Below are 72,089 nucleotides of genomic sequence, written 5' to 3' on the forward strand. Positions count from 1 at the left end.
AGATTAGCAATTTACCGGCTCATATGAGGTTCATTGCAAGTAAAACTTCCAACCAAAATAACAGGTGAAGACTTATCAGAAAATTGAAGTCCGCATAATTTTGGATTGATTTAAAATAAAAATGGATCGTTTTCTTTCCCCTCACACTCACCTCTCTATTTTTCACAAATTAGAAAATTTGTGAAGCATTGAGTGGTTTTCTCCTATCCCTGGTCCATCAACCATTTTAGCGTTTATGTTTAATTACACATCCGCCACCTATTTTTAGTTTAAACGGTTGGATGGCCGGTTATTTAGGCTAATTATTCAATGTTTAACGATGTCAAAGTATGTTTATTAGGTCCAAATGCGTATATTTACTTTCTTTGCTGATCTAATTTTTGCTTATTTATATTCCCAAATAAATCATGACTGGTTACTATTGGTGAAAATAGAATGGGCTAGCCAGTTTTTGGATCGGTAATCGAAAAATAGTTAGCATTTGCAAAGTCATTAAAAAATAACCACTATTTTATGTAGATATAAAATCTGGACAAAAATAGATTAGCTGAAATACAAAAAGTTCCAACATAATATGCTGGATTATGGAGCTCATGCATATAGACTTCTAATTGGAACTCTAGCACATTATGAAATTCCAACATATTATGTTGGAATCTCATATGTAAAAAAAATTCAAACTCCAACATATGATGCTGGAACTTTTCCAAGATATTTTTGTTCATATTTTATCCTTACATGAAAAGTGACTATATTTTGATTACTTTTGAAACTATAGCTATATTTCAATTACCAGTTGTAAATCAAGCTATTTTAATCCCCCCCTCTTACCATCGCGATCAATCTTATGGAGGCAATTGCTCTTCTTCCAGAGCTTCCATCTTTGTGGCTTTATTTTTAGAGCTAGGGGTATTCAAACCGAACCGGAAAATTACACCAAACGAAAATGTCAAACCAAACAGATTATAAAAACCCGATTAGAAAGCTACTTAATGATAAATGAGAGGTGTTAATCAAGTGGAAGAACCTGCCTGAATTTGAGAACACTTGGGAGGACTATGTGTAAACATAAACTTTAATTGCATACCAGGATTTTGAACATGATAATTTTACATATAATCGTCATAGAAAACATACCTGAAGCAGAATCCATTATCTTGAAACGGAAGCATTAATTAAAATTGGTTTCTCGCCCCTTGCCTTAGCTTTCATCACCACCGACTTTAGTGATGGAAGAGAGAATAAAATACGGTAACCCTAATGGGTGGGGAGAGGACCAATTTATAGAGGTTCTTATTTAATCCGGTACGTCCATCAAGTAACCGATCGGACGGATGAGATTTGCTCATTAATTAAATATTAATTATGGGCCTAATCTTATTGGGCCACCAATAAATTAACGTAAGAAAATCTTACATTCTCCCACTTGGCTCAATAACTACATAATATTAATATTTAATATAGGAACATTAGTTGCGCATAAACAAATCTCTTCTATAATGTCCATCATAAATACCATAATACGATAAACTACTAAATGTGAGTTATGCCGGTTATATATAATTTATCTACATACTCTCTTCCATATACTACAACCTTAGAAACTCATCGTACCGGTCCATAAGCTATAAAATATTATGGTCCACAATAATATCTCATTGAGACTTATCCTGCAACATCTCAAAACAATAATGTGTACACCATTATGAGAAACAGGAAATCACTAATGTATATCAGAAACATATAAATGAGCTCAGAGTGTCAAAACATCATAAATACAGCCAAGACTCATTCTATGTACATGTTCTTTAAATATCTTTGGTTGTAAACCTTTCGTTTACGGATCTGCAATCATGAGATCAGTTCTAATATGTTCAAGTGACACTCTTTGTTTCTGAACTTCCTCCTTGACGGTAAAGTACTTTAATTCCATATGTTTGGCACCTTTGGAGTACTTATCTTTCTGCTGCAGAATTATCATAGTAAATTTTCAGTGGCGTGGTAATGGTGTCGACAACCCCAAGTCCTGAAATAAAGTTTTACAGCCATAATGCATGAATTGTGGCCTCAAAACATGCCACAAATTCTGCTTCCATCGTGGATGCAACAATGAAAAACTGTTTGGCACTCTTCCACGATATTGCTCTTTCAGCTAATTGGAATAAATAACCTAACGTGGATTTTCTAGTGTCAATACATCAGTGAAATCTGAATCCGAGTATCCAACAACTTCCAAATGCTTGGACCTCTTATACATGAGCATGTAATCCTTCGTTCCTTTCAGGTACCTCAAAACTTTCTTTGCAACTTTCCAATGATCAATTCCTGGGTTACTCTAATATCTTCCCAACATTCCGACCGCAAAACTAATATTCGGTCTTGTGCAAGTCTGAGCATACATCAAACTACCAATAATAGAAGAGTAAGGAATTGATTCCATTTCTTTTCGCTCTACATCATTATTAGGGCATTGCATGAGACTAAATTTATCCCCTTTTTGAATTGGAACAGTTCCAGCCGAACAATTGTTCATACTAAATCTCTCTATAATTCTTTCCCCTCACACGCACCTCTCTATTTTTCACAAATTAGAAAATTTGTGAAGCATTGAGTGGTTTTCTCCTATCCCTGGTTCATCAACCATTTTAGCGTTTATGTTTAATTACACATCCGCCACCTATTTTTAGTTTAAACGGTTGGATGGCCGGTTATTTAGGCTAATTATTCAATTTTTAACGATGTCAAAGTATGTTTATTAGGTCCAAATGCGTATATTTACTTTCTTTGCTGATCTAATTTTTGCTTATTTATATTCCCAAATAAATCATGACTGGTTACTATTGGTGAAAATAGAATGGGCTAGCCAGTTTTTGGACCGGTAATCGAAAAATAGTTAGCATTTGCAAAGTCATTAAAAAATAACCACTATTTTATGTAGATATAAAATCTGGACAAAAATAGATTAGCTAAAATACAAAAAGGTCCAACATAATATGCTGGATTATGGAGCTCATGCATATAGACTTCTAATTGGAACTCTAGCACATTATGAAATTCCAACATATTATGTTGGAATCTCATATGTTAAAAAAATTCAAACTCCAAAATATGATGCTGGAACTTTTCCAAGATATTTTTGTTCATATTTTATCTTTACATGAAAAATGACTATATTTGGATTACTTTTGAAACTATAGCTATATTTCAATTACCAGTTGTAAATCAAGCTATTTTAATCCCCCCCTCTTACCATTGCGATCAATCTTATGGAGGTAATTGCTCTTCTTCCAGAGCTTCCATCTTTGTGGCTTTATTTTTAGAGCTAGGGGTATTCAAACCGAACCGGAAAATTACACCAAACGAAAATGTCAAACCAAACAGATTATAAAAACCCGATTAGGTTTGGTTTGATTTGGTTTGGTATTGAGTAAAAAGAACCTGAATATAAATATATAATTTTTATATATACTTTTAAGATTTTATATAAAATATCCTTTAAAAAATATCCAGAAATATTTAGGATCTCCTCGTGGGATGTAATATTTAATATAAATATAAAGTGCATTCATTTTTATTTACTTTAAATAATGGGCTGTATCACTTTCTTATCAAGTGTTATTGAAATGTATCAATCATCTCTTTGTTCTTCCATATTTATATGTCAAGATTTCTTATATCTTTTTCAATTTTGAAATGGTATTTCGATAACTTAAAATTAAGTAGAACATATTACTATTTAAGTGTCATATTATTTTTATGTTTAATCATTAAATTCGGTAAACATTCAAAGCGTACATCAGCGAAAAATTATTGTTAGATGACTAAGAAAATAACTATCATATGTTACTAAAATATTCTCTCATAAGAATATTTTAATAGATCATATGTTTGTTAATTTTTTAAATTTTTATTAAAAATATATTCACTTATCAAAACTTTATCTATCTTAATAAAGTAAGATTGAAATAATATTCATGTAACAAAAAAATTCGAAAAAACAGACGAAACCGAACCAATCAAAACTGATATAGCTTATTACCAATCCGGTCCATATACACCTCTATTTAGAACAATTAACTCCAAGAATACTGGATTGATTTCTTTCCTTTTGGACTTATGGCAGACCGTTTTTATAGTAAAAATTACATGGGGCGCCCTATTTGGTCGCCTTTAACTTATACTCGTTTTATTTTTTTGTTTGCATCTACCCATTTTTTTTAAAAGCGTTTTAAAAAGGCAATTTTTCCCTTCAGGACTATTGACAAAATTGTAGACTGCAGGACAAAATTTCCGCATGTTTTGGCATAAAATTTTAGTAAATAAACTAAATAACTTAAGCATGTGTAGTCTGAAGTTTTAGCAAATGAACTAAATAACTTAAGCATGTTTAGTCTAAAGTTTTAGCAAATGAACTAAATAACTTAAGCATATTTAGTCTAAAGTTTTAGAAAATGAACTAAATAACTTCAGCATGCATTAGCAAAAACTCATTAGAAAATTACATACTGCAAGACAAAAACATAAGCATGTTTAGTCTGATGTTTTTGCAAATGAACTAAATAACATAAGTATTTGTCTGAAGTTTTAGCAAATGAACAAAATAACTCCAGCATGCATTAGCAAAAACTCATTAGAAAATTACATACTACAAGACAAAAACTTAAGCATGTTTAGTTTGAAGTTTTCGTAAATTAACTAAATAACTTCAGCAAGCATAAACTGAAGTTTTAGCAAATGAACTAAATAACTTCAGCACTCATAACAAAACTATAGACTGCAGGATAAATAACTTCAGCATGCATCACATGAAGTTTCAGCTTCAATGTATAGCATGAAGTTTTAGTTTCAACATGAAAACTTCATGCTACATTAGCATAAAGTTTATGGTTTTTTGATAAAGCTGCTAAGAGGAAAAGAGGAGATCTTTTTCATGAATGAGAGTGCAGATCACGCGATTTATCGGGGGTATAAGTGTCATTTTATTACGGATTTTTTGTCAGCTAGTTATCACATCAATAATTTTTAAAAATAGGGTATAGGTTAAAAGGTGATACAAATATAGGGAACGACTAAAAATCCCTCGTTTTTATATACTAGTTTTTCGGCACGTGTATGCCGAGCTATGTAGTATAATTTTGTAAAGTTTGTAGATGATTGGATATCGTTTGAGCCCGCAAAAACGAAGAACCAAAATTTAATTTGATACATATGATATATTTACTTATTTTGATTTTATGAGGTACAATCTAGAAAAACATCTCCACTAAATTATAATTTTATATAATACATCATCAACCAATATTTTTTTATGTGTGTAATTTTATTTTACTTTTTATTCGTACTCTCTTCTCCAAGTCCATCCATCTCTAATAAGTCATCTCCTTGTCATTAACATGCAAATTACATCTAAAAGTATGAGATTAGAAAATTATTGATAAGTATTAATAATTAATTATGTACAAAAATAATTCATAAGTTCCTATAAATGATTGTCAAATATAGTATCACCATTAAATATTTTCCACCTGTTCCAAGGATACAAAATCATTTAAAATACTTTTGGATGGCAATGTTATTGGCTGATTTCTTAGCAATGGTGTTGTTAGTAAAAGTTATTTCAACTTCTTTGTGCACTGAAATGTTGTTGCGGTTAGCACGATTTAATCAACCATATTAATATATTAGCTCTTATTTGGTTCATATAAGTCCTTTCACTTTTTCACATAATTATTAAAAGAAGTTAATTGAATATGTTTTGTAGCTTGTTAACAGGGATAAATTATTTTACTAATTTTACTTTGTTTGCCATTTTGACTGCACATATTAATATATTAGCTCTTATTTGGTTCATATAAGTCCTTTCACTTTTTCACATAATTATTAAAAGAAGTTAATTGAATATGTTTTGTAGCTTGTTAACAGGGATAAATTATTTTACTAATTTTACTTTGTTTGCCATTTTGACTGAACATAATATGGTTAGATAGAGAACGCAAAAAAAAAAGTATACTAATATATATATATATATATATATATATATATATATATATATATATATATATATATATATATATATATATATATATATATATGATAGGTTTTGTACTTTCTACGGTGATCAACATTCTTATTTGAGATATACAACAAATTAAGATAATTTAACATCTTGTGCTGATAGTAGCTATTTTTTTAGTTAGTGCATTAAAATATATTAATTAATTAAAAATTAAAGTATTACTAATTGTGTGACCGAGTAATCCAAGTAAGATATTAAGGAAAAAAAGTATAGAATACAAATTTACATTGGATGGAATATAAAATTTATAGTGAAAGAATGATAATTTTCAAATAAAAGTATGTGCCAAACAAATACCAAACTTTGAGAGTTTGTTTCAAACAAACAAAAAAAATTTCAAACAACTGATTAACTTAAGTCAAATAGTACCTCTATTACCAAGTAAAACCATCCCATATGTAAGGATATTAACGAAAAGAGCTAAGTTTTGTAAAAAAAAATAATGCCAAATATCTCAGAACAAAAAAAAATATATTGAGAATTTACTTTTCCTTCATTAGCGCTTGGATAGGAACTGTATCAAGTTTCAAAACAATCGCATTGATCCAGCATTTTAAATTTCATGAATATAATCTTCGAGAACTGTAATTCTTTAAATGATCTAGTTTCATAAGAGAGAATATATTTTCTGTGTAACATCATTTTAGAACTACTATACCTAGGAACAAAGTGATATTCTGAAATTCTGCATCAAAAGAATCTCATTTGAATGAAACTTTCTTTATCGTATTCATTTTTGCATTTAAATTTTAATTTGCCTAGAAAAAAAACTGAAACTATTAGCACTTTAAAGAAACCCTCCTCCATGTTTAGGAAATTTAAAGCATTCCTTAAATCATACAGATAGAAAACTTGAAGGGATGGTTCAGTTATAACATTGAAAGTGAATACATGCAATGCATACCTGGATGACAAGAATTTTTTCAACTGCACCGAAATAAGAATAAGTAGCACCGATTTTCACTTCCTTTCCGTTCACTTCCATCAAATATATTTCTGATACTGTAAATAAAGTTTCGTCAAATTTAATTTAACAAACAAGCACACATCTCTCATTCCTAGCAATGAACATTATAGGGTGAATAATTAATGATTTTATCGAACAAGTCATGTTGGATATCTTCATTTCAATTTGTTTGTCTGCCATAAATTTATTGCAGAAAGATTTGATATTTTTAATGGTTATAAATGAGATTATAAGGGAAATTAGTATGAAGAGAAAACAATTGGCCTATTCTATTCTTGCGGAACGAAAGAATAATGTATTGAAGATTCCATCAATTTAACATCCAACGTTAACATTAAATAATTTATACATTTTAAGTTTTTAACATAGAGTTCAATTTACTTCTTTGGTTATCTTAAAATGTTTTACGACCACAAATTTTTTTCGTATGATATTTTCATTCTTTCACAAGAACTTTATTATTCTATATTCTACTTACTGCAATACGGAAATCATAAAATTCCCCTCTCTCAAGAATATTATACCGTTCATATTGCCAATTCTTTTATTGATCATAGTTTGAATTTAGAGACAATAATGGGATAGTTGTAGTATAAATTTATACTGCAACATCACTTTGAGAATAAACGCTACTTTGCACCAACTTGAGATTAAATATTGGTTAAGGGTTAATGTTCTTTGTGATTAAATATTTCATTCCACAAATTAAAAATGAACTTTACATAATTTTATGCATGCAAGTATGCAACATATGATTTTATGCATGCAAGTATGCAACATATATATTTTTGCCATCTAAATGCTTTTTGGCAACGAAATAACAATTATAAACATATCAAAAATGTAAATTTAGCATACATTTCAAGATCATCATAAGTATATATGTTATTTATCCTAATATTTACAAAACATAAATTTCACAAAATCCACAAAAGGTAGAAATCTGTAAGTAAATAACAAAGAAAAGTTAAGAAAACAGAACCCGTTTTTATTGAGTCTAATCCAAGAGATTGTTGTCTTTCGTTCTCGTTCCTTTTGCATGCAATCAACTCTTTTGACAATTTTCCTTGAATTTTATCTTCTAAACATGTTATGTAGACTCCGAAGATCCACAAAGGCAACAATCACCAATTAACACACCTTTTGACAGAAATATACCCACATGGAAAGAGTTTGCCACAATATAATTTTATTTTTGACACATATAGGAATGAATATAAGTTAAACATCGTGTCTTTCCCTCCTTTGGGCTCAATAAAGGCAGCAACGGATCCGTCCTTTGACACATTAGTAACTAATACTATTATGAAAAGTTACCCCTCTTCAAATAAATTTAGTATTTTTATTTAATATCTTTTATAAGTATATTATTTAATTTAGTTAGAAGGGTATTTATGTAATTTAATTTTTTGCTTTAAGTCTTCCTACTTTTAATATAATATAGATATAGATAGATGGGTGATGAATGAACTTTTTTTCCTACTAATTCAGCTCAGTTCATTTCTTCGTGCTGAAAGAAAAGGGAAACGGATATTCCCTTTTTCTTTTTCCTTTGTGGGTGTGTTTGATACGAAGAAAAATGTTTTCCTAGAAAATGTTTTCATAGAAAATAAGTAGTTTTATCACTTATTTTTTCTTATTTGGTTGGTGAGTGAAAAACTTTTTCCTGAAAATATTTTCTGGTGTTTGTGTAGAGTGTAGCAAATATTTATTTAGAAAAATAATTTTTTATGATACTATCCTCACCCCCATTCTCCCAATCCCCATGTTTCCTTGCTCACTCCCCTCCCCCCTAGCCCCCTCCCCCCAAATACTCCATGTTTTCAGGACTTTATTTTCTTCAAGAATTTAATTATTTTTTAAAAATTCACAAAAAACCCAAGGAATTAATCTGTTGCTTACTCTTTTACGCAAAAATAACGTTAAAATTTGTGCTTCATAACTAAAAAGAAAATACTCTTTCCTCAAAATGAAAATAAAGTACTCATTTTGTTGAAATGAAAAAAAGAATTTACATCATGAAAAGAAAAGAAAAAAAAAAATCTATGAAAAAAAAGTGTGTTTTTTTTTGTTGAAATGAAAAAAATACTTTTTCATATCATGTTAAAAAAATACTCATTTGTTGAAATGCAATTTTTTTTATCTATAACATAAAAAGAAAGTAGTATTAATAATATTTTTATTTAGGGTGGGGGTGGGGTGGGGTGGAGGGGTGGGATGGGGGGGTGGTGGGTGGGGGTGGGATGGGGTTGGGTGGATGAGTGTGGGGGTGGGTTGGTGGGGATGAGAAATAGGGTGGAGAAGGAGTTTTGGAAAATATTTTTCCTTTATCTTGATAGGGAAAACATATTCCTCCAATTGGAGGAAAATGGGTTCATAAGGAAAATATTTTTCAAAATATTTAAGCCAATCAAACATGGAAAAATTGAAAAACATTATGAGGAAAATGTTTTCCTTCGTACCAAACACACCCTGTGTGTTAACAAAACTAGCTGCGAATTACTGCAAGTTAAGTTGCCTCATATGAACCATTCCAGGTAAGGCATTCAAGAAAGTGTCACAAAATGAGTGCCTGCTGTCTTGTGCCTCGCTAAAGTTGAATTTATTTTCTTACTTCTCTTTAGAGAGAGGGGGAGGGAAACAGATTAAGATAAGGAGACAACATTTACTCAAGAAACAGAATGACCTAATATTTAGCAGAGCAAAGGCATAAAAACATAGATTGCTCTCCCCTTAAAGTTGGTCATTCAACAGTAGAAGAATACTTGAGAAATCAAAAGGAAGTCTAACAACACAGCCATTAAAACAAAGACAGTAGGCAGTAAAACACCAGGCAGCACTTCAATACTCAATAGTTACCACCACGAAGGCGAGGCACAAGGTGGAGCGTGGATTCCTTTTGGATATTGTAATCCGCAAGGGTGCGCCCATCCTCCAGCAAAGATGAGCCTCTGCTGATCTGGTGGGATCCCTTCTTTGACCTCCCCTCAAACGCAACTCCAGATGAAGTGTCGACTCCTTCTGTGTTATAGTCAGCAAGTGTCCTTCCATCTTCAAGTTGCTTCCCCGCAAATACCTAACGCTGCCGTTCCTTGTCTTGAATTTTGGCCTTCACATTGTCCATGTTAGACCATGCGCAGCGGAAGCAAGCATACAACCCAGTACATATAAACTAGACAACGCAATAATAACGAGATTAGAAGTACTAACCTCTTGAAGTAGTTGCACAACCTTCCAAACAACAAGAATCCAGGGCTGCAATCTTCTGCTATTTGCCTAGTAAAACCTTGGACGATTTTGCTATTGGGTGGGCAAGAACAATACAACTGAAAGGTAAGTTATTAGGTGAAACTAGTCTTCTTTTGATAGACCCGAAATTAAGCCACAATATGGGCTCAAAAACATGTAGGATTCTGCAAGTAGAATCCTACTCTAACTCAAAAGGATAACTTTTCTCCCAAGCTACTTTTTACCCAAGTTTGTCCAGGTTTTTACTAGGTATAGCAGGGACCACAGAAATAATAAGAGACTACTAATTATAGTATTAATTCGAAATTAGCATGAATTAACTCTTATTGTAATTAATTGCAATTTATTCCACAAAAAAATTGCAATTGAACTCCTCAATATGAATTTCAAAAATTCATTAACACTTATTTTAACTCAACATGTTAAGATTTCAAATACCAGTTGATTAAATTAAATCATTGAAAATTTAATTCAATTAACTAATTAAATCCTTTATAATTCCGCTTAAACTATTTCATGTGACGGATGCAAAATCCACCGGCCGGGTTTTCACATGAAAACTTATAAGCTTACATAAAGGGGTATCATCAAACTCAAAACTGAGTTATGGATTCTATCAACTAATTATTATTCACAAATGTTATTCGTTATTGTGCAATCTATTATGTATATACTAACTTTAAATAGAGTCGTACCTTTTGATAAATCAAAACAATAAACAAATTACATTGATCATAATAATTATATCAAGATTAGGAGTATAAACTCATTTAATGAATCAGAGAAAATATTTTATATATTCAGTACAAAAACATCTTTTCTCTACTTAGTCCGTTCAATATACACTGAGTATATTAGCACAAGAAGTTGGAGTAAAACTACTCCCATAATCAAGACAAATTATTCGATAATCGTGTGCTACAATCATCAAGATATTTTGTCCAACAACATCTTTGATTGTGAACATAGTTTATTAATTGTGAGAACCAACAATTTAATCTTTTGTGCATGAGCTAAAACTCCATACACCAAATTGTCTACTACATAACTAAAAGGACACACATGTAACAAATGATCTATTTAAAATAGTACTTTATTGAATTGAATAATAAATAAATAATTGTTCCATAAAGAATAAAATATTATACTATGTCTAAACCGCATGGTTAATAGTATATCCCAACATTCCATTGTGTCAACTCTCAATGTCCCAGGTGATAGTCTTCCCCGTCAAAGTCTTAACAAAGATCTGCATGCCACCACAAAGGTTGACTCCTTTTAAATATTGTAATCAGCAGGAGTTCAGCCATCTTCAATTCGCTTTCCAGCAAAAATCAACCTCTGCTGGTCTGGAGGAATCCCCTCTGTCTTGGATTTTCGCCTTGACGTTGTCAATGGTATCCGAGCTCTCAACTTCAAGGGTGATGGTCTTACCGGTGAGAGTCTTGACGAAGATCTGCATACCCCCACGAAGATATCAATATAAAATTTGTATTTAAGTTATCAATATAATCTTTTTACATAAAGTTATTGATATGTATAAAAATCGTATTAAGAGAGTAAGTTTTAATTGGAATTTTAGAGAGGAAGAAGCACACAAGTTTTAATTGGAATTTTAGAGAGGAAGAAACACACTACAGATAAAATATATACAAATCAGATACAAGATATATACAAAGACATATTGTATAAAAATTATATTTAAGTTGTATGATATTGTAGTTGCATATAACTAGGTAGAAATAATGTATAAAGTTGTAGATAAGTTGTAAATAAGTTGTATAATATATAATTAGTTGTATGAAATTTATTTTTACTATTTATAAATCAGATACAAAATATATAAAAGACATATCACATAACATTTGTATAAAAATTGTATTTAAGTTATATGATATTGAGTTCTATTTAACTAGGTAGAAATAATGTTCGAAAGTTGTAGATAAGTAATAAATAAGTTGTGTAATATATAATTACTATGTATAAATCAAATACAAAATATACAAAAGACATATTGTATAAAAAATTATATTTAAATTGTATGATATTGTAGTTGTATTTAAGCACACACTATAGCTGTATAATAAGGTTTCAAATCAGACACCACAGATATGTCGATTATGATGAGAAACATCAGGCGGAGAAACTAATAAGCGCAGAAAATGTGGTCACGGAAAAATATAGCAAAGATAAAGCATCTACATAGATTTCACCAAAAGAAAGACTCTTTTGTAGAGTATAAAATTGTTCGTGAAATTAAACAGTACGAATTCATGTTGTTTTGCCTTTTAGACGCGACATGGTTTTGGCAATCCAAAAAGAGAGTATAAAATTGTTCGTGAAATCGACATGTTTTCCTTTTCGTCGGCAAATTGGAGCTGGAGTAATGCTTGCGTTCAGTGAAAGTTCAAGCCTCAAGGTAAGATTGCAAGGTAGTATATCAATGTTGGTATTTTCTGCAAAAATTGAATGCTGATAATTGATTGCCGATATTTTTATTTGATTCTGCATTTGATATTTTCTCATGATGCTGAGGAAGTTAATGCTAGGTCATTGTTAGGTAATAATACTCTCTACTAGTTTCATTATAGGCTATAACATTGCAAACAAAATGCAATCAGTTTCTTGTTCATTTGTGGGTGACTTCGATTTTGCTTGGCAATCCAAAAGGGAGGAGGATCTCACCCCTTCCAAGCTTCTGATAAATTTGGAATGAGTAGAGAGAGGAGAGAAAAATTATAAGTTTGATCCGGAGAGAAGAGGGGAGAGGAGAGATAAAAAAAGGAAAAGAGTATAACTAAATCCCTTTGATTGAACGCACTAATAATGGATTGGAAGTCTTTTAAGGTAGATTGTATATATTTTGTAGCTAAAACGTATTTAGGTCGGATAAATACGAAAACTTGGACATTTTTCGTAATAATGTTTCAAATAGTGTATAGGAACAAAAAAATCCCTTATAAAAATGGTTACAAGCCAACATATAATTAGCACCCAACATACAACTCCCAAAAACTATTCTGCTACTTTCCCTTAAATTAATTAAATTAGTTCTATCATCTTGAGTAAAAAGTCACAGATATTGGATATCTTTTCTCTCGTATGATTTAGATTTTATTTGTTGGATACTTAATAATCTAATAGACTCAATTCTTGAGTCTCATCTTGATTAACATCTTTTTACTTGTGTGATTTCTATTTTTCTCATCTTTGCTTAATTTATTTTCTGTTGTTGTTGAATAGTGAGATGAATCTTTATTCTGCCCATCTTTCATGTTTTCTAGATTCATCACCTTAAACGGTAAAAATATCTAAAGAGCTTTGCCAAAGTCCTATGCAAGCAGTGGTTAACTCAAAATTTTATACAAGCGGGTTCAATCAACGATCACGTCAGACAATTAATGTATAAGTGCACAGTAAACAATATTTGCGCTCTACTGTTTTTTTCATCACATGACTTAAAAATGAATCATTTTCTTAAATATTGGGAAAAATCTAAAAAGATAACAAAGAAAATCTATTTACTTTAAAATTTTAAAATTTATCTATATAAATTAACAAATTTTATTTTAGAAAATTTAGCAAATTTAACCAAAAAGTATTTAACCAACTTAAAAGTCGTACTATTAATCTAAGAAATTTAACGTGCAAAGTTGTTAGAAATAAAAGACACGCGAAATAAGAGTTTTAAACAAAATAAATTAATACAAATGATTAAAAGATATTGTGCACCAAACTAAAATTTAACAATTTCAATATAAACTAACTAAATTAAATTAAGTGATTACAAGAAAATTCAATAAAGCACTCTCATTCTAACGACTCGACCGGTTGTTCTGAGCTCTAAGGCCATGAGTAGCTTCACTTTAGGAATTATGACTTGTACGTGTGGTCGGAATTAAATTTCGGGAAGTTCTGAGTTGAAATCGGGATTTGAAAGTTCCAACAGGTTCGTATGATGATTTTGGACTTGGGCGTATGTTTGGACCGAGTTTTGGATGACCCGGGAGTGTTTCAGCGCCTAGTTGGTGTAAGCACGTGAGTTTTGCCCTATATGAGAATTACTCCCAAAAAATTCAAAAATAAAATGATTTTTCTTTGGTGTGCAATTTTGTGATATTTTGAATAATTATTAGTATTTGTCTGTGCATGTTTATTTGCTAAATTAATAAAAAATACAAAAATATGTCGCATTTTGCATGTAGAATTTAATTCTAAAATTGTTAGTAATTAAATTTGTTTTACAAAAATTAAAAATTACAAAATAGGCATCGTTTGCATTTTTAGCATTTAATGTCCAAATATATAATTTTATGCTTAATTATTACTTAATTGTGCGTTAGTTGTTATTGGGAGTTAATTTGCGCTTTTATAACTTAATTTAGTTCTTAATAATAGTTTAAGTATTTTTATAATTTAGTTTTAGAAAAATAAAAGAAGAAAAGAGAGCGAAAATATAAAGAAAGTCGGAATTGGGCTTTTTCTTCAATTTCAAGCCACAGGCCCAAAAAATGGCCCAATCTTCCCTACGACCCAGTCCATTTCGAACTGGGTCGACCCAGTCCATAACCCAAAAGACCCAAACCCCTTTGTCTTACATTTTACAAAAACAAAACAAAAATTAAAAGAAGAAAACCCTAAAAACACTAAACCAATCCGCCCCCACCCCTCCTATCTTCTTCTTCTTCCTCAAGCTTCTCCACCTCCCATGGCTTCCCTTTGCCTTCAACCTCAAGAAGCCATGACTACACGCACACACGCACGTCACCCTCACGACCCCGGCTCAACTAAACGACCCCAGCCCTATCCGCCATTGAAGCTCGTCAAGCTCAAAGCTTGCTCGACTATGGCTGCTTCCCCGCTGCGTTTCAGCTGCTTTTGCTTACGTCCAAACATGCCCCCCAGCTGCTGCTGCTTCGTGGTTCAAACTTCAAGCCCTGAGTTGCCTCATCCAGCTTCATGCCTCGTCGTTCATGGCTGAACATCCATCGCGACAACCCAACTGCTGCTGCGTTGTTCTTCTTCGTCTCCGTCACGGCCAAGATCACGCAACAACTGCTGATGCTCACGTTTCTGCCATGGACGAGCAAGCTTTGATGCTGCCATGGCCAGCTGCGGACTGCTGCTCCTTTCCCTCTGTCTTCTTCGTTTGGTCGAGGGTTTTTCGTCGAGTCAAGATCTTGTACGTCGTGAGTTCATCGTCAAGTTCGTTGTTTGTTTGGTCGTTGTTCGTCGTTTCGATCCGGTTAGTAGTTTTTGAGTTTTATTTTTGTCCATATTTTTGTTTTATATTTTCCGGATCCAAAATCGTTAAATGATTTAATCCTTGTTTTGTTCGTTGATTCATCGTTGAAATAATTTTCTAGTGTGTTCATGTTGTTTGTTAAATTAATTTTCAGATTTCAAAATAGAAGTTTAATTAGTTGTTTTCATATTCATTTCATGTTTGTATTATTGTTTAAATGAATATTTGTTAGTTTGAGGTTTGTTAGATTCAAATTGAAATTTAATTAACTATTTCTTCAATTTGTTTCATGGGTTTATGTATTGTTAGAAATTGTTAATATTGTTAAGTTCAAGTTTAAGTTCATAATTGTTTCTTCGTCGATCTTGTTATTTGTTTAAAGAATTTAGTTGTGTTAGAGAAATATGTTGTTTTAATCGTTTAAATCCATCATGTTTGTTGTTTAAAATAGATTTAATTCATGTTCATACTTTGTTTGATTGTTCTTGAATCCGAAATTTGTATAGCTTGATTTCTTGTTTACCATTTGTGATTATTTCTTGAATTTGTCTCACAAAGTTTAATATAGGAATTGTTGGTTGTAATGTTGTTAGAATTGATTTTAAGTTCAATATGATTGAAGTTAGAAATCTAAATATACTTGTTTGTTGTAGTTGTTGAATCCGAAAATAGGATTGTTTGTTGCTAAAATATTGTTCAATCAAATTTTAGTTGTTCTTTGTTGTTCAATTTGTGTTCATGTGATTTGTTGTTAAAATCGTGTTCATGTGATATTGTTGTTATGATGTTCATCCGTGTTCATATTGTTGTTTGAACATTGTTAGAAATTGATCATATAGTCTATATTTTGGTTAAGTTTGATTAATTGATGTGTTATAGCTGATGGGTAGTTTGGTAAATTTGTAGTACGTTCAGGGGTAGTTTGGTAATTTCAATAAGGTCGGAGGGGGTAGTTTAGGAATTGTACATTTTGTAATTGTTTATTTGAAGCATGAGGGACAAAATGAAATGGGGTGGGTTGTGATATGATTATTTAATATAAAGGGGGGACAAAATTTAATTTAAAGGGGGAATCTTGTATTATTTTAAATGAAGCATGGGGGACAAAATATAATGGGATGATGTGATATGTTTATTTAATGTAATGGGGATGAGTGGAAAGATAATGGGTTGGGTAGAGAAAAAGTATGGATTTTAATTAATTGAAAGGTTTATGGGATGGGTTATAAGAAGAAGTCTTGAACACAAGACAAGACAGACAACAAGAGAAACAGAGAGAAAAAATAGAGAGAGATAGAGAAAATATATACACAGATACGAGAGAGAGAAATAAATCTGAAAATAAGAGAGAGAAAAATTCCGAAAAATATTTAAGCTTTCAAAATAAAAATAAAAACTAAAAAATCTTCTGCTTTCTTTCTTTGTTTTGAAATTAGTATTAATGGTTGTTGTTTCATTCAAAGCTTAAAGCTTTTGTTTTTGGGATTACTACTCCACCGGTCTGTTACTGGGTTGTTACTGTTGCTGGACTGTTGTTGCTGTATTGTTATTACTGTCGCTGATTCTCATCATCATTTTCTTTTGCTTCCAATATCAGGTACATATCTGTAAATTCATGTCATGAAAAGCTTCAACATGGCAAGTAAATGAAGTTTGGAATTATAAGGATGTCTTCTACTCATTTAAATTTTATTAGTTTAAGTTTCAGTTTTGTTTTAGTTGGTTAACATAGTATTATACTTGACATGATAAACTGTTAACTAATTAACCTTCTGGAGTAGTAAATTCCACGATAATCTTATATGTTTTGAGGACTAGTGATGACATTTACTGTTTGAATTGTTGAGATAGGGAACATTGCAGAAAATTGGCCATTAATTAAATCTTGTGATATTGAGCTAAGTAAAAAATAGTACGGAAATACCCAGAAATTACATTACTAGCTTATTTTGTCAAATATCCAATTTTGTTTAAGGCTAGATGATGTCGTCTTATTAAATCAATTGGTAGATTAGTTTTCTTTCTTAATAACAAATGGCATAGTTATTTTAGGAACGCGATCAACTCATTTCTTTTAATGTATAAAATAATGTCGATGATTTTTTACAAAATATAGAGTTAGTGTTTGCAAATATTCGCGTAGGCAGAGAATAAGAATTGGTTTATTTATCTCAAACTCAATCTTCGTAATCAAAAATTAACTAAATAATTATAACTTTGGACTAAAAACAAGTATATGAGAAGGATATGGGATTTATAAGCACGAATTGCAACATTTTATGTCAAGAATATGTAGAAATAGAGTTCGCATTAAATATAACAATGAAAATTCTTCAGAAATTATTAATTTGTCTATCAAATTAATTCTTTTTCCAGTTTTATATGCGATTCGATTTTTGGATATATTAATGTCGTATCCACGATAAGAATGGTAGTATTTTTAGTTACATGTTGTTTGTTTCTTTTTCATATCATTAATTCTTTAAAATTTGAATAGTTTTGAGGTATATAATTCATACGCGTAAAATAAGACTTGTAGCAACGCCTAATAAATTTTGAATTCTTTGTCAAGAAATTTGGTGGCATCCCAATCGGTGATTCTCCATGACTCTTACATTTAAAAATAGATGGATGCAATAAACATTTGTAGAGAATTTATATTACTGTCAAGAATATTTGCATAATTAAGGATGCGTTCGCGTGACTTGATTATACTTCTAAAAGCAATTCGGATTATGCGTTCGCGCAATTTCGAGCAAATTTTTATTAAAAAGAGATTCGTCGGGGGATATTAAATTAATTTTATAAAACCCGAGATGTGCGGTTTACTATTTAAGAAAGGCGAATGTTCTTAATTTTATTTTTAAACACAATTTCGAAAAAAAATAATTATGTTTATAATAAATATATTATCAATATCATTGTGTACACGTACGCGTGACACGATTCCTCACGTTAAAATAATATATAATATATGAAACGAATACACGTACGCGTGATTCGATTCGAAGAAGGGTCTTTAATTATAAACAATCTAAACAGAAGCGGTAACAAAATCATGCAATAAAAATGTAAAATCGAGATAATTAAAGCCAAGAATAAAAACAGTTAAGCGACCGTGCTAGAACCACGGAATTCGGAAATGCCTAACACCTTCTTCCGGATTAACAGAATTCCTTACTCAGGATTTCTGGTTCGCAGAATAATAAACAGAGTCATATTCTTCTCGATTCAGGGATTAATATTGGTGACTTGGGACGCCTTAAAATTCTCAAGTGGCGACTCTGAAACAAACAAACAAATCCCGTTTCGACTGTCCTTTAATTGGAGAAAACTCCCCTACGCCCCCCGCGGGTGCGGAAAAAGGAGGTGCGACAGCTCTGGCGACTCTGCTGGGGATCATATAACCAAGAACCACTGGTTCAGGGTTCAAGAATTCGAGCTTAAAATAACTGCTATAGTTGGCTTTATTTATTATCTGATTTTACATGATTTATGCTTAATGTGCTAAATGTTGCTTTTTACCGCTTTAATATTATCTGAACTGTGTATATACAACTGCTACGAAACCCTTCTTCTTTCTGAGTCTTCTGAATTTATGGTGTACACGTGCGCGTGGCCCACCTTTCTGTTAGAAGTCATACCAAATAAGACGAAGTTGAGACAAGTAACTAGGCTGGGCAGACTTTCGTGCTCCCGGTACGTTGCCCCCACTTCGGCTCAAGCTGTCCACTTGGGTGAGTCAGGGCTAGAACAATATGCCTCAAGTTTTTCAATTAGAATAACTCAGCTTCATGCCGGATCCCTAGTAGGAACGTTTGTTTGCATCACGTGTATTTGACTTTGGAGGCTCAACACAGGGGTTGGGTCTGTCTAGGACAGGTGCACCAAAAATGAAAATGACCATCCTGATGCATCTTACTTGCTCCTACTTGTGCATTTATTTGATTCGGACTTGTGTGCTGACTATCTTTTGAATATCAGGAATAATATTTTAAAATTGAAAAAAAAAGAAAAAAGAAATAGCGGTTAGGGAATTGATTCTTTATTTTTGAAAAAAAAAACCAATGCCCAAATAACTGTCAAAATTCTGCCGAAATTTTGAGAAAATGAAAAAAAAATGTTTTATTAGTTTGTCTTATTAAAAGCAAAGAAAAATAGAAAGATAAAAAAAATCGTTGTTCTGTTTTATTTTTCAAAAAATAAAAATAAAAAAAAATAAAAAAATGGAAAATAGTTTGTCTTCCCCTGAAAAATGACAATGAAAAAGAATCTTATTTTTAAAATAGTTTTTTTTATTTGTTTCTGAAAATGTCAATAATAAAATAAAAAGAGTCGCGTTGAAAGTGGTTTTATTATTTGTTGCAAATATATATATATAAAAAATCCAAAATTTTTTTCTTTATTTCCAAAAAATGTATATATATCTTTATTTGTTGCAAAAATATTTATCCTGCCAAAAAGTCTAGAAAAGTTTTTTTTTAGACTCCCAATTTTCAAAATAAAAAATCCAAAAATATTTTCCATTATTGACTTCTTTAGAAAGTTTTTTTAATTATTAAAACAAATATATATATATATAAATATATATATATATATATATATATATATATATATATATAATAAAATAAAACAAATTCGAAAATATTTTCCTTCTTCTTTAAAAATTGAAAAGAAAATTCAAAATTCAAAAAATATTTTTTAGAAAGCATTTCTTTTATTAAAGGTAAAATTCCAAAAAAATATTTTCTTTCTTCTTAGAATAAGAAAAAACAAAAAAAAAATATCTTCCTTTTACTTTTGAAATTCTCAAAGTTCAAATCAAAAGAAAAGGAATTCTTAGAAGTCTTTCTTTCAAAAAGAAAATCAATCAAAAATCAAAAAAAAATATATATATACTTATACTTCATTTCTTCTTTTAAAGCAGTTCTTTTACAAATTCAAAAAAAAAATTTAAAATTAGTTTATTTACTTTATTCATGACCTGCCCGAACTACGCGGGTTTGAGTCTCACCGAATGTGAGATACGTAGGCAACCCTCATCGGGTCCAACCCCCCTTTATTGCTAAAATAGCCAAAAACCAATAAATAAATAAAAAACGTGTCAAAATTTTAATTTTTGTCATAAATAAGTCGGGCGGTATCCCACCTCCCCATTTGCTAAAAAATAGCCAAAAAAATATATGTCAAATTTTAATTTCGTCATAAAGAAGTCGGGTGACGCTATTTTATCAAGACATAGCCGAATGTTCCCGAAAAGGACGCCGGAAGGCTGACTTTGCATAAACAGCCACCTTTTGGGTCATGTTTAGGATTTTTGGTCCAGTTGACCCACACAGCCTTAAAAAATTTTCGTCCCCGAGGCGCTGAAGGGCCGTGTTTGCAACACCCGGTTTTTATTGTAATTTGAAAAAAAAAACACAAAAACCAAGAGTCAACGGTCAGGTGAATACCGTTTGGATATTTGGTCAAAATAAGCCGAGCCAGCTTCGGCCGCGTCTTAAACCGTTCTTGCCGAAATAGCCTTAGAATATCTTTCAGTTGTCGAAAGGCTATTTTCGTAAAAGAACGAACAAGTGTGTAAAGTGTCAAAATAATCCTCCCCGGCCTCAAAATTCATGTGAGATTTGGAAGGGGCCACATTTGCAAAAATAGCCGTTTGGTTGCATTTGTCAAACGGAGAAAGGAAGCTGGCCATTTGTTTTGGAGTTTATAAGACTTTTGATTATAATATGTGGGTCGTTTGATTTTCAAGTTTATAGGTCATTTTTAAACCTTTGAAACCCAATATGAAAATCGAAAAAAAAATGATTAGTATTGCTTATCTTTTTGGTCCGAACTACGCAAGGTCTGATTCATGCGGGGTCATGATACGTAGGCAATCTCTATAAGATTCGACCACAACAAATAATGAAAAAAATGAAAAAAAAAATCGAAAAAGGGGAAAAAGATGTTGCTAGTAATAAGAACCGACTGAGTCCATTCTAACATGTTTTATTTTGAATTGTGAAGAAAGTTGAGTTGGTCGGTTTGTTCAGAGGGTTCAACAAGAGTCTACTGTGCCGGGAAAAAATAGAATACTAAAACAGCAAATGACCGGAGTGTGTCAAGCATGGGTCAGTGGGCAAGGACAGCCTCGTCATGAGTCACAATTTGCGACACAACAAGAGCAGTACCACTCTCCTAAGTACCACCCGTACTCGTTAGATCTTCCTTCAAAGATTGAAGAGCCTGCCCGAAAAATGGTACAAGAAGAAATGACCCAAAGGGTGAAAAACTTAGAACAATGGTTGAAAAACAGGCAAGGGTTGTCTGGCCAAAAGAGTGTTGCCTTCAAAGATCTATGTATGTTCCCCGATGTCCACTTGCCGCCTGGTTTCAAAACTCCCAAATTTGAAAAGTACGATGGACATGGAGATCCCATTGCCCAACTGAAAAGGTATTGCAATCAACTGAGAGGTGCGGGAAGAAATGAAGAATTATTGATGGCTTATTTTGTGGAAAGCCTTACGGGAGTAGCTTCCGAATGGTTTATGGATCAAGACACGTCTCGCTGGTATGTCTGGGACGACATGGCACAAGCATTTGTCAAACAGTTCCAATACAGCATCGACATTGCCCCAGACCGCATTTCCCTTTCAAACCTGAAGAAGAAACCAAGTGAAAGTTTCAGGGAATATGCCATTAAATGGAGAGAGCAAGCAGCTCGAGTTAAGCCACCCATGGATGACCACGAGCTAATAACTGTCTTCCTTCAAGCGCAAGAGCCAGATTACTTTCAGAACATGATGTCCGCAGTTGGCAAATCCTTCTCGGAAGCAATCAAAATGGGAGAAATAATAGAGAATGGTCTTAAGACAGGAAAAATTATGAGTCAAGCAGTTTTTAAAGCTGCAACTCACGCTGTCCGGGTTGAGTCTGATAATTTTTGCGACACAAATGAGAAGATTGAAGAAATCATGATGACATCAGGGTCAAGAAGAGGTCCTAGGAGAACATCTCGAAGGTATGAGCAGCCTCCTAAAGTTATCTATGAATCCCCTGAGCAATATTATCCCCCTCAGAACCCACAACACTCTATTGTTCCACCTCAGTATGTTGCCCGGCCACCAAAACGCCCCAGAAGGCGAGCACGAGCGTCACAAAATCTCCAGAAGCCTCCACATAACTTTCAGGTGCCCTATAACCCACATCCAAGCCAGAAGTATAAAGGGGAACGAAGGTTGAAAGATAATTTTACACCAATAGGAGAGTCCTATGAAAGCTTATTTGAGAGGTTAAAGCATCACGACATGATTGCATCTATTCCTCCAAATCATCTGGACACACGTGCAAGAAGCTTTGACCCTTCTAAAAGGTGTGAATACCATTCCAATGCCCAGGGGCACAATGTTGAAAGTTGTCGGGATTTGAAAAAAGAAATAGAAAGGATGATCCAGGAAAATCTGATTGTGATCCAAGGTAATGACACCCAGAATATCGCACAGAATCCTTTACCTGCACATCATGATGCACACTTTATGGGGAGGATGCCTGGTAACATGGGATTTTAGAGTCATCCCGGAAAGCCGCTAACTGATGATAATGATATCGAAGTTGGAAATGGTCTGGACAATACTGCAAAGCCCAGTGGCTAAAGATGCCAACTTTGATAAAATGGGAGGACGCTCCGTTCCTTGGTTAGCAAGAGAGAAGCTTGTGGTGGCTTATTTTGTTGTCATTTCTGTTGTCCGGATTATTCTTAGGGTTGTAATCCGAATATTGTCTTGAGTCAAACCTTCTTATCTTTCCATTTTGTCATATCAGTTTGTTTAAGTTTTGTCAAGGCTGTGTTAGGATTTTATTCTGCTTGTTTTGTTTGTTTTATTATTCAAACCATTTCGCCAGTAGTCTAATACAAAAGCCGGTCTTTTATTATTTCCAGTTTTCTTTTGATTAGTCCTTTTATCATTTTTATTCAAGCGCCGATTCTAGTGACATGACATGCGCACACAGTTTGGGCCTAGTCTATAAAGTTAATCATAAAACCCTGGGAAGGTGATCAAAGCATTTAAAGGAAATAAGAACGGTTTGAGATTATTTGAAGCCCGAGTCATGTGGAACTGGGGCAAGTAAAACATAAAGAAAACCGTTAAATGCAAGATTCGCCAAATTGGCATGAGGGTCGTGCATGAGAGTGAGAGTGTCGCCCAGCAGTGCTTTAGAAATGACAAAATGAAAAAGCAAGTGGTTAACATAATTGTCAAGACCAGCACCGTCGGAAGAGACTATAAATCTATGTTCAATTATGTTGTTTGCACTTGGCATGTTTTGAAGACTGGAATGACGAAGGCATTTTGTTCTGCTACCTAAACACTTTATCCTTCGTTACCCCTTTTGAGCCTTATTTTATTTTCTTTCATACCCCTCGTTCGGAATCAATAGCAACGACTAGGAAATACAAGCCTAGAAGGTAAAAAAAAAAAGAAAAAAAGAAAAAAAAAGAAAAAAAAACAACAAAAAATGAGAGAAAAATGATAACAAAAAAAACAAAAGAAAGTCAGAAGAAAACAGAGGAATTGGGAACTACATTTGACTTGATTCCTCAAAGAGGATACGTAGGCGCCTCACGGCTCGGTCATAGGGTGCATAGTGTGCATAATGTGCATGGTGTGCATAGTGTAACAAAAAATTAAAAAAAATATATAAATAATAAATAAATAATCCCCAAGCAAGAAACTGGGGCAAAGGTTGCGCTTGTTGTAAACAAATATGATTTCGAAGGTTGTAATTTTGAACCCCAAATTGATTTGTTTTTGAGCCTTTAATACCCTTTCTTTCTAAGCCTATCCAAAAAACCCATATTACGGTCCAAAGAAAGACCTTCTGACCAGTCTGCAAAAGATGCCAAGTCAGACAAATGAGAGTCTTACCGGCGAACATAACATTCTGTTCCACAGCAGAAATGACTCTAATCTCCAGCAGAGAGAGTCATACCGGCAACACTCCAAATCCCTAGCTGGAAAGTGATATAAATGAGAGAGTCTTATCGGTGAAAATCTTCACGGACACCATAAGGCGATGAAAGCTGAGAGAAAAACCCAAAATGAGAGAGGCTTGATAGTGAAAACTCTTCGGGCACTACAAGTCGAATAAGATTAAGAATCAGATGGGGAATTGCCAATTGAAGATCTTGAAAGATGATTGACAGCAGAGGATATGACACATATGCATGTCATGACCATTAGAGTCGGTGTCTGCGTTTGATTGTTTTTTTTTATTTATAGTTTCTTTCGTTAAAGAGTCATCTTTTTTCTTTTGTCTTTTATTCTATTCCTTTTTATCTTTCTCCTTTCATAGAAAATTCCCCAGTAGAGTCTGTTTGGTCAGAACCAGTGGGAAATGACTTCAAAATAGGTCATCAGCTTTCCAAGATAAGATCTGACTAGTACATACAAATGGTATAGTCAGCAAGGAACAAGCGCGAAATGTCAAAAAAAAAAGATATCCCCAGCAAAAGGGAATTGATAAAAAGATCAACGAGTGTCAAGAGGGATATCCCCAGCAGAAAAGAATTATCCTCAGCAAATAATATCGTCCCTTGTGGAATGCAGAGCAAGGAAGGAGAAAGGGAAAAGCCATCCCAGTGGAGTATCACAACCAACTACCACGCTTTAAGCTAACAAATTTTGTTTGAGTTAAAACAGGTAAAGGAAATGGCATTGATGTCGGAATTGCATGCCACAAGAAAGATTGTCAAACTGGGGCAAAAAAGTTTCTTTTCAGTTAGAAAATTTTCTGGAAAATCAGGTACCCATTTGGGGAAGAATAAAGATAGCACCAAGGAAGTGGTCTTTGAACCAGGGTTTCCCCCAATATAATAAGTTTCCAATGGAGGAAATTGATCCCCAGCAGACAGAACCAAAGAGATGAAATTGGTGTATAGAAAAAGCAAAAGCCATTGTCATCCCCAGCAGCTTCCAGAAGAATGAAGCATCGATTTGAAGGGATAAAATTCCCCAGCAGCGTTATCCTCAACAACGTTATCCCAAAAAGATAACACTTATATCCCCAAAAAAAAAATTGAATTTGAATTTGAAGGAGGGGAAGAAAGAAGACTCCCGCAGTGGTATTATCCCCAGCAAGCAAGAACAAAGCAGCGCAAAGGAAAAAGAAAAGAAAAGAAGAGATTGCAAAGGTAAGTTTCTCAAATCATTGATCTTTACATTTTTCTCCTAGGATAAAAAGTCCTAGTATGATGAATTTCCCTCCCGAGTAAAAATCTTGGTCTGATGAAATTGTTCTCCCAAGATAAAATCTTAGTCGGATGAATCTTTCTCCTAAGATCACAACAAAATGGACCTAGTCTGACGATTTATCTCCTAGAGTCAAAATCTTGGTCTGATGAAATTGTTCTCCCAAGATAAAATCTTAGTCGGATGAATCTTTCTCCTAAGATCACAACAAATGGACCTAGTTTGACGATTTATCTCCTAGAGTCAAAATCTTGGTCTGATGAAATTTTTCTCCCAAGATAAAATCTTAGTCGGATGAATCTTTCTCCTAAGATCACAACAAAATGGACCTAGTCTGACGATTTATCTCCTAGAGTCAAAATCTTGGTCTGATGAAATTTTTCTCCCAAGATAAAATCTTAGTCGGATGAATCTTTCTCCTAAGATCACAACAAAATGGACCTAGTCTGACGATTTATCTCCTAGAGTCAAAATCTTGGTCTGGTGAAATTTTTCTCCCAAGATAAAATCTTAGTCGGATGAATCTTTCTCCTAAGATCACAACAAAATGGACCTAGTCTGACGATTTATATCCTAGAGTCAAAATCTTGGTCTGATGAAATTGTTCTCCCAAGATAAAATCTTAGTCGGATGAATCTTTCTCCTAAGATCACAACAAATGGACCTAGTCTGACGATTTATCTCCTAGAGTCAAAATCTTGGTCTGATGAAATTTTTCTCCCAAGATAAAATCTTAGTCAGATGAATCTTTCTCCTAAGATAAGATATCAAATCCTAGTCTGATGAATTTTCTCCTAGGATAATAATTAAAAAAAAAGTTTGAATTGAAAAAAAAAATGGTTGAAGTCAGGAGCCCCCCTGAAGAATAGAATGGCGATTTATTGGTTGAAATCAGGAGCCCGCCTGAAGAGAGGAATGATGATTATTTTCAAAGTTGTTGTTGAAGTCAGGAGCCCGCCTGAAGAGAGGAAAGATGTTTTTTTAAAAAAAAAAAGTTGTTGAAATCTTGCCAACCTAAAGAAAGGAATGGCGATGTATGGTTTGGAGTCAAGAGCCCGCCTGAAGAGGAATGACGATTATTTTCTAAGTTGTTGTCAGGAGCCCGCCTGAAGAGAGGAAAGGCATTTTTAAAAGTTGTTGAAATCTTGCCAACCTAAAGAAAGGAATGGCAATGTATTGGTTGAAGTCAGGAGCCCGCCTGAAGAGAGGAATGACGTTTATTTCTAAAGTTGTTATTGATATTGGGAGCCCGCCCAGATAACAGAGGCATACATTTCAGTCTTTATATTTCAAGCGTCGAAGTTGGGAGCCCGCCCAGACAACAGAGGCATACATTGCAGTCTTTACATTTCAAGTCTTTAATTTTCAAGTATTGAAGTTGGGAGCCCGCCCAGATAACAGAGGCATACATTTCAAGATCAAGTCAGAGGACAATAAAACAGAGGGTTACAATAGGAATCCCTAGCAGGAAACAATAAAAATCCCCAGCACCGGGAAACAGAAGGTTGCAACAAGAGGTCACAGTACAAACTCAAGTACATGTGTCAAAAGAAGAAAAGCACCGGAAGAAATGCAAGCAGACAAGGAAGCAAGGCAACAAAAACAAATTGTACTCTAGCCTAGCTTCTTTTTTTCTTTTAAGCATGGTGTAACAAGGAGATCGGTAAGCAGTAGTAATAGCATGCAACAACAGTGACTATGCAGTCCCACGGTAGTCCCAGCTACCAAAATTTTCCGAACTACATTGACCTGATTCCTGTTTAGCCCAGGATATGTAGGAAACCTTTGAAGCAAAGGTTTGGTCAAATCTTTTTCAAAAAAAAAAAATGCTTCAACGGAGTACTCGGATGGGCAAAAATCGCTCGCTTTATCTTTGCATGAAAACCCTTCGTGTCTTCGGGCAAAGAGGGGCAGCTGTAAGCACGTGAGCTTTGCCCTATATGAGAATTACTCCCAAAAAATTCAAAAATAAAATGATTTTTCTTTGGTGTGCAATTTTGTGATATTTTGAATAATTATTTGTATTTGTCTGTGCATGTTTATTTGCTAAATTAATAAAAAATACAAAAATATGTCGCATTTTGCATGTAGGATTTAATTCTAAAATTGTTAGTAATTAAATTTGTTTTACAAAAATTAAAAATTACAAAAATAGGCATCGTTTGCATTTTTAGCATTTAATGTCCAAATATACAATTTTATGCTTAATTATTACTTAATTGTACGTTAGTTGTTATTGGGAGTTAATTTGCACTTTTATAACTTAATTTAGTTCTTAATAATAGATTAAGTATTTTTATAATTTAGTTTTAGAAAAATAAAAGAAGAAAAGAGAGCGAAAATATAAAGAAAGTCGGAATTGAGCTTTTTCTTCAATTTCAAGCCACAGGCCCAAAAAATGGTCCAATCTTCCCTACGACCCAGTCCATTTCGAACTGGGTCGACCCAGTCCATAACCCAAAAGACCCAAACCCCTTTGTCTTACATTTTACAAAAACAAAACAAAAATTAAAAGAAGAAAACCCTAAAAACACTAAACCAATCCGCCCCCACCCCTCCTATCTTCTTCTTCTTCCTCAAGCTTCTCCACCTCCCATGGCTTCCCTTTGCCTTCAACCTCAAGAAGCCATGACTACACGCACACACGCACGTCACCCTCACGACCCCGGCTCAACTAAACGACCCCAGCCCTATCCGCCATTGAAGCTCGTCAAGCTCAAAGCTTGCTCGACTATGGCTGCTTCCCCGCTGCATTTCAGCTGCTTTTGCTTACGTCCAAACACGCCCCCCAGCTGCTGCTGCTTCGTGGTTCAAACTTCAAGCCCTGAGCTGCCTCATCCAGCTTCATGCCTCGTCGTTCATGGCTGAACATCCATCGCGACAACCCAACTGCTGCTGCGTTGTTCTTCTTCGTCTCCGTCATGGCCAAGATCACGCAGCAACTGCTGCTGCTCACGTTTCAGCCATGGACGAGCAAGCTTTGATGCTGCCATGGCCAGCTGCGGACTGCTGCTCCTTTCCCTCCGTCTTCTTCGTTTGGTCGAGGGTTTTTCGTCGAGTCAAGATCTTGTACGTCGTGAGTTCATCGTCAAGTTCGTTGTTTGTTTGGTCGTTGTTCGTCGTTTCGATCCGGTTAGTAGTTTTTGAGTTTTATTTTTGTCCATATTTTTTTTTATATTTTCCGGATCCAAAATCGTTAAATGATTTAATCCTTGTTTTGTTCGTTGATTCATCGTTGAAATAATTTTCTAGTGTGTTCATGTTGTTTGTTAAATTAATTTTCAGATTTCAAAATAGAAGTTTAATTAGTTGTTTTCATATTCATTTCATGTTTGTATTATTGTTTAAATGAATATTTGTTAGTTTGAGGTTTGTTAGATTCAAATTGAAATTTAATTAACTATTTCTTCAATTTGTTTCATGGGTTTATGTATTGTTAGAAATTGTTAATATTGTTAAGTTCAAGTTTAAGTTCATAATTGTTTATTCGTCGATCTTGTTATTTGTTTAAAGAATTTAGTTGTGTTAGAGAAATATGTTGTTTTAATCGTTTAAATCCATCATGTTTGTTGTTTAAAATAGATTTAATTCATGTTCATACTTTGTTTGATTGTTCTTGAATCCGAAATTTGTATAGCTTGATTTCTTGTTTACCATTTGTGATTATTTCTTGAATTTGTCTCATAAAGTTTAATATAGGAATTGTTGGTTGTAATGTTGTTAGAATTGATTTTAAGTTCAATATGATTGAAGTTAGAAATCTAAATATACTTGTTTGTTGTAGTTGTTGAATCCGAAAATAGGATTGTTTGTTGCTAAAATATTGTTCAATCAAATTTTAGTTGTTCTTTGTTGTTCAATTTGTGTTCATGTGATTTGTTGTTAAAATCGTGTTCATGTGATATTGTTGTTATGATGTTCATCCGTGTTCATATTGTTGTTTGAACATTGTTAGAAATTGATCATATAGTCTATATTTTGGTTAAGTTTGATTAATTGATGTGTTATAGCTGATGGGTAGTTTGGTAAATTTGTAGTACGTTCAGGGGTAGTTTGGTAATTTCAATAAGGTCGGAGGGGGTAGTTTAGGAATTGTACATTTGTAATTGTTTATTTGAAGCATGGGGACAAAATGAAATGGGGTGGGTTGTGATATGATTATTTAATATAAAGGGGGGACAAGATTTAATTTAAAGGGGGAATCTTGTATTATTTTAAATGAAGCATGGGGGACAAAATATAATGGGGTGGTGTGATATGTTTATTTAATGTAATGGGGATGAATGGAAAGATAATGTGTTGGGTAGAGAAAAAGTATGGATTTTAATTAATTGAAAGGTTTATGGGATGAGTTATAAGAAGAAGTCTTGAACACAAGACAAGACAGACAACAAGAGAAACAGAGAGAAAAAATAGAGAGAGATAGAGAAAATATATACACAGATACGAGAGAGAGAAACAAATCTGAAAAAAAGAGAGAGAAAAATTCCGAAAAATATTTAAGCTTTCAAAATAAAAATAAAAACTAAAAAATCTTCTGCTTTCTTTCTTTGTTTTGAAATTAGTATTAATGGTTGTTGTTTCATTCAAAGCTTAAAGCTTTTGTTTTTAGGATTACTACTCCACCGGTCTGTTACTGGGTTGTTACTGTTGCTGGACTGTTGTTGCTGTATTGTTATTACTGTCGCTGATTCTCATCATCATTTTCTTTTGCTTCCAATATCAGGTACATATCTGTAAATTCATGTCATGAAAAGCTTCAACATGGCAAGTAAATGAAGTTTGGAATTATAAGGATGTCTTCTACTCATTTAAATTTTATTAGTTTAAGTTTCAGTTTTGTTTTAGTTGGTTAACATAGTATTATACTTGACATGATAAACTGTTAACTAATTAACCTTCTGGAGTAGTAAATTCCACGATAATCTTATATGTTTTGAGGACTAGTGATGACATTTACTGTTTGAATTGTTGAGATAGGGAACATTGCAGAAAATTGGCCATTAATTAAATCTTGTGATATTGAGCTAAGTAAAGAATAGTACGGAAATACCCAGAAATTACATTACTAGCTTATTTTGTCAAATATCCAATTTTGTTTAAGGCTAGATGATGTCGTCTTATTAAATCAATTGGTAGATTAGTTTTCTTTCTTAATAACAAATGGAATAGTTATTTTAGGAACGCGATCAACTCATTTCTTTTAATGTATAAAATAATGTCGATGATTTTTTACAAAATATAGAGTTAGTGTTTGCAAATATTCGCGTAGGCAGAGAATAAGAATTGGTTTATTTATCTCAACTCAATCTTCGTAATCAAAAATTAACTAAATAATTATAACTTTGGACTAAAAACAAGTATATGAGAAGGATATGGGATTTATAAGCACGAATTGCAACATTTTATGTCAAGAATATGTAGAAATAGAGTTCGCATTAAATATAACAATGAAAATTCTTCAGAAATTATTAATTTGTCTATCAAATTAATTCTTTTTCCAGTTTTATATGCGATTCGATTTTTGGATATATTAATGTCGTATCCACGATAAGAATGGTAGTATTTTTAGTTACATGTTGTTTGTTTCTTTTTCATATCATTAATTCTTTAAAATTTGAATAGTTTTGAGGTATATAATTCATACGCGTAAAATAAGACTTGTAGCAACGCCTAATAAATTTTGAATTCTTTGTCAAGAAATTTGGTGGCATCCCAATCGGTGATTCTCCATGACTCTTACATTTAAAAATAGATGGATGCAATAAACATTTGTAGAGAATTTATATTACTGTCAAGAATATTTGCATAATTAAGGATGCGTTCGCGTGACTTGATTATACTTCTAAAAGCAATTCGGATTATGCGTTCGCGCAATTTTGAGCAAATTTTTATTAAAAAGAGATTCGTCGGGGGATATTAAATTAATTTTATAAAACCCGAGATGTGCGGTTTACTATTTAAGAAAGGCGAATGTTCTTAATTTTATTTTTAAACACATTTTCGAAAAAAAATAATTATGTTTATAATAAATATATTATCAATATCATTGTGTACACGTACGCGTGACACGATTCCTCACGTTAAAATAATATATAATATATGAAACGAATACACGTACGCGTGATTCGATTCGAAGAAGGGTCTTTAATTATAAACAATCTAAACAGAAGCGGTAACAAAATCATGCAATAAAAATGTAAAATCGAGATAATTAAAGCCAAGAATAAAAACAGTTAAGCTACCGTGCTAGAACCACGGAATTCGGAAATGCCTAACACCTTCTTCCGGATTAACAGAATTCCTTACTCAGGATTTCTGGTTCGCAGAATAATAAACAGAGTCATATTCTCCTCGATTCAGGGATTAAAATTGGTGACTTGGGACGCCTTAAAATTCCCAAGTGGCGACTCTGAAACAAACAAACAAATCCCGTTTCGACTGTCCTTTAATTGGAGAAAACTCCCCTACGCCCCCCGCGGGTGCGGAAAAAGGAGGTGCGACAGTTGGCATTTTGGAAGGATTTCATAAATTTGGGTTGAAGTTTATTTTAAAGTTATCGATGTCCATTTGGAATTTCGAGCCCGAAAATAGCTCCGTATGGTGATTCTGGTCTTAGGAGCGCTGTCGGATGTGGATTTGAAAGTCTGTTGGTCATTTCGGGGTCATTTGGCGAAAGTTAGAAATTTGAAGGTTTTTGAAAAGTTTGACCGGGAGTATACTTTTTGATATCGGAGTTGGATTCCGATTTTCGGAAGTTGGATTAGGTCTGTAACGTCGAATGTGACTTGTGTGTAAAATTTGAGGTCAATCGGACGTGATTTGATAGGTTTCGGCATCTGATGTAGAAGTTTGAAGTTCTAAAGTTCATTAAGCTTGAATTTGGATGAGATTCATGATTTTGGTGTTGTTTGATGTGATTTGAGACCTCGAGCGGATCCGTATTATGTTATGGGCTGGTTTGTGTGATTGGAGGGGGTCTAGGGGCTTCGGGTGTGTTTCAGATCAATTTGAGCTGTTTTGGAACTGCTGTTGGTGGTATCTGGGTTCCTTCTTCGCGAATGCCAAGGGAGTCCCGCATTCGCAAAGAGGAATTCTAAGGTTGTTGGGTTTTGGCCTTCGTGAACACGGGGCAGAGGTCGCGAACGCGGAGGGATTGCCTGAGGAACCTATGCGAACACGAAGGGTCAATCGCGAACGCGTAGAAGGAAAGGGGGAAGCTGGTCCTGAGGTCGTTTGGCCTACGGGAACACGAAGAGGGGAACGCGAACGCGAAGGGACAAGGTCAGCTAGCCTTCGCGAACGCGCTCAGGGATCGCGAACGCGAATAAAGGCAGCACCTGGGCAGATTATTTTGAAACGGGGGGGTTTTGCTCATTTCTCCCATCTTTCACTTGGTTGGGTGATTTTTGGCAGCTTTTGAAGAGGAGATTTCATCATCTATCATGAGGTAAGTAAATTCCCGCACATTGTGATTTAAATACATGGTTTGTATATGGATTTATACATGTAAATTTGTAGAAATTGGGATTTTTGGTAGAAAACTTAGAAATTGATATTTTTAGATTTTGACCACGAAATTGGACATGGGATTTGGAATAAATCATATTTGAGATCGTGGTGTCATGGGTAAAGTTTATCTTCGAAAATTTTCAGAATCCAGGCACGTGGGTCCGAGGGTGATTTTTATCGACTTTTCGGTCGGTGTTGAAAATTATTGTAATTGGATTATAATGAGTATTAGAGCATATATTTATGGATTTGTACATTTATTGACTAGTTTTGTAGTGTTGGGCACCGGTTTGAATTGTTGGAAAGGTTTGGGAGCCGGTTATTGAACTTAGGAGCGAGGTAAGTCTCTTTTCTAACCTTGTAAGAGGGAATTAACTCCATAGGTGAATTGATTTAATATGTGCTTCTATTTGTGGGGGATACGTACGCACGAGATGATGAGAGTCCGTGCATATCTACTTTTATGCTTGTGTCCGGGTAGTCTAGGACCCAGATCATGTTATACTTGCATTGTTGCACTTTACTTGCTAATTTAATTGCTTAAATCATATTGAAGACTTGATATAAGAATTGTAAAAGGTTAAACTTCATTTGCTTGACCGTTCATGAGAATTGGTATTTCCTTGAATAATCGTCCCTTAATAAATCTTGAATTGGTTGTTTTAAATGTATTTTTCTCTTTTGTGGAGCGGGCCGAATGCTTTGGTAGCAGATAGATGCGTCTATGGTTCATGTCGTTCGACCCTTGGCAGTGCATAATTTAAATATTTATGTTGGATCGGGCCGTACGAACTCTGCATGACTTGCGCATGATAACTCTTTGGAACTAATAATAATTGACATTGGCTTGAGATATGTTAAATGATGAAATGAGTTTGGGAATTTCTATTAGTAAAAGGATTGTTGATTATTTCTGGTTACTGAATTTTCAGCTAAATTATGTATTCCATGCTTAAATATAATATCAGCATTTTATTGTTAGCCCATAGTAAGTGTCAGAGTCTATCCCTCGTTACTACTTCTTCGGGGTTAGACTGGATATTTACTGGGTACGCGTTGATTTACGTACTCATACTACACTTGTTGTATATTTTTGTGCAAGTACATATATGTTGAGTGGCCTTGTGAGCGCAGAGGCGTGGTTATTTGTGGGGACTTAGGTGAGCTCCATTCCATGTTACAATCTGCAGCCAACAAAGTCTCCCTCAGAGTTATCTATATTTTTTCTGTCTAATTTGTATTTCGGACAAATGCTGTATTTTATTTTACTCCCCAGTTGATGCTCATGCACTTTTGACACCGGATTTTGGAGGGTACTTATGAGTTGTCCAGTATTGTAATTGGGAAAATATTATCAATTACTTTGTTAATTTATTTCTTATTATTTAATGAAGGAAACATTATGATTTCAAAATACTAAAAATGAGTAATTATGTTAATTAATTATTGTTGTCTTGCCTGACATTGGTATAAGGCGTCATCATGACCTTTAATGGATTTTGGGCCTCTCATTTTTTTTTTTGCAAAAATTATAAAAAAGAGAACCAAAATTCACTTTGTAGAAAGGTATAAATTTTAATTGAAGTAAAATGAAGTTTAATAAGAATAGCTTTTATTGGATTTAAATAAAAAAAGAAATCATAAAGAGAAGTAAAAAAAAAATAAAGACAAAAATAGAAACAGCTATATGTGTCAAAATACTACAACAATGTGATGAACTAGAACATGAATTCAAATGTGCATTCAAAATACACGTTTAGCAAAAGGACCATAGCTAAAAGAAATAATATTTCAATTTGTTTCTTTAGAAGTGGTTCAAACTTCCAACCTTAGGCCTTACCATTGCTCTGCAACTTCTATATGTGTCAAGTAGGTTCAAGTACTTTAGCATTTATCTGTTTCATGTTTTCCTGATAAAAATTTCAAGAATAATAAATTTTTCTGACAAAGCAGGTTAAATTGAACTCCCTTCGTATAAGGTTGGTCCGCCCCTGTAAGCAAGTACACATGTTATCGTATTTTAACTTTTGTTAGTGACTCTTACATGTTTTAAAAAAAATATATTGAAAATTAATTGAACCGTACCGATACCGAAGAGAAATCGAGATGATTGAAATGGTTTCAAAAAATCTAATTTTGATTATATAAAATAGAATACCGAAAAATTAATATGGTATAAGTTTATAAGATAACCGGCCAAACCAAACCATGAACACCCTAAGTTTAGTTACCGTAAAACTTTTAACCATGAATGCAATTGTATCATTTGTTCCTTAGTTAGGTGATGAAAAATCGACAATGATTCACTCGCTTAATACTGCATTTAAATTTCATTTAAGTATACTTATTGTTGTGGCTTTAGTGCGCATAGAAATCATATTTAGATTAAGATAAATCAATGATTTGTTAAGAGTTTGTCTGGTCAAATAATTAAAAGAAAAGAGAATGGCGCATAGTGATGATATATTTGTCAAAGAAAGAAGAGAGAAAATGGGTTGGTACTGCGCTTATTTCAAACCATAATCATGAATTTCCTTCTCCGACCAACAAGAAAAAGGTTTAAAATGTAGCATGACTAAGTAAAAATCTCGCGAATCAATAAATAACGTCATGATAGCCCAATAGATTCATGTACTTGTTCCGATTTGTCATCCCGATCTTTATACTTCTTTAAGTTTCATTCGAACATTTGTCCTTGATCAAAATGAATGATTTAAATCCCTCAAACCATTAACCAAAGCTTCATGGTATGCACCGTAAATAGAGCATGAACCTATAGTTTATATTTTTTTAGAAGCAAACTCAAATATAATTAAATAAAAAAGGGGGAAAAATAGAACAATAAAAGTAAAAAAGAACGCCCCCTCGTCCCATCTTCAAACATATCCAGCACCCCAAGAAAGTTAGAGAAATTTTCATAAACCACTATCTTTTAGTGATAATTAGTTATTTATAGATATCATTTGTTATATTACGGATTGTAGATACATTTTCTGTAGTTATAAGATGTATTAGATGTATTTAAGCTATTGTATTCATGAATACAATAGCTAAAATAGGCGTGAATCAGGGAAGTCCACCTAATCAGTTGTTGTATTCGAGTGTATTCGATTGTATTCATGGCGTGAAACATGAGATTACAGCTGGACAGATTATTGTATTCGACTGTATTCACGACGTGAAATAGGGGATTACACTGTTTTTAAACGAAAAGTGTATCAATCAACATAATAGACTCCTAATATAACTCAACAAACTCAATTATAACACACAAAATTTGTATTTTCGGTTATAAAAAAGATTCTCAACCGAAAAATATCCCAAAAATATAGCAATCTTCAGAGAAATTATATAATACATCTGAATACATAAATTATATTAATTAAAAAAATATATGAATACATTCATGGCATATAGCGAGATAGTGAATACAATGAAATACATAGAATACAGCGGGATACATTGAAATACAATGAAAAAAAAGACAGTGAATACAATGAAATATATGGAATATAACGAGATACATTGAATTACATTGAAAAAAAAGGCAATGAAATACATAAAATACAGCGTGATACGTTGAAAATACATTGAAATATATTAACAGAAAATCAAGTTGCTCAACCCCAAACTCCATCGTTTTTGTGCAAGAACAAACCCTAATTTCCGGCGAATCCGCCATCGACCAATGGTGGCAAAATAAGGACTCTGTTAAAACTTGAATCTTGTATTGAAGATGACGGAAGTTGAGAACCTCGAGTTTATCGCTTTCCCAATTGGTTTTGGATAATGTTGAAGTTCCTGCCATTGGGATAATCATACCACAAATCAACAATCTGAAGATTCCCTTTGGTGTTATTCATGAAGAGAATCGAGTGGAATTGTGTTTGGCCATGGTGTAGGAATTGGGTCGCTGGATTTTGAAGAATTGATTAAAGTGAAACAAAGAGAAGATGCTGTTAGAAGGAGGAGGAGAGCGAGAATTTTAATGGGACGGGGGAAGAGAATGACATGTATCAAAGTAGAGAGAGAAAGAAAATAGTGTAACTGAATAGCATATTTAGTGGCTTAGGGGTATGAGGTAACCAAAATTAGATATTTTGCTATAAACATTAAAAGGTATCTATAGAATATAATTTTTTAAATGGTATTTATTTAAAATAAATAAGGTGTTAACCTTTGCTATAGGAGGTAAAAATTCCAAAAAGTTACGCTACCCATCACCCCCACCCGCTGCCTTCCACCCCGTACCGCTCCTCCATCAAGACCTCCATCACCTTTCATATTGAAGGCGATAAATGAGAACTATAGTGGGTATGTCAATTAGAGCTTTTTTTTCCCTTTCTATTCTTTGACTTGCAATGTTTTAGGAAATGCAAATTCCAATGAGTCACAACTACAATATTGTAAAATTAGAAATTCGGAAATAAAGAATTTGTGGATTGGTTCTGGTGGATGAGTTCGCGAAGAATGGCAATTAAATCATTCTTGAGCAAATGCATGATTTTACCATTAAGTGCTTGCTCCGACGAAGGTCACGAAGACGGCGATGATAGCTATCAGAATGTATGAAAATTTTGGATCTCGTTGGATGGAAAAAACTGTGGTTTGAAGGCAAAGGTTGGGATCTCCCGGCTAGCACATTCTTTATGCAACCATTTCCTTAACCCCAAAAAATTGAATCCTAATAGTTTCACAAGCAACAGTCGAGAGAGGAAGCTGAAGCAAATAAATTTGGAGGCGAATTTTCCCGGAGGTTTTGAAAATACCAGAATATTGTGAAGGTGAAAAATAGCGTGAAGGAGAAAGAGAATTTAGTAGTAAAGAAGAAGATGATGATGTGGATACATGTATCTGACCATGTGAGACTCACAAATATTAGGAGGGTTTAAATAATTCAATTTGATCGAGTACAAGTGTTCCAACTAAACTTCCTCAAGTACAGGGATCGAGATCGGGATCGGGATGACGGACCAAGTACATGGATCTACTAACCTATTCTGATCCCGGTCATCTCAGTGTAAGACCAACTTGTCATAAAGCAATCAACGGTGTTCATTTTGAGATGGAGAAAAAAAATGTTCAATATCTCAAGAAATGAAGGCCTGAAAGCGATGTGATTTAAGATTGACATCTGGGTATTGTAGAAAAGGAGATTGATTTATTTCATGACAAAGATACCCTTATAAAAAAATTTATATACCAAATTAACCCTGCCTAAAGTAAAAAAAACGTTATTCTCGTCTCCTTGTTTTCTTCTACGGATCTCTCATCACTGTCACTCAAAAAGTCGGAAGAATCAAACTGCAGTTTCCTCTCAGGGTATGAGTTCTAAAATATACTTAGGGGTCGTTTGGTTGGTTGTATAAGAAGAGTGATGAATAAGGTGTATTAGTAATGCATAGGTTAGTAATGCAAGCATAATTATGCAGAGATTATTTCTTATCCACTATTTGGTATGTGTATTAAAAATTAAAATTCATTGCATAATTTTTAAGAAAATTTGTTGTTTACAAAAATTCACTCCATATTTTTTAGCTTTAAGGGACTTATAATTTTATCTTTAACCATGCTAATACATGCATTAATAGCCTTGATATTGCTAATACCATAGTTTACTATGTATTAGTTAGCAGAGGCGGATCCAGGATTTAAACTCTATGGGTTCAACCTTTAAGGTTTTTACTACTTTGAGTCCTTAAATTTATGGGTTCATATCCATAAGTTATTGCGATTGTAGTAACTTTTTACATATAAATTTATACTCTGCGTTAAAAGTTATGCGTTCAATTGAACCCGATATTATAGGGCTACATACACTCCCGTGAGGCAGGGGTCATTTGGTAGGATGCATTAGAGAAAATAATGCATGCATTAACTTTGTGTACCTTGTTTGGTACGCTTTTTGAACATATGTATTACTAATGCAAGTATTAATTATACGACCTATTTGGTATTATCATATGTATAAGAGGTCATTTGGTAGAGTGCATAAAAATAATGCGTGAAGGTGTTGGTTTATGTTTAGTCAACAATGACATGCCAATTGGAAGAGTTGGTGGAAAGAGTTGGTGTGAATGCTAGGAGGAAACTTCCTCCTTTGATGTCACCCATGACATCAAGGGGAGGTAGTTTGATGTCACCAATGACATCAAGAGGATGTCTTTACCTCTATAAATAGATGTACTCCTTCATTTGTAGAAACCATCCCAAAAATAATACAACACATTGTAGAGAGTAGAGAGTTAAGAGAGAAATTCTCTTAAGTGTAATGGGGAACTCTCCCCTTCCTTTGTTAATAAAAAAAAGGCAATTGTTCTCTGGTGGACGTAGGATTATTTTGATCTGAACCACGTTAAATATTGTGTTCTTTCTTTCATGTTTCCGCTAACAATTAGTATCAGAGCAACATGATTCTTTAACGATCCAAGGAGGAAGAACAAGCAAAGATGAGTTCCATGAAGTTTGAAATTGATAGATTCAGTGGACGCAACAACTACAATATCTAGAAGATCCAGATGATGGCGTTACTGCGGAGGGAAGGTTCAATCCATGCTATTGACAGAAAGTATCCTAAGGATATATCAACTCCCGACAAGGAGAAGATTGAAGGGGATGCATTGAGTGCAATCCAACTATCCCTTGCACCTAACGTGCTTTGTGAAGTGAGTACGGGTACCGAAGAGACGACCAAACAGTTATGGGAAAAGCTAGAAGGGCTATACCAAGACCGATCAGTGACAACAAGGATGTTGTTACAACGGCGTCTTCACACATTTAAGATGGGGTCAGGTACTTCGTTACAAGATCATTTAGATGCGTTCAATAAACTTGTCATGGACTTACAGATTGCAGGAATTAAAAAGGAGGAGGAGACGCTTGCATGCGCTTTGCTATTTTCATTGACTTCAGGATATCGTGATATTGAGAATTCAATGATTTATAGCAAGGAGCCTATCAAGCTTGAGCAAGTGCGGCAGACACTTAACTCTAGTGATGTGCGGAGGCACATTGAAGGAGATAGAGATGACCAGACAAGTGGACTCTTTGTGAGAGGCCGAACTAGCCAACAGGGAAAGAGCAAATCAAAGCACAGATCAAAGTCTCGTGTGAACAAGAAGAATACAGAGTGTTGGGGTTGTGGCAAGAAGGGGCACTTTGAACGAGACTGCCCAATGTCAAAGTCCAAGGAAAAGGCGAGTGCATCCACAGTTGAACAGGTACATGATTTTGATAATGATTATGTACTAACAACATCGTGTAATAATAATAGTAGTTATGGAAACAAATGGGTGTTAGACTCTGCTTGCACTCTGCATATGACGTTCCGAAAAGACTGGTTTAGCAGCTATGAGAAAAGTGGAGGAACCGTAGTAATGGGCAATAATGCAACTTGTGCAATAGTTGGCATTGGCTCAGTTCGGGTTCGCTGCCATGATGGAGTCGTGAGGACTATTACACAAGTCCGTCATGTTCCTGATCTGAAGAATTTGATCTCCCTGAGTACTCTGGATGAACAAGGCTACAGGTAGATGAGCGAAGCAGGAACTATAAAGGTGACTAAAGGTTCTTTAGTCATGCTGAAAGGCAAGCTGGAGAACGACCTTTACACATTGGCCGGAAGCACCATTGTTGGCTCTGCAAATGCATCTACAATGCAGTTATCTAATGATGACAAGACAAGACTATGGCACATGAGACTGGGTCATATGAGCGCACGTGGACTGGAGATGTTGAGAAATCGCAACCTTTTGGAAGGTGAGAAGATCATCACACTTGACTTCTGTGAGCACTGCGTTCTAGGGAAGCAAAAGAAGGTCAGCTTCAGCACTGGCAAACACAAGACAAGAGGAGTGCTAGATTACATCCATTCAGATTTATGGGATCCCTCTAAACTTCCATCGAAGAGCAAAAAGAGGTATCTTCTCACTTTTATTGATGATTTCTCACAAAAGGTTTGGGTGCATTTTTTGAAGGCAAAAAGTGATGCTTTTGAAGCATTTAAAGAGTGGAAGATTTTGGTTGAAAATCAAATGGAGCGGAAAATCAAGTATCTTCGCACAGACAATGACTTGGAGTTTTGCAATGAAGAGTTTAATGAATTCTGCAAGGTTCATGGGATCTCAAGACATAGGACTGTCAGGCATACCCCACAGTAGAATGGAGTTGCCGAGAGAATGAACAAAACTCTTCTTGAAAAGGCTTGTTGTATGCTCCTACAAGCCAAAATGTTCAAAGTATTTTGGGATGAAGCAGTTCACACTGCTGCTCATATTGTCAATCGATCTCCAGCATCGACAATTGACTTTAAGACTCCGAATGAGGTATGGTTAGGTGAACCCTCTAACTATTCATACTTACGAGTATTTGGGTGTCCAGCTTATTATTACGTTAATGAAGGAAAGCTTGAACCAAGGGCTAAGAAGGCCATATTCGTAGGGTATGTGGATGGAGTAAAAGGGTACAAACTTTGGTGTTTGTCTTTACTCAAATTTATAGTTAGTAGAGATGTCACCTTTGATGAATCCTCTATACTTGATCCCCGTAAAGTTTCCGTGGAGTTTTCAGGAAACAAGAACGACGAGCAGGTGGAGCTTCCGGTGGAGCTTGCCAAGGAAAAGGATCAAGAGACTCAGGTTAAAGATGAGTCAGAAGATGTAGACCTTGAAGAACTTGTTGTCAATGAACCATACACAATTGCAAAGGGGAGGGAGAAGAGGCAAACACGAGAACCGGAACGCCTTATAAATCAAGCAAACTTGATTGCATATGCGTTCGTAGCTGCACAAGAAGAGATTAAGGATCTGGAGCCCTCCTCGTATATTGAAGCAACTTCTTGCAAGGATGTTGTACAATGGCGGTTAGCCATGACTGAAGAGATGGAGTCTCTTCACAAGAATCAGACATGGGTCTTAGTGAAAAGACAAAAGGGGAAGAGGACAGTTGGATGCAAGTGGGTCTACCGAAAGAAAGAGGGAATTCCTGAAGTGGAAGATGTTAGGTTCAAGGCGAGATTGGTTGCAAAAGGATTCAGTCAGAAGGAGGGAATTGACTACAATGAAATTTTCTCTCCAGTCGTGAAGCATAGCTCAATTCGCGTGCTACTAGCATTGGTTGCCCAATTTGACTTGGAGCTTCAACAGCTTGATGTCAAAACTGCTTTCTTACACGGTGATCTAGAAGAGACAATCTATATGGATCAGCCTGAAGGTTTCCTAGCTGAGGGAAAAGAAGATCACGTATGCCAACTAAAGAAGTCTTTGTATGGTTTGAAGCAATCCCTAGACAGTGGTACAAGAGGTTTGATGCATTCATGACTACACATGAATTCTCAAGGAGTGCATTTGATAGCTGTGTGTATCACAAGAAGATGTCTGGTAACTCAATGATTTATTTACTATTGTATGTTGATGATATGCTTATTGCTGCTAACAACATTACAGAGATAAATGTTTTGAAGAAACTGTTGAGTAAGGAATTTGACATGAAGGATTTAGGAGCTGCAAAGAAAATCCTTGGTATGGAAATTTCAAGAGAAGACGGTGTTGTACATCTTTCTCAGAAGATGTATATTGAAAGGGTTCTCAAGAGATTCAATATGCATACGTGCAAGCCTGTAAGTACACCATTAGCTCCTCATTTTAAACTTTCAGAGTTACAAATGCCTCAGTCTGAGGATGAGGTGAAGCATATGCCAAAGATTCCTTATGCCAGTGCAGTTGGTAGCATTATGTATGCTATGGTATGCACACGTCCAGATATTGCTCAATCTGTAAGTGTGGTAAGTAGATACATGTCCAGCCCAGGAAAGAGGCATTGGGAAGCTGTCAAGTGGATATTGAGATATCTCAAAGGAGCTTCTGGTGTTGGTCTGACCTTTCGAAAAAGTGGTGGAGGTATTTCAATTCTCGGTTATGTAGATTCTGACTATGCAGGAGATCTTGACAGAAGAAGGTCCACAACTGGATACATCTTTACCCTCGTTGGCAGTGCCGTTAGTTGGAAGTCGACTCTGCAGTCGATTGCCGCTTTGTCTACGACAGAAGCAGAATACATGGCAGCAGCGGAGGCGGTGAAGGAAGCTATCTGGTTGAAAGGTTTAGTAGCGGAATTGAGTTTGGTTCAGCTGGAATCAACTCTTAGATGTGATAGTCAGAGTGCTATCCATCTAATGAAAAATCAGAGATTTCATGAGCGCACTAAACATATTGATGTTAGATTTCATTTTATTCGAGATGTTGTTGAAGAGGGAACTATCAAGGTCGTGAAGGTTATCACAGACGATAATGCTGCAGATATGTTGACCAAGATAGTCCCACTCGCTAAGTTTGCACACTGCAAGGACTTGGCGGGGGTGTGCATCAACTGATGCAACTCCGAAGAGAACAGTTGTTAGGTGGAGGTGGTATGTTCAACAATGGTTTGATTTTTCTTGTTTCTTACAACGGGGTTGCCCAGTAAGCTTAGAAGTTTTGGCCAGAGTTGTTCACACGCACGCTCGAAACACAAACCAAGGTGGAGATTGAAGGTGTTGGTTTATGTTTAGTCAACAATGGCATGCAAATTGGAAGAATTGGTGGAAAGAGCTGGTATGGATGCTAGGAGGAAGCTTCCTCCTTTGATGTCACCCATGACATCAAGAGCAGGTAGTTTGATGTCACCAATAACATCAAGAGGAGGTCTTTACCTCTATAAATAGATGCACTCCTTCATTTGTAGAAACCATCCCAAAAATAATACAACACATTGTAGTGAGTAGAGAGTTAAGAGAGAAATTCTCTTAAGTGTAATTGGGAACTCTCCCCTTCCTTTGTTAATATTAAAAAGGCAACTGTTCTCTGGTGGACGTAGGATTATTTTGATCCGAACCACGTTAAATCTTGTGTTCTTTCTTTTACGTTTCCGCTAACAATTGGTATCAGAGCAACAGGATTCTTTAACGATCCAAGGAGGTTATTACTGCAAGTTAAGTTGCCTTATATGAACCATCCGTCCAAATTCTGCTACCATAGAAAGCCCAGGTAAGGCATTCAAGAAAGTGTCACAAAATGAGTGCCTGCTGTCTTGTGCTTCCCTAAAGTTGAATTTATTTTCTTACTTCTCTTTAGAGAAAGGGGGAGGGAAACAGATTAAGATAAGGAGACAACATTTACTCAAGAAACAGAATGACCTAATATTTAGCAGAGCAAAGGAAAAGAAACAGAGAATAACATCTAGTTGAAAGCGAACCCCTTAAAGTTGGTCATTCAACATTAGAAGAATACTTGAGAAACCAAAAAGAAGTCTTAACAACAAAACCATTAGAACAAGACGGTAGGCATCTTATATAAAACACCAGCAGCACTTCAATCCTCAATATTCACCACCACGAAGGCGAAGCACAAGGTGGAGTGTGGATTCCTTTTGGATATTGTAATCTGCAAGGGTGCGCCCATCCTCCAGCTGCTTACCAGCAAATATGAGCCTCTGCTGATCTGGTGGGATCCCTTCTTTATCCTGAATTTTGGCCTTCACGTTGTCAATAGTGTCAGAGCTCTCCACTTCCAAAGTGATGGTCTTTCCTGTCAAAGTTTTGACAAAAATCTGCATACCTCCCCTCAAACGCAACACCAGATGAAGTGTCGACTCCTTCTGTATGTTATAATCAGCAAGTGTCCTTCCATCTTCAAGTTGCTTCCCTGCAAATATCAATCGCTGCTGGTCAGGGGGAATTCCTTCCTTGTCTTGAATTTTGGCCTTCACGTTATCAATTGTGTCTGAACTCTCAACCTCGAGAGTAATGGTTTTTCCAGTGAGTGTCTTTACAAATATCTGCATCTGAAAGGACAATGAGAAACTATTATTACCACTTAGAATCTAACTTAAATATTTAATTGTCTCAAGGACACCAGAACAAGAGTTTCATTAAGGCACAAACAATCTCAATGCAGTTAGGTTCTCCTAATTACTGAAACATAGTACGCAAGCAACCATATATACAAAGTTTACAACAAAGAAATCATGTAAGATAGCCAACCAATACCTAAAAGAAAAGGAACATATGCACACAATTGAAACAAGATGGTAAACACATCATAAAGGCTGGAAGCAAAAGCTATTATTCAATGTCAAGATCCAACTTGTATTACATAGATTATAGAACCAAGTGAAAATATTATCCATTCTTTGTCCCCTTCAAGGACAAGAGATCGGGATGAAGCTCGCTTATGTGATTAGTGTTGCGGAAGCCAAATGTATAGAGTGTGAATAAGTCACAACTACTATACCAAAAATTATGACAACCACCAAATAATAAATAAGACAATAAAGCAATAATAAAGGGAACACCAGAATTTACGAGGTTCGGCTAATTTTGCCTACTCCTCGGACACAACCAAATATTTTATTCCACTCCAAAAATACAAGTGAAATAATACTAAAGAGAGAAGATACAAATGCCTTAAACAGATGAGAAGGCAAATGAGAGGTGTGTTTCAATCCTAAACATTAGGCCTTCTTTTATAGGGGAAAAATCCCCCCAAACTTAACTCCCAACCAATGTGGGACTTTGGCATTTTGCCAAACTTCAACAAATCTCCACCTTGGCAAAATTCCACATTTTCAATTCTCTCTCAATAACAAATTTTGGTTGTGTCTTCATCTTCAATCTTCAGTGTTCAACAATGTTGATCAAATCCAAACAATGTTGAAACTTGACCGCAGTCACCACCTTTGTCAGCATATCAGCAGGATTCTCTGTAGTATGAATTTTCTTCACCGTGACTCCACCTTCTTCTATGATTTCTCGTACGAAATGATACCGAACATCAATGTGCTTCGTCCTTGCATGATAAACTTGGTTCTTCGCTAATTGAATAGCACTTTGACTATCACAAAAAATTGTGATACCTTTTTGTTCAACACCAAGCTCCTTTAGCAATCCTTGAAGCCAAATTGCCTCTTTCACAGCATCTGTAATAGCCATGTACTCTGCCTCTGTTGTAGACAAAGCAACTGTTGACTGCAAAGTAGACTTCCAACTAACTGGTGCCTTTGCAAAAGTAAACACATAACCAGTAGTTGATCTTCGTTTGTCCATATCACCCGCAAAATCTGAGTCACAATATCCAACTACAAACTGATTGTCTTCCTGCTCAAAAACTAACCCGACATCTACAGTATTATGAATATACCGTAGAATCCACTTCACAGCTTGCCAATGCTCCTTTCCTGGATTGTGCATATATCTGCTAATAACTCCAACAGCTTGTGAAATGTCAGGCCTTGTGCAAACCATTGCATACATCAAGCTACCAACAACATTTGCGTATGGTACCTTTGACATATACTCTCGTTCAGCTTCATCCATTGGCGACATAGTAGTACTTAGCTTAAAATGGGAAGCAAGTGGAGTACTAACTGGCTTAGTCTTGTCATCTATGCCAAAACGTTGAAGTACTCTCTTCAAATATTCCTTTTGAGATAAACAGAGTTTCTTTGAACGTCTATCTCTAATTATCTCCATGCCAAGAATTTTCTTTGCCTCACCCAAATCCTTCATCTCGAACTCCTTCTTCAGTTGAATCTTCAACTTATCAATTTCTTCCGAATTCTTGGAAGCTATCAACATATCATCAACATATAGGAGAAGATATACAAAGGAACCATCTTTAAGCTTGTGCAAATACACACAATGATCGTATTTGCTTCTCTTGTACCCTTGCTGCAACATAAACTCGTCAAATCGCTTGTACCATTGTCTAGAAGATTGTTTCAATCCGTACAACGATTTTTCAAGTTTGCACACCATATTTTCTTTTCCAGCAACTTTGAATCCTTCTGGCTGAGTCATGTAGATTTCCTCCATCCATCTGAACTAGTTCCAAATCCAATTGTGCTACCAAAGCCAACATAATTCTAATGGAGGAATGTTTTACAACTGGAGAAAACACTTCATTGTAATCAATTCCCTCCTTTTGAGCATATCCTTTGGCCACCAATCTTGCTTTGTAGCGAACATCTACTTGGTTAGGAAATCCTTCCTTCTTTGCAAATACCCATTTGCACCCAATTGCTTTCTTTCCTTCGGGAGATTGGCCAATCTCCATGTATGATTCTGATGAAGGGACTGTATTTCATCATTCATGGCAATCCTCCACTTATCTTCTTCTGAACTTTGGACAGCGTCTTTATAAGTAGTAGGAACATCATCAGCTACAATTGAGGTTGCACAAGCAACCGTCTCTATGAGACGAACAGGTTTCGTTATTGTTCTTTTTGGCCTGCTGGTTGCTATTGATTCAAGTTGTTGTTGAGATTCCTGAGTTGGAATCTCCTCTACTGGCTCTCCTTCCAGAGGGTAATCTTCATTTGTTTCCTCCTCTGCTTCTTGTGTAGGAAAAATAAATTTTCCCTCAAACTCCACCTGCTTAGAAGCACCTTCATTTTGTTTGGTATCTTCTGTTACCTTATTTACCATAGCAAATTCATCAAAGGTAACATCTCTGCTGAATATTACTTTCTTTGTCATAGGGCACCATAAGCGATATCCTTTGACTCCAGAAGTAATTCCCATAAAAATAGCCTTCTTTGCCCTTGGATCCAATTTTGACTCCGTCACATGATAATATGCAGTTGAGCCAAACACGTGCAAAGAGTTATAATCTACAGCAAGTTTTCCGTACCATTTTTCAAATGGTGTTTTGCCATCAATAGCAGCAGATGGTAGACGATTAATGAGGTGACATGCATATGTAATTGCCTCAGCCCAAAATTCTTTGCCCAAGCCAGCATTGGACAACATACACCGTACCTTCTCCAGCAAGGTCCGGTTCATACGTTCTGCCACTCCATTCTGTTGTGGTGTATGTCTAACAGTGAAGTGTCGGACGATGCCATCATTTTCACAGACCTTATTGAAATGATCATTTTTGTATTCACCTCCATTGTCTGTGCGAATACCCTTGATCCTCCTGCCTGTTTGATTCTCCACCATCGTCTTCCATTTGAGAAAAATTCCCAGCACTTCATCTTTGTTTTTCATTGTATACACCCACACTCTTCGAGAAAAATCATCAACAAAGGTTACAAAATAGTGCTTCCCACCCAATGAAGGTGTTTTGGAAGGACCCCAAACATCAGAGTGTACATAATCCAAAATGCCTTTAGTATTATGGATCGCTGTACCAAATTTAACCCTTGTCTGTTTCCCTTTGACACAATGCTCACAAAACTCCAAGTTGCAAGCCTTTACTCCTTTTAACAATCCTTGATCTGATAGAGTTTTCAAGGATTTTCCTCCAGCATGTCCCAAGCGCATGTGCCATAGCTTGGTTGCTTCTGCCTCTTTGTCGTCACTGGATGTTACTGTCGCTGTCCCAATAACTGTACTGCCACGATAGCGGTACATATTATTATTCTTCCGATTAGCCTTCATTACCACTAGTGCACCGGAGCATACTCTCATCACTCCATTTTCTGCAATGATTTTGAACCCTTTTGATTCTAGGGCTCCCACAGAGATGAGATTCTTCTTCAAATCCGGTACATATCGAACATCTATCAATGTTCTGATCATTCCATCATGGTTCCTTAATCGTATTGAACCAATGCCATATGAGGTAAGAGGGCTGTTATCCGCTGTGTGGATGACTCCATATTCTCCTTCTTGAAATTCCATGAACCAGTCCCTGTTGGGACACATATGATAGCTACAAGCCGAGTCCATCAACCATATGTCTGATGATGTTGATGACTCTGTTGTAACTAATGAGAAGTCTGAATCATCACAATCAGCTACATTTGAATCCATAATGGCCTTTCCATTGTTATGTTTGGCCTTATTCTTCAACTTCGGACAGTCTTTCTTCCAGTGCCCTTTTTCTCGACAAAAGGCACATTCATCTTTGCTGGGTCTGGATCTTGACTTGGATCTTCCCTTCTTTGTCCTCGTTTGATTTTGAGGACGACCCCTCACAAATAGTGCTTCTCCTTCTCCGCCCTTCTGTTTTTCTTGCTTTCTTTGTTCATAGCTGTACAAAGCCGAACAAACTTCTCTGAGAGAAACTTCGTCATTTCCATGGAGTAGAGTAGTTTCAAGGTGCTCGTACTCATCAGGAAGTGACGCCAACAACATCAAGGCCAAGTCACCATCATCATAAGTTGTATCCATATTTTGCAAATCTGTAACCAACTTATTGAAACTGGTGATATGTTCATTCATCGTGGTACCAGGAACATAGGTGAAGTGAAACAGTCTCTTCTTCATGTACAATTTATTTTGACTGTTTTTCTTCAAAAATTTATCCTCCAGTGCTTTCCATAATTTACTTGCAGAAGTTTCCTTTGTGTATGGATATTTCTGCTCTCTAGCAAGGTAGGATCGAATGGTACCGCAAGCAACACGGTTGATAATTCTCCAATCTTCTTCTCCAATAACATCTGGTTTCTTTTCTTCAATGGCCAGATCTAGCCCTTGTTGAAAAAGGACATCTAGAACCTCGCCTTGCCACATCCCAAAATGTCCGGACCCGTCAAATATTTCGACCGCAAATTTCGCATTTGACACAATTCTTGTCATAAGCGAAGATGCCAATGATGACGTATTGTTGACACTTGATGTAGATTCTTCTTGTTTATTGTCTCCCATCTTTGACACAAATATTATTTAATAGCTGACGACACAAATCAAGATTATTTCCTTTCTGGTGTGGAAGATCAGACTAAGCTGCAACCACAGAGCATACTCAGACAGAACCTTGACTCAGTTACCAAGATAAATCTTTTCTGATGTGGAAGATCAGACTATGCTGCAACCACAGAGCATACTTAGACAGTACCTTGGCTCTGATACCAATTGTTGCGGAAGCCAAATGTATAGAGTGTGAATAAGTCACAACTATTATACCAAAAATTATGACAACCACCAAATAATAAATAAGACAATAAAGCAATAATAAAGGGAACACCAGAATTTACGAGGTTCGGCTAATTTTGCCTACTCCTCGGACACAACCAAATATTTTATTCCACTCCAAAAATACAAGTGAAATAATACTAAAGAGAGAAGATACAAATGCCTTAAACAGATGAGAAGACAAATGAGAGGTGTGTTTCAATCCTAAACATTAGGCCTTCTTTTATAGGGGAAAAATCCCCCCCAAACTTAACTCCCAACCAATGTGGGACTTTGGCATTTTGCCAAACTTCAACAATTAGTCCTCTATCTAAGTTCGTTTGTGATGAAATCTTTTCCTACCCAGGCTTAAGCTTATTCTCGTTATCTGATCATCATGGATTCATGAAAAAAATGTATATCAAGTAGACAGTAGACCAAGTTAGTATATGTAAGTGATATATCATGGGTCAGCAGCATCAACCACCTCTCAATCATTTACCGCTCAGTTTTCTCTAATTATATTCGTGATTTTTGATCAACCTAAATCAAAACAAGCTGCAACTATCGAACCATCAAACCCTAAGGTCATCAAATTCCTAGTGAAAACTTGGGCAATATCAGTTAACCGAAGAACCGTGTCACACACAGATCCCATCACATTCCAATAAATCAAAAAAGGAAAAAAGTTACCATAATAAGCAAAAACAACGAAAAAAGGCAACAAAGCCTAGCTCAACAAATTCATAACTTCCACAAGCAAAATCCAGAATTTACACATGAATTAATCGAAGAACAATGTCGATTGCAGTAATTCACCACGTGTGATAAATCAAACACACAGAAAAAAACTAAAAGGACAATATAATCCGACATGTTTCTCAACAAAAAACCACATATAGATCAATTCAAATCGCAAAAATTAAGAGAGAAAAGGAAGAATTGGAGTTGCTTACCTTGAGAGGAAGAAGAAAAAGAGTCGGGAGAAGGTTAGCTTGTTTTGCAAAAGGAGAGAAGAATTTGTTTGTGAAGTTGTGAATGGAACGAAAGGGAAGAAGGGCTAGTTTATATAGGCGATGTATTGGGCTGAAATAGCGTGAAGGAAAGGTCAAAGTCGGCCTACTCTTAGGAGTTTTTGGCAAAAATCATCCTTAAATTATAGCTCAAAGCAAGGGTACATCCTTGTCTTATCCTAGTAAATAAAAATCATCTTTATACTATTTAAAAAGTTACAAGAATTATCCTTTCGTTAAATTTTATCACAAAAACTAACAGCATCATCAAAAGACCATGTCCATCACGTGCCTTTTCCCCTCAATTTTCCAATATTGTCCCTCCTACCCGATCGTCTTCCACCTTTGCCAAAAAGGACTAAGACTTCAAAACTAGAAGTTTCTTTCCATATGAACTTCACACCCAACTATGGTATGATAGTTGGAACACTCCGATCTCATGCTGTACTATTTCTTGCTACCTTCCTTTTGGAGAGGAAAGTGCAAAGCCTTTAAAAATAATGGAAGAGGTTTGACTTTCTAAGCAGCAGCATGTATTTCAATGCACGTACGGTAGATTCTGATATTCTATCTTTAATTTGAGGTGATGATGCAAGGTTTGTTTTTAAAATGTGACTCCAACTTCGGTTTAGCTCAACTATTGTGAAATCACTCACTCCGACAAATGGAAGAGAACTAATCTAGTTTCTGACTTTCAGGTTCTTGATTTAGAGCTAGAACCTTTTAATTTTTCTCATTTATAGGTAGACTAATAAAACTGACACAAAGAGAATCGGCACCCTCATCAAAGCTCGGCACAAATATAAGATTTTACATGATCATAATGCATTTCCACCTCAAGGTCGTGTCAATCTCTTGTTATCATCTGCTTGTTATAAGAAGACAACTTAAGGAGAAGTTATTTCAGTGTAGGCCATTTTTGTTCATTAAATAGCAGCAACTTTAAAGAAGAAATAAGCAGCACCTAGTTCATCCTGCTAGTTTTCTTGAAGAAGAAGAAGAAGAAAGGGAGGAAACAAAAATTAAGAAGGAAAGAGAAGACGGTCAGCACGTTCTTGGAAAAGTCGATTGGGCAGGAGGGACAATATTGGAAAATTGAGGGGAAAAGGCACGTGATGGACATGGTCTTTTGACGATGCTGTTAGTTTTTGTGATAAAATTTAATGGAATGATGATTCTTGCAACTTTTTAAATAGTATAAAGATGGTTTTCGTTTACTAGGATAAGACAAGGATATACCCTTGATTTGAGCCATAGTTTAAGGATGATTTTTGCTAAAAACTCGTTTCTGTTAGGTTTGGGATAGAATACAGGCCTTAATTCCTACGCCAAATTTTCTATCGAATGTGACTAGGGATAAAACTTACTACGTACTAGTCTATGCTAATTGTTAAACCATGGATTTTTTTAATATTCCTTGATTTTTCTATATTTGTTTTATTTTATGTTCTCCCTAAAAGGGGAATGAGAAGATTTTTCACTCACCCGATATCTCTCCCCGCGAATAAAAAGAATTTACAGTGAGACATTTTTTCAATTTTAAACTATACAAAAAATTATTATTTCTTTTATTTTAATTTATTTGGTACTATTTGACTAGGTACTCAGAATTTAAAAATAAATAAAATATTATTGACACGTTATGTAAATATTATCCATCTAGTGAGGGCATAATTGTTATTCTTTGTGAGATGAACAAGAAAGAAATTGAATCAATGAATTGGATAACTTCTTTGTCTCATTTTTCATGTGAAAAAGATTAGCACTTCTTAATTTTTTTTTGTACAACCATGAATATTACCATTAATAGCAAAATGAATGCACTTAGAGAGCACTTAAGTTCATAACGTATTGTTATGAATGTTAAGCCTTTAAACAAGCACTATATGCATATAAACCTCATCAAAAACTCTCCGCAAATTATGTACCCTTTTTTTTTTTACCTTCTTAGTGAACCTATTCTTTCAATAACTTCCTTAATTTGTTCTACTGATAAGTGGGGATTTTGACTATTTATTAGCGCCTTTTAGCATTTATTTTAGTCTAAAAGCATTGAATTGTGTTCCCGAAACTAATGAAATGTGCTAAATTACAGAAATATTGGAAATTGGACTCCATAAATGAAATCCGACCCAAAAAGGAGTAATCTAAACTCAATGCAATAAAAGGCACGGAAGTTACAAAGTGCGCACCGCAGAATTTCATCTGCAGCCGAAGATGATGGAGAAAAGTCCATCAGACATTCTGGCAAATTGCGGACTGCACAAGACTTGTGCGGCCGCAAAAGCTGGGCTAGGAACAAAGTTCAGAGAGTGTGCAAGTTCCTAAGTTCCAAGTTGTGAGCACGTGATTTTCTCCCTATATGAATTACTCCTATAAAATCCAAGAAAATAGGGTTTTTCCATTTTTTGCCATTTTATAGGATATTTGTAGAATTTTATTAATTGTTTGTATTTTTGTGCACGTTTAATTTCCATTAAAAATCATAAAAAATGCCAAAAAAATACCATGCATTGCATTTAGGTTGTGTTTGTTACATTTTTAAGGTTAATTAGTTATTATTTGTTTTATTAAAAAATAAAAATCACAAAATGGTTCATTTTTGCATTTTTAGCTTTAATTTTATAATAGTAGCTTTTCTCTTTTAATCTAGGATCAAGGAATATTTGTAATTTTTAAGAAATTAGTTAGTTTTACAATCTAGATTAATTTAGGATTTTAATTTAGGTTTTTAATTAAATAAAAAGAAAAACAAAAAGAAAGGAAAATAAAAGAATTGGATAAGGGGGGGGGGGGGAGGGGGTTGTTTTAATTTCATTGGGCCAAAGTCCAAACATTTCTGCCCCAGATTTGCCCAAACACAACCCAAACCCTCCCCAAAGTCCGAGCCCAAGAAACAATTACCCGGTCCAGCTCTGCCCCATATCAAACGACATCGTTTCCATCACATTAAGTCCCATCCGTTCATCCCATTTAATCGAACGGATGGGAACTACCCTTTCATAAGTATAAAACTGTCCAAATGCCCCCATACCCATTCGACCCCCCATTCCATCTCTCTCAAACTCAAAGACATGAAACCCTAGCCAGTCTCATATTCCCCGACGTCTCCACAGTATTCCGCCGCCAAAAATCGCCTTACGGCGGCGGAGTTTCTCCAAACTACTCCAAATTAACACCAAACAACCACCTTCCCCTCCCCTTTTTAAATCCCCAAACCATTTTCCTCAAATCTTCCTCAAAATGCTCAAATTTCGGATCTGAGATCCAAACCCTAACTTTTCCCTTTTTAATTTTCGGTCAATTTTTGGGCTATTTGAACCTAAGAAGTCCATTAGTCGACTGTTCTTGTTGAGAACCATTGATTAATGATCGTCCAAGTTCGTTTTATCCCGTTGATGCTTGTCCAAAGTTCTCGGTAGAGTCAAAATCCAAAGCAGGCATGAGTAATCCCTTTTACTTTCCTTTTTCTTCCTTCTTTCTGTTTATCTCTATCTTCTTTCTTTCTTTTATCCGTTTGTCTGGAATCATCACAACTCTAGTTTTTTTTTTCCTTTTACGACTTTTCTGTGCATCTGTTCTTTAGATTAGACAAAGCATGTTAAGATTTCATTATCTGAGGTTTAATTTCAATTTGCATAGGTTGGTTTAATTAGGTCTAATATTTATAAGGCTCTCGATAAATTGGCTATTCTGTTTTTTAATAATTGCTTATTTTAGTCTGAAGTTTAATTAGAATGATTAACAATCTACTTGGTTGATTTCTGATTAGCTGTTAAAATAGTTTAATTGGTTAGTTTGTTTTGATTTGAAGGTTGATTAGGGTAATTTCTTATATCGCTCTATTTCAACTCTGTTTGGCATTTGGATATGAATTTTATTTCATTTCTGGCCTCATTTGTGTTTACCCTAGTTTGTGAATTAGTAAAAATTCCTTGGGTTTAATTGAGCAATATAAAAACTTAAGGGGGTCATTGGAAATGATTAAAATGGGAAGTTCAGATAAGGCCAATGAAAGAAAGGTTTAGAATAGGGGCAGCTGACCTCATTTGGTTAGCACACAGTGCAGAAACCAATGAGGGACAACCAGCTGTCCAAGTTTGTTAAAAGATGCCTTTATGGCTGAGGGAGTAATTCCTTATCATCGGGAGCACATGACATTTTCATAGGCTATAAAAAGTATCCTCTCTTCACTCATTTGGGAATCAGATTTTCACAACCTTAAAAAACCTCTTGAAAGTTCAGCACTGCTTCATTAGAGCTGATTCTTTTTCTTCTGTTTTGAGCCAAAATTTTTTAAAAAAAACTTCTTTGAAATTTCTAGTTTCCACAAGTTGAAGAAAGGATTAAGTTTGAGGATGTGTAGGCTGTTTCTTGCTGTTTGCTTTCTGCTGATCTGCTGCTGAAAATCCATCTCTTAGCTGTTGATTTACTTGCATCTGTGTATTACTTTGGAGCAATTTTCAAGCATCAAGATACACACCATGGCCTTGTGCCAAACCTCTGTAAATCTGATTTAACATGAATGCTAGAAATGTTGTTTGAATGATAGGTTGTTATGATGCCATACCATTTGCATTTTCTGGACCTTGTACATCTCTGTTAATTTAATGTTTTTTATGCTGTAAAAAACATGTTTTCTGGTGTTTTAAGTGTAGCATTTGTCATCTGTTGGGTTTGAACTATATACACTATTGTTAATGTTCATTCATGCCTAATATTCTTGCTTTGTAGGTTGAGTTTTGTATGATAGATCTGTGGTCAACCTATGTATAACCATGCTCTTAGAGGTTCTGATCTCGACATGATCAGATTCATGAGAGTTAGAAGCTGAAACAAATGTTGCTCATGAGTGGGAAGAACTGGCAGCCTTCTGGAAAACTATGGTCATAGGTGTTTGGTTTTGATAGTTTAGGTCGAGTCTATTTGCTATTTCATAGGTCAAGTCGAGTCCAATCTTTTGTTTAATAGTTAATTGCTCATCAATGGTTCAAAGTCTGTGGTTATTGTTAAATAGACATTGAACCTACATGTAAGTAGATATGATGTATAAAGAATCTGTGAGGTTCAGTACTGAATGATTCAAGTAGTTTTATTTTAATGTATTAGACTTGCTGAAAATACAAGAAAGTTGCATGGTGATTTATGTATTGTTAGTTTTATCTTAGAATTCAAGATGGATAAGGTGCTTATGCATATGATGTTGGCAAAATTAATCAATAGTTTAAAGTGTGTTTAGCATATTCACTGTCATTGAGTAATGGTGTAGTTATTTGAGCAAGGGAGCTATGTGGGCTGTCCAGTTGGATTTTGGATTTAATATACTGGAATCCACCTGGCCCACTAGCCCTGGCTCATGATGGGGCAACTGGGATTGAATCAGACCCCTGGAACTTGCCTCTATTTGGTTTTTGCCATGTTTTGGGCTCAATTTCAGGCCCAAGAGTATTCAGCCCCACCCCTTTTCCTTTCGGTGCCTTATGTTTAAAGAAATGGCTTGTAATTTGGAGTCCAGTGTATTGTTGGGCCTGTTATTGGCCCAATCTTATTGCTAGGTGTATTTGGCCCTTCGTTCTGAGTGGTGGGCTCAACTTCGAGCCCATCCCCAATGTATTTTCATTAAATTATCAGCTGGTCTGCAGCTGGTTCAATCTTCCTTAAGTAATCGAGCCCGTTAATTTATCTCAATGCATATTCGAAATTAGTGTTTAGACTAAATCTTGAGTTAGATTAATCAAGGACCTTATAATCCTCTAATTAAACGTAATTCTTTTATTTAAAATAGAGTGAGGTGTGCCATCTTAATTAAACCACCTATGGCCCTCATATTAATTTTATAACTTAGATACTAAACAATGAATTTCGTAGTTTACTTTAGGCGTGTTAATTAAATAATTATCATGGCTATGAGTATGGTTCCCGTGACGTAGTTGTGATTTGTAATTATTAAAATTCGGGTGTACATTTCATGTGACCCGGTTCTAATTTACAACAAGATTAAATAGAACATATCGTGAACCGCAGGTGCATTTCATGTAGCGTGGCTTACGATGCGTTTTAAATAACCTTGAAATATTAAAGGTGGCTAAAATTTAAAAGGGCACATAGGCTTAAAATGTGTAATTAAATCAGATAATTGGGCCAATATTAATAGTTGAGCGACCGTGCTAGAACCACAGAACCCGGGAATGCCTAACACCTTCTCCCGGGTTAATAGAATTCCTTACCCGGATTTCTGTGTTTCGCGGACCATAAATAGAGTCAAACCTCCTCGGTTCGGGATTTAAACCGGTGACTTGGGACACCCTACATTATCCTAAGTGGAGACTCTGAATTTAATATAAATAATTCCATTTCGATTGTCACTTTAATTAGAAAAAACTCCCTTATATCCCTTCCGGGGGTGTGAAAAAGGAGGTGTGACAGCTCTGGCGACTCTACTGGGGAAAAGAACCCAGAACTTCTGGTTCAGGTTTAGAATTCGAGCTTAGAATATATATTATAATTGACTTTATTTATTATCTGATTTTTTATATGTTTGAACCTAATGTGCTAAATGCCGCTCTTTTACTGCTTTAATAGTGTTGAACTGTATATAAATTATTACGAAACCCTCCTCTATTTGAGTCTTCTAAATCATCTGGGAAGGGTGCACTTCGTGTAGCTTTTCTGTTAGAGTCATATCCCAATTTTAGAACGAGGTTCGGACAAGTTGCAAAGCCGGTGAAGCTTCTGTATTCCCGGTACGCTGCCCCCCCCCCCCGGCTCGAGCTGTCCGCTCGGGTACACCCAGGTTTAAAACCTAGAATAACATAGCCTCATGACGGATCCCTAGTAGGAACGCTTGTTTGCATCACGTGCATTTGACTTTGGGGACTTAACACAGGGGTTGGGTCCGTTTAGGATAGGTGCACCCGAAATCAAAAGACCATCCTGATGCATTTTACTTGCTACTTGCACATTTATTTGACTCGGATCGCATGCTGACCGGCTTCTAGAATAGGGAAGAAAAATTGAGAAAAACCAAATTGAGGTAGGAGCGAGGAAATTACCCGCCTGTGAAAAACTTGGTGTCCAAATATCCCAAAACTCCGCATAAATTTTTGAAAAAAGGGAAAAAGCTATTTCAAAAATGTTTATGTTTGTTTGTGGCGTCAAAATTGACTGAACTATGCAAGTTTGATTCTCACCGGATGTGGGATAGTAGGCAACCCTCACCGGGTCCAACTCCATTTTTGCAAAAAATAACCCAAAAATATGAAGTGTTGTTATTTCGTCGTAAATAAAATTAGGTAACGTCGTTCTTGTCTAAAATAGCCAAAATGCCCCCAAAAGGGCGCTGGAAGGCTGCTTTGGCAAGAATAGCCACCTATGGTCCTTTTTTAAATTTTTGGCCGATTAGCAAACACGTCCCTAAAATCTTCTTTCCTGAGGTGCTGAAGGGCCGTATTTGCAAAGGTCTTTTTTTGTTTTAAATTGCAATTTTTGAAAATTGACAATTTTCTCTTGAGTCAAAATAAATCATGGTCTTTTAACTGATCACTTTAAATAAATGTGCAAGATGAGCATTATTGAAAATGAACCCTTCATAATCCTCGAGAAAATCCCGTTAGAACTCCATATGTGGTGGAATGATTTGGGGAAAGTCAGTAGAGATACTGTGATAAAAGCTTTGAGCGGTCTCATTGGTCTTTTGAAGATTAAGCTGAGGTTGGATATAATTGAGGCTTTGATACCTTTCTGGGACCCGGCGCATAATGTGTTCCATTTTTTCGATTTAGAGCTAACCCCTACGCTTGAGGAAATAGCAGGTTATGTGGTCTTAGTGGGAATCTCAGAAATCGATACGCAGTGGCACCTAGAGCGGTAACTCCTCATAAGTTTCTAGACCTCCTGAGTATCAGTCGGGAAGTTAAAGACGGAAATTTGGCTGAGGGATTTTGCACATTCTACTTCTTGTACCGGCGTTATGGGGATCCCCACGAGTTTGAGGCTCCAGATACTGATCTAACTCATTCAGGGAACAAAGTTAAATGGGAGGCTCGACAAGGACTGGCTTTTATAGTGGCATTCCGAGGCGTCTTAATCTGCCCAAGAAAGGATAGAAATATAGAGTTGGGGATCGTGGGAATGGCCGACTTCATGACTAAAAAGGCTACTGGCACCATTGTATCGATGATCCTAGTAGAGATTTATCAAGCTCTAACTGTTTGCCGATGAGGGAGAAATTTTTTTGAGGGTTGCAACATGCTCTTACAACTTTGTATAGAAGAACACCTCTGCCATCGTCCGGGGTACATGAACTGTGGTATGACCGGTCTTAAATGCATTGAAGAACATGAAAACCGGGTAAAGGGTCATGAGTTTCCGGAAGGTACGGAGGCATGGTTCACACATTTTAGCTCTCTGACAGCAAGCAAAATTGATTAGACATTGGCTCTCGTTCACTGAAATCATTTACATGTCGGCCGAAGTGTGTTTTCTTATATTAATGGGTCTCCGGAGCATTCAGCCCTATGTCTCACATAAGGTTCTGCGCCAGCAAGGCAGGTACCAGATAATCCCACATGATGAAGATTTGAGTCGACAAGTCATCGAACTAGGGCGAAAAGCTGTATTCCCGAAAGAAAAGGTGCGCCGAATTTGGCATCTTTGTAGGTTCATGGAGCCAAAGACTCAGGTACGAGATCTGTCCAAAGGCGAGTTGGAGCCTAGTTACACAACCTGGTATGGTAAAAGGTCTCAAGTCCATCAAGAGACCGAACAGCCCGCCAAAAAGCCCCATATTCAACAATTCACTAATTGGGCACATGAGCAATGGGATTAGTTGGCAAAAGATACAAGCTATAGAGCCACAATAAGCAAATTGGAGGGGCAAATCAGAGATCTTAAATTTGACAAAAGTGTACAGGCTGCTGATGAAGGGGAGAGGAAGAAATTGGCCTAAGAAAACAAAGCCCTTCGAGCCAGATCCAAAAAATGAAGATAGCTGCTGAGAATCAGGAAAGGATCCGAACGGATGAAAGACTCATAGATGGTCTTAGGAGGAAAATATCTGAGTACGAGGATGATTTGAAAAAATCCGAGGGTAATCTGGCGAGAGCCTGGGCACAGTTGGTGAAGAAAGCAGAGGGATGGGCAGAGTTTGTCCAGCAATTAAAAAGGAAATATGAGGGAGAAGCCACCAACTTGAAGAAAAAACTAACTACCCTTGAGAATGAGATGGCCAAACAAGCAAAGAGCTTCAAAGCAGAAAGAGAACACTGTTATGCCCTGATGTCGCAGCTAGAAAAAGACCTGCAACAGCTTCAAGAGCAAAATCATACAACCGAACAAGTTTTGGGGGCCAGATCTCAGCAGATCGGACGGTTGCTTCAAGAGAAAGGGTATTATTAGGGAAAGAGTTAGGATGATTGTGGACTACATTGTGATGAAGTGCAACGAATGTGAATACATGACCAGGTCCATGTTCTTCATTTCCGTTATGATTTTTGTTCGGCAGATCATGGATGTCCTATTTCCCCTCCAAGAAGATATGGCAGACCGACTGATGTCCCGCAGGCCCCTAGAGCAGCAGTTGATGCACTCATGTATTTCTGATTTATTGTTCGAGTCTGTATTTTCAGTTTCTGTTGGAGTTCGTTAGTCCACTTTCGAGTCCGTATTTTCATTTTTCTTTTGAGGTCTGTTAGTCCACTTTTTGAGTCTGTTAATTTTTATGATTAATTCTGTAGGAGAAGTTGTTGTAAGCAGGATATTTTGTTTTTATTTTATTTTATGAAAATTTTAAAACCCAAAAAATGTATCTTTATTTTATTTTGCACTTATCTCCTGAACTACTTACTGGTCTGATTCATGTGGCATCATGATACGTAGGCAATCCCCATAGGATTTGATCATAACCCTAACATAAGGAAAAATGAAAAAGAGAAAAAAAGAGAGAAAAAGGGAATAAAAGAAAATAAAATTGAGTGGAAGGAAATAATGGCAAAACAAGAGAGAAAACGAGTGCAAAATAAAAGGGAAGTAATAAAAAACAAGTGGGAAAGGCCAATAGTGATCAAAGAGGGATTGGAGTAAAAAGAAAATAAAAAAAAGAAGAGAAAGCGCAAAATGAGAAGAGTTAGTTTAAAGTCGGAATGAAGCATGCAGCCGTTCTAATACACGATAAAAGCTTTAACTGTTTAGGTGCATTGCATTCCAAATATGTGGTTGCCTATCTGTTAAATCTTAAACACTAACAAGTTGCTGTTGTCATTGAGAACAGGATGGTGGTTAGTTTATTTGGCATTCTGGCAACCCATCCGTACAACACCAGGTCTAAAAACAAGTTGATCATGGCTGGCCAAGAACTGGACGTAAGTATTATTGATCTACCAAGAGAGGTAGAAGAGTCTGAGGTTGGGTTGAAAGAGGAGTTACATAAGTTGAAACACCAGATGGCAGAGATATACCAGGCATGGATGAAAGGGCATCCCTCACCATTATACCCCGCCAACCCTGTTTTCATCCCACCGCTAGCCCAGTCCCAAGAACCTCCCACTACAGATCCATCCCCACAACATGCACCAAACTTCACCCCTTACCACCACTATCATGGCACCACTTACCAAACCATACAAGCTCCACCAGCCAAAACAACCCCATACCCCCTCCACCAGTTACCCCTATTTTCGTAGCACCTCCACCAGCTACACTCCATCAATCTTCCAGTAAACCATTATTCCAGACCCAAGATAATCAGTACTATCCCCCAGAGCCTACTTTCAAGGCCCCATATCATTACTCATACACTCCTCGTTTCGACCTCCCTATTGAGACTGAGAAACTACCTAAAAACCCGTAATATAAGGAGATGCTTAGGAAGGTGAGTAGCCTGGAAAAATCGCTCAGAAACATGCAAGGGTTGGGAGGTCAAGTAAGTGTAGCCTACAAAGATCTGTGTTTGTTCCCTGACGTACAACTACCTGTTGGGTTCAAAATGCCCAAATTTGACTTGTATGGCGAGCACAGAGATACCGTGGCCCACTTAAGGGGATTCTGCAGTAAAATGAGAGGAGCCGGTGGGAAAGATGAGCTGTTAATGGCATACTTCAGCCAAAGTCTGAGTGGTGCGGTATTGGAGTGGTACACTCGTCAGGATCACAACAAATGGTATACCTGGGATGATTTCGCCCAAACATTCGCTCGTCATTTCCAATACAACATCGAGATTGTTCCAGATCATTTGTCTTTGACTAAGATTGAGAAGAATCCTAGTGAAAGCTTCAGGGAATACGGTTTCTGCCGGAGAGAATAGGCAGCAAGGGTTAACCCTCCAATGGAGGAGAACGAAATGGTGGAATACTTTCTTCAGGCCTTGGAGCCTACTTACTTTGGTCATTTGATCTCAGCCATAGGTAAGTCTTTCAATGAAGTAGTAAAAATGGGAGGAATGGTAGAGGAAGGGCTCAAATCAAGCAAGATCATGAGCTACTCTGCCATCAAAGTAACTATGCAGGCAATCCAGAATGGCACCGGAGGCGTGCTTAGGAAAAAGAAGAAAGGATGTCGCTATGGTCATTTTAGGATCATGGCACGGACCAGGGGATTCTCCTACCTACTACACCCAACCTCGACCCCTGCTTCAAGACTATACTCCAACTTCATATAGCCCACCCCAGCACTACTTCCCACTACCAGAGCCTCAATACTCAGCCAGGCTACCCCAATATCATGTCCATCATGCACAGTCATATGCTCAACCACCTCATCACCCGCAATGGCATGCACCAGCTCCATGAAACCCTTACCCACCACCACAAACATACTGAAACCCTAATGGTCCAAATTTTCGAGCCAAGCCAGAATCCAGGAATGAAAGGTTGCAGCGGAAGAAAACTTTCACCCTACTTGGGGAATCTTATACCAGCCTATTTCAAAGGTTGAGGTAGTTGGATGTTCCAAGGCCAATTGAGTCAAAACTACCAAACTCCCCTCCAAAAAACCTAGCTTATTCTCTCAGATGTGCGTACTATTCTGATACTCCGAGGCACGACACAGAAAAATATTGGCACTTGAAGAACGCCATCCGAGGGCTCATTGATACAAACCAGATTGTGGTCTAGAGCCCAGAAGCACCCAATATCAATCAGAACCCATTGCCAGCCCATGTTGAAACACACATGATTGAGATAGTGCACAAAGATGGGAAGCTCAAGAAGCCTTCACAATCTGTCATGATGATCCGGTCTAGTGAAAGTAAGTCGGTCAAGGACCCGGTTGTCACAAAAGCAACCTCTCTGATAGCTGAAGGATCGGCGGACAAGTTGAGCATGCCAAATGATAAGTCACTTGTGGTAGTTGAAAAGAGGTCCCCAAGTGATGTTATAGCAAATCAAGAAAAGCCAAAGGTGATCGTGCTAGGGGTCACAAGTAAACCAGTCATAATTGTGGAGGGCGCTCGCACAGACCCTATAATTATCAAAGCTGTGACCCAGCTGTTCGGTAGCTAACACCAAGACTGTCCCATGGAACTATAAGCGAGTGATAGTGACCTATAAGGGGAAGGAAGTTAAAGAGGAAGTTAACAAGGCCCAAGGATTAAATCATTTGGGGAGATGCTTTGCCCCGGAAAAGTTAAGGAAAGCTAAAACACTCAAGGACAATCCAGTTCTAGTGAAGAAACCGGTCACTAAAGAAGAGGCAAAGGAGTTTTTGAGAAAAATGAAGGTACAAGATTACTCTATCGTAGAACAGTTGAGAAAAACTCCTGCTTAGATTTCCCTATTATCATTGTTGATCCATTCAGATGAGCACCGACGAGCCCTGATGAAGATTCTGAACGAAGCTCATGTCCTCGACAAAATCACAGTGAACCATTTGGAGAAGATTGCCAATAAGATATTTGAGTCTAATAGGATCACATTCTCGGATGATGATTTGCCTCTAGAGGGTACAGAACACAATCGAGCCATCTATCTCACAGTGAAATACGAAGATTCTGTGGCCACAAGGGTGTTAATTGACAATGGTTCCAGTGCAAACATCTGCCCTCTCTCTACTCTGAACAAGTTAAAAGTTGATGATGAAAGGATTCACAAGAACATCATATGCGTCCGAGGTTTTGGCGGAGGGGGATGTCACGACCCAAAATGGAGGGCCATGACTAGCACCCGACCATACTTGCCGAGCACCAACGTACATTTCATCTAACCTTCATTATGATCTTTTAGGTTTGACGAGATCAATACAAATGGTAGACCTGGATCATGGACAACCAGCAATAAAATATGACGGCATGTACATACATAGCAGGGGATGACCAGACAACGAGATCAATACAAATGGTAGACCTGGATCATGGACAACCAGCAATAAAATATGACGGCATGTACATACATAGCAGGGGATGACCAGACAATTAAGAAACTACATATAAGGTATGAGCTACCACGCTACCATGAAAGACTATATAACAAAAACCAGCCGACAATGCATACCAAACTATACATGATTCGACACTTGTCTATGAGCCTCTAAATGAACATAAGTGCTGCAACATAGACGGAACAGGGCCCCGACATACCCATAATGTCTATAACAAAAATGCATACCAAGACCAAGGCAAGTCCGGAGAAGGGATCTCGCCAATCACCGCTGAACTGGACAGCCTACTGTGGTGGGGGAGCTGCACCTGCCTGTCTATTAGGACCTGCAGCACGACATGCAGCGTCCACAAATAAAAGGACGTCAGTACGAATAAAGTACTGAGTATGTAAGGCAGGGAACCATAAATACGATCAGTAATGTAAGCAAGGATAGAGAATATACAACCTGTAACATCTTAGTACCTGTGAGGGCTACTAACATAAAATGTATGATACATATGTATAAATACATAAACCTTTAAAACATTCGCCTCTGTGGGCATCATCATCATCATATCGTACCCGGCCATAATAGGCTCGGTAAAAAAATGTACCCGACCATCATAAGGCTCGGTAGAATCGTACCCGGCCACGTGGAGCTCGGTAAAACCCAAATGATCAGTGGTTGCACAATAGGTGTCATACCCGGCCAACTATAGCGTGGCTCGGTAGAGTAAAATAGATACATATATATAATGCATGCTCGACTCATGGAATCACATTCTAAACCTTTCGGAGTGACGTAAGGTCGGTATCCTCTATACACGTTATTAGGACTAACTCTTCACTATGAACCTTATAAGAATCAGGAAGTACCAACAACATTGATAACATAAGAATAAGAGAAGCAACATTAACATCAATCGTTCCATAAGAGGGAAAACAATGTAAGTACTGCTAGCTTCTAAGAGTAGAGTATCTTGGAAGCTCGTTCATTACATTATGTACAATCGGAGTCGTGCAAAAGAAGGAAAGGGATAGCCTCACATACCTTGTATATACTGCCCCAATCTCAAGCTATGCAATTGTCAAAACTCCTTAGTCTACAATAAGAGAAACGATACTATCGTTATCATTTAAGCGTCATAACTATTATGTATCGACCACAACCTATTTTATGATGAAACGGACAGCACCTCCCCTATATATATGACCTCACACCATTCAAAACAGTCACCAAACAGCCCAAACAACATCAATAATAAACATATTGAGCCTCCCAAAATAGTCCACACACAGCCTAATCATTCCATACATACGACGACCACCGTAGTCGTGTCAAACGACCCAGAAATGTTATGAATAACTATCATCCCATAACCCTACATATATATGGTGTTTATCCAAACCCTTCCTCCTCCAAAACTCCACAAAATAGTAGTAAAATACGCAGCCCAACAGCAACGCAAAACAGTCCACAAAACAATAACATTACTACCAAGCTTTTCGATATATATTTCACAAGTTCTAGCTTCAATGGCTTAGCCGTAACTTGGATAATCTTAAATACATATAGAGTAAGAGGTTCCTTACCTTTATACAGAAAGAAAAACTCCAATTTGACCTTAAATTTCCATGAAATATCCCTCCAATGCTGCCACAACAACAAAAAAGCGAAACTAGCGATCAATTAGTGTTTTTCGGCACTAGAATCACTTTAGAAGGCTTGAAATCACCTAGGATTGATATTAAGAACATGAGGGAGTATTTACAGAACATAAACCCTTTAAAACAACCTCCCACACGAACTGTAACGACACAAAAATGAGCAACAACAAGAAGAACAAGAGACTTACTAGCGCCACGGAATTCCCGACACTTGATTTGTGTTGTTTGCCCTTTTTTTGGGTCTTGAATCTTGAGAGAACCTTGAGAGGATATTAATAGGGTTCTAAGGTCTGAAAATAGTGAGAATAAATGACTTAAAACTAGTTGGAGGCATTCTATATAAGTCCAAATATCTTAAACCGCCTTAGTGGGCCCCATAGAGAGGTGCTTGGCGCAGTCTCGCAAAAATGCGAATATCTCTCTACTCCAAGATCGTATTGATGAACGGTTTAATGAGTTGGAAACTAGACTCATAGATCTTTCATTTTGTTGGTATATCACCCCGTAATTCCTTGTAAATTAGGAGAAAAGATTACAAATATTTGACCTAATGTTTAAGTAAAATTATGAACCTAAGTTGAGACAACTTTTGTCGACTTTTGTTTCATAACTCGTTTGACTTCAAGACTTATGATACGGATATTATATGATTAAAATACCTTAATACATGACCTCTTGAGTGTATTAAGCACCGCTAGATTTACCTGAAAATACGAGTTACAACATCCTTAATTCATTTAACTTCTAATAATTGTTAATCACCCGTATACACTCTTGTATCACTTAAGACCAATAGGATTGACTTCTTATCATCTCAAAGATAATTCCTTCTTGGATTTATGTTAACTAATATATGGCATGAACTAACATATGTGGATATGGGTTGTAACACCCTCCCCCCCTTAGGAACATTCGTCCTCGAATGTAAGGGTTCATGGGGAGTTTAAATCATCATGGATTCCAATGGAAATTTCCGATCAATTTTCCCCTATAAAATGGTCACTAGCAAAACTTGCAAGTAATTAAGCCCAACATATGGCTTCACAAGGCTACACAAAGCATTATGCATATTTACATTATCTACATATCACCATTTTGTATTAAGGAGGAGTATTCTCAAATTATTGCTTACCTCATAGAGCCGTTTCACCTTCCAATGTATCCTATCTTCCACCAACATCCTTGTTATCTTCATTCTGGAATAGGTAAGTGTATTTAGACTTCATCTCCTCTTCTTCTTCCCATGTCATTTCTTCCATATTTTGGTTCCTCCACAATACTTTGACGGAAGCTACATCTTTTGTTCTCAGCTTGCGAACTTGTCGATCTAATATCGCCACTGGCACTTCTTCATATGATAGGTCCTCTATAACTTGTACATCTTTGATAGGGATGACTCGAGAAGGGTCTCCAATACATTTACTCAACATAGATACATGGAATACCAGGTGGACAAATTCCAATTCGGATGGGAATTCTAACTCATAAGCAACCTGTCCAATCCGTTGAAGAATTTTATATGGCCCGATATACCTTGGACTCGGCTTACCTTTCTTCCCAAAACGCATAATACCCTTCATTGGTGAGATCCTCAAGAAAACCCAATCACCAACCTCAAACTCCAGATCACGACGTCGGACATCGGAATAAGATTTTTGCCTGCTTTGTGCCGTCCTCAATCACTCCTATATCACTTTCACCTTCTCAATAGCTTGGTGAATCAAATCTAGCCCATATAATTCTGTTCAGACTTCAAACCATCCAACTGGTGATCTACATCTTCTCCCGTATAGTGCCTCGTATGGGGCCATTTTAATACTGGAATGGTAGCTATTATTGTAGGCAAATTTTATGAGTGGAAGATGGTCATCCCAATTTCCCTTAAAATCTAGAACACATGCTCGTAGCATATCTTCCAGTGTCTGAATAGTACGTTCAGCCTGCCCGTCAGTCTACGGATGAAATGCAGTGCTGAGATTCACTTGTGTGCCTAAACCCTTCTGAAAAGACCTCCAAAAGTTACCTGTAAATTGAGCTCCTCAGTCTGATATAATAGATACCGGCACACCATGAAGCCTAACAATCTCCTTGATATACAACTTCGCATAATCTTCAGCCGTGTAAGTTGTCTTAACTGGCAGAAAATGGGCACATTTTGTAAGTCGATCAATTATCACCCAGATGGAGTCAAACTTATGATAAGAGTGAGGTAATCCAATAATGAAGTCCATATTAATCACCTCCCATTTCCAGGTCAGAATCTCTATATTCTGAAGCAATCTACCGGGTTTCTGATGTTCTATCTTTACTTGTTGACAATTGGGACACTGGGCTACAAATTCTGCAATAGACTTCTTCATGTTATCCCACCAATACTGCTCCTTGACATCATGATACATCTTTGTCGAGCTGGGATGGATGGAATATCGGGATTGATGAATCTCATTCATAATCTTCTCTCGCAACCCTGCCACATTAGGCACACATAATCGGCCCTGGTATCTCAGTACCCCATCTCTTCTGATCTCAAAAGCCATACTTTTACATTGCTGAATGTTCTCTCTTAATCGTACTAAGATAGGATCTTCATATTGCCGTGCTTTTACCTCGACTACCAAAGATGATTCTGATGTATTCTGTACAGTAACACCTCCGTTATCAGAGTCTAATAATCTGATTCTCATATTGGCTAGATGATGAAGCTCTTTAGTCAACCCCTATCTACCTGCCTCAATATGTACTAAGCTTCCCATTGATTTACGGCTGAGAGCGTCTGCCACAACATTGGCTTTACCGGGATGATACAATATCTTGACGTCGTAGTCTTTCAATAATTCAAGCCACCTACGCTGCCTCAAATTCAACTCTTTCTGCTTGAAGATGTATTGTAAACTCTTGTGATCTGTGTAGATGTCAACATGGACGCCGTATAAGTAGTGCTGCCATATCTTCAAAGCATATATTACTGCAGCCAATTCCAAATCATGGGTTGGATAATTCTTTTCATGCTTCTTCAATTGTCTTGATGCATAAGCAATCACATTCCCACGCTGCATCAATACGCACCCCAAACCTATACCTGAGGCATCACAATATACCACATAACCTTCTGTTCCTTCAGGAAGAGTGAGCACTGGTGCGGATGTCAATCGATTCTTCAGCTCCTGAAAACTACGTTCACAAATGTCAGACCACTGGAACTTGGTAGCTTTCTGTGTTAACTTAGTCAATGGTGATGATATAGAGGAAAACCCTTCCACAAACCGCCTATAATATCCTGCTAGCCCTAGGAAGTTGCGGATTTCTGATGGTGTTGTAGGTCACGGCCAATTCTTTACTGCATCGATCTTCTGAGTATCGACACTAATACCCTCGTCAGATATCACATGGCCAAGGAACGCTACTGAGTTCAGCCAAAATTCACATTTGGAGAGCTTAGCATATAACTTACTATCCTGAAGCATCTGTAATACTATCCGCAAGTGGCCCGCATATTCTGCCTCCGAACGAGAATATACTAGAATGTCATCAATGAATACAATCACGAACACATCAAGATAGGGCCTAAATATAGTATTCATGAGATCCATAAAAGCTGCTGGGGCATTTGTTAGCCCAAACGACATCATCAAGAACTCAAAGTGGTCGTATCTTGTCCGGAAGGCCGTCTTTGGAATATCTTTCTCCTTAACCCTCAATTGATGATACCCTGAACGTAAATAAATCTTGGAGAAATACTTGGCACCCTGGAGTTGGTCAAACATGTCATCAATTCTTGGAAGTGGATACTTGTTCTTTATAGTAGACTTATTCAACTGTCGATAGTCGATACACATTCGTAACGACCCGTTTTTCTTCTGCACGAATAGGACTGGCGCACCCCAAGGTGAGGTGCTAGGCCTAATTAAGCCCTTATCTAGCAAGTCCTTCAACTGCACCTTTAACTCTCGCAACTCTGCCAGGGCCATTCTGTATGGAGGGATAGAGATCGGTTGAGTGTCAGGCAACACATCAATGCTAAACTCAATCTCCCTTTCAGGAGGAAGGCCTGGGAGTTCATCTGGGAAAACATATGGAAACTTGTTGACCACAGGGATTGATTGTAGAGTAGGCGGCTTCGCCTCCGCATCCCTAACGTGAACGAGATGATAAATGTAACCTTTTGAGATCATTTTCCTTGCCTTAAGATAGGAAATAAACCTACCTTTTGGTGTAGCAATGTTCCCTTTCCATTCAATGACGGGTTCACCCAGAAATTGGAACCTAACCATCTTCGTACGGCAGTCAACATTTGCATAGCATGAGGCCAACCAGTCCATTCCCATTATCACATCAAAATCAACCATTTCTAACTCAAATAAATTTGCCGAGGTTTCACGACTACAAATCATCACATTGCAACCTCTATATACCCTTCTAACAATCACAGAATCTCCTATCGGAGTAGATACCGCAAGGGGTTTACTTATCAATTCAGGTTCAATGCCAAACTTATTAGCCACAAAGGGTGTAACATATGATAATGTAGATCTCGGATCAATCAGCGCATATACATCATAAGAAAACACAGATATAATACCTGTAACAACATCTGGAGATGACTCAAGATCCTGTCGACCTACTAGAGCATAGGTTCGATTTTGAGCACCACTCGAACTCGGCACTGCACCTCTACCCCTACCACGACTTGTCGACTACTGAAAACCCCGTGCTAGAGGTCGAACTGATGAGGAAGAACCATATAAAAATCCAGTTGGCTGAGCCATACCATCACCTCCTCTGTTAGGAAAATCCCGCATCATATGGCTAGGTTGTCCGCACGAATAGCACGCATCAGAACCTCGACGGCACAGTCCAAAGTGGGCCTTGCTGCACTGATCACAATGTGGTGTTGGGGGTCTCATCTGACTAGTATCCCTGTGTTGTTGTGAGCCAGATGCCCGCGAACTCTGACCTAGACCAGAATAGGATCGATCATATCGAGGCCTCTGAAACTGTGGAGGAGCACTAGCTACAGGTGGCGCCGAACTCCTCGAAAACTGTGGCCTGACGCTGCCTCTGAAGTCATCAGAATACCCTGCAAATCTCGCCCTCTTATGGTGGCCCCTATCTTGCTCCCTAACTGCCCTCTGCTGGCGCTTACGATCCTCTAGGGTCTGGGCATAATCTTGAATACGGGAAATATCCATGCCCTCCACCAAGGAGGTTATCGTACACTCATTTATCAGATGTGGTCCCTACCCATTCACGAACATATGCACCCTCTCACTCATCTCGGCCACCATATGGGGAGCATACCTTGCCAAAGAATCAAACTGCATACTGTACTCTCGCACACTCATATTACCTTGTCTAAGGTTCAAGAACTTATCAGCTCTAGCTCGTCGTATCTCAACTGGCAAGTAGTGACAAAGAAAGGCCTCAGAAAATTCCTTCCACACAGCTGGAGGAGGGTTCGGACCCCTGGATCTCTCCCAACTATCATACCAGAGAACCGTTAAATCCCGTAGCCGATAAGAAGCCAACTCTACTGCCTCTGTATCACTAACATGCATAACCCGAAGTGTACGATGAACCAGGTCAATAAAAGTCTGCGAGTCCTCCTTGGGGTTTGATCCGGTAAACACTGGAGGGTCTAAATTAATAAAATCACGAACTCTCGTACTAACTGGTTTCTCAGCAGCACCTGTATTCTGCCTCTGAGCTTGAGCAGCTACCAAGCTAGTCAATAACTACAAAGCACTCCGCATATCCTGGTCTGTAGTGCTAGACGGAGGAACTGGAGGTGCTGGGTGCCTCCTAATATCCTTTGGAGGAGACGGGGTAGATGAGGTATGAGACGACATCTCACTCTGAGCCTCACTTTGGCCTGCTCTGGCTTGGGGCACCTAACTGGTACCCT

General features: G+C 36.4%; 1 pseudogene; it reads right to left on the reverse strand.

Annotated features, from left to right (window-relative positions):
• Positions 1-9,891: 9,891 nt before the first annotated feature.
• LOC107830330 (polyubiquitin-like) lies at positions 9,892-51,271 on the reverse strand (annotated as a pseudogene).
• Positions 51,272-72,089: the final 20,818 nt, after the last annotated feature.

This window comes from Nicotiana tabacum, chromosome 11 (assembly GCF_000715075.1).
Source record: "Nicotiana tabacum cultivar K326 chromosome 11, ASM71507v2, whole genome shotgun sequence".
Lineage (NCBI taxonomy): Eukaryota > Viridiplantae > Streptophyta > Magnoliopsida > Solanales > Solanaceae > Nicotiana > Nicotiana tabacum.